Consider the following 72,089-nt stretch of genomic DNA (forward strand, 5'->3'; position numbering starts at 1 on the left):
TCCAAGATTATATTTAAGCATATTGGTAGACCTCCAATCAAGTTTATTTATGCTAGAACTAGAAGGAGAGAGAATTAAGAAGAACTGCTATCCTTTATGTTAGTGAGGGGCAAAAAAGTCTTTTCCTGTTATGAGCAAAACTAAGGGAGAGATCTAGCCTCTCGAAAGCTAGGAGACTATCTTGTAATCATTCAATTTGTTTTTCAATCATTTGATTCAATTCTAAAAGTGCATAGCACATACACTTTAAAGTTCAAAGATTAAATTTTGGCCATTAAATTATCTTGTTGACAATCTTTTCTTTAAAAAGGTTTTTTTTTGTAAAAGCCACCCAACAACATTGTACTTTTAACTTCTTTTTTTCTCTTATTAGCACATTATACTTTGAAAAAGTCACACAATTACAACAAAAGTACATTATTGACTTATTGTTTCTTGCATTTAACCCAAATAAACAATCAAAAAAACTTAAAAGAAACACATATACCTTAGTTGTTGTAATCCCCACCACAAACAATAGAAGTACTTATGAAAAATACTTGAGGAAATCACATTTTTCTGCACTGCATTTTGGAATATTCCATACTTAAAAGGCAAATCATCATCACCTGTACACTGCTCAAAAACATTTGTCACTTTTGCCCAATTTTTTCTCTCAATATCATTGATTGTGCTACAATCAAGATAACTAGCTTTACATGATGCTTTTTCATCATTGCAAATAGATTTCCAACATGACAGGTGTCGATCAATTGATAACAAATACCATGCTGCCCCCAATACCTAATTATGAAAAAATCGATAAATTGTTATTATTTATATTAAAAGGGTATATACTATATACAAATATAAAATTATTATACATACATGACTAGCCAACATGTATAACATTAAGTTATATGCAGCTCCTGCCCAAGCTGTTTTTGTTACAACTCCAGTTGCTTTGACTAATTCAGAACTTAAAGGAAAGATTAAATATAATCTTGGAATATATTGTAAAAGAACAATCAAAGCAAGGGCATTATTATTGTGATTGGCTTTCGAGTTTCTTGTTGCAGGTATAATGAACCATATAACAATCTGCACAAAATAACAAAATGTTAAAATCCAACTTCAATTAACACATCAAGAATGTAAAAAAAGAAAAAGAATTGTTACAATTTTGGTACAATTTTGTTACAAAGTACCTGAGGAAGAGGGAGAGTTGCAATTAGATCAATGAAGAAATCGGTTCTAATGTATCTTTTAGCAATCTTTTTTGGATCCATAACAAGTTCACCTCTTCCAAAAACACGTGAGCTAGGGGCAATGTAAGCTGTTCTAAACTTAATTGCAACATGTAACATGTAAAACAAATCTGCTAATGTCCGAAAAGTAGTCACAACAATTCGGAGATTTAAATCGGTTTTCACACACCAAGACTCTTGATTTTCTACTATGCCAGGTAGATAAAAGTATAATGGATCGATAAATAATGCCAACAAGCATGAGACTATGAAAATTCGGTTCCATTGTAACACAATCTCACTACCAGGATCAAGTATTCGTTTCTGCCATGGCTCATGATCTTCAGGGAATAAGTTGCTTGTTGTTGTTATTGTTGTTGTTGTTCCATGTTTAGGGTTTGTGGGGAGATTGAGTTTTCCCCTAACTGGTAATTTTAGCAGGGTGGATTGACCATTGTACCCTGAAGATGACTTTTCAAGGTGTAAAGGCTCGGTTTTTCCCCATATAACATCGTTATTTTGTTTGCCATTAGCATAAAACCTGCAAATATGATCATGAATGGGGTTTTAATTGAAGTTGTTTGAATCTATTTGTTGCTAGGCATAAAAACAAACACTTGGATGGCAACGAAGAACACCACGTTAAACCATACAAAAAGTAGATTTGTTGTTTCATGATTCATGCATCTTTTCGTTTCGTAAATCTGAGTAAATTAAACGAGAATTGTAACAGAAGATCGAATTTTGAAGAACACCAACTTTGTTTTCTCGTCGATAGGATTGAAATTCCAAATATATAGGAAGGTAAGAAAAAGAAAGGCTTAGATCAACACCAACCTGACGAGCTTCTCCTTGTTTAGCTCCATGGGAGCTTGAGTTGAAGATTTAAGAGTAATAGTCAGCCGCCAGTCACGAGTCACCACAGGCGATTGAAAAATGATAAATACATACTCATACAGAAACGAAGATCATCGTTGAAACAGAAGAAGCAACGAAGCTCAAGAAAAAATCAACAACCAGCAGAAAAAAAAAAGATTGAAAAAGCGGAAAAACCCTAATTGAATCACTGTTGTAGGTAAATCTTCATTGGTTTTGGGGAAACTTCAGAAACGGGGAAAGAGTGAAAGTGACGATCGATGAGCGAGCAATTATTGAGTGAGATGGGTAATGGATTTGTTTCCAGAAATCGTAAAATATGGTAGGAATTTAAGAATAATCGGTTGTTAAAGACACATTCTAGGAATGTTAAAAGGGTATAATCCGATGTGATTAAAGAAAGCAAATAACGAATTCTTACCGATAATGAAGCAGTGTGATTTGTGGGAAAGGTAAAGTAGAAAGGTGAAAGAGCATTAAAGAATAAAGATTTCGAAAATGGTGTCTGAATCACGAGTAAACCAGTGTGGGAGCAAGTGAACAGTGGGCCCAGTCATCGTTGTTGACCCACGAGTCACGACACTATAAGTTAAGGGAATTTTCTGAATTTGATAATTCTTTAATTAGCAATGTTTACAATTTTATATCATTGTATTAGTAATGTCTTATTTATGTCAAATTAATTAATGTGAACACTCAATTTTTCAACAAGACTATGATTAGAATAAACCATTTGTAATATATTAATCATCTCATGTTCATTTGATCATTGGATCTTAATTTTGTGGCCAAACTCAAAATAGTTCTAACTTGTTTTTCTTGTGAGTAATACAGGTTTAGTTAGAGGGATCTAGAAATTTTTTTATATGCAGCAAAATAAAGTTCCAAGTGTTACAAGAAAGTTAAATTGAACGGTACTACTGCTAATTACAACTAGTCAACTACCATCACCACTTAACCACAACCATAACCATAATTGTTGGAATATGGTGGTTTTTTATAAAACAAATGCCAAAGAAGCAAAATCAAAATATATACCATCATATTGCATCAAGGATGACAGGCTCATATATCTGAATGCAACAAAACCTAAAACCCTACAAAAATAGTAAAATGGTATCCTTTTTGTTGAAACAGTTCATTGCTTTCTTTTGTATAATCGGAGCCTAAACCAGAACTTTTATAATGTGGAATAGGGATGATATTCGGGTCGGAAACGGACCGAACCAACCCGAACCCGAATAACCCGAAAAGCGAATAAGGGTAATTGCATGAGCTGAAAATCGAACCACATAACCAATACGGGTTCGGTTCGGTTCGTGTATTAATCGGTTCGGTTCGTGTATTAATCGGTTCGTTTCGGTTATTACCCGAATAGCATGTATAAGATAATTAAGGACCTAATATTACCGACTAAACCGTGTTAGGATTCCATAACCCGAATAGTAGAATAACAATGTACTTTTATACGTCAACGTAAAACATTCAAAGACTAACATAACACAATAACACATTAAAAGAATAACATTTACATAGTAGATTAACATAAGGAGAATTAATTTCTTACTTGAGTTTCTTGAGTTGGCGTCTAATTTTTCATAACTAGACAAAGTAGGAATTCGTGAATCCTTAGAGACAATAGGAAGGGTCGATTTTTGAAAGTTTGAAACAAAAAGGAAGGATCAACATAAGTGATTTCAAGTTTGGAAATAGTTGAGAAGATTGGTCAATTTTGAAATGAAAATAACGAGCATAGGTTTTTTTTCCCGTTATGAACGACGAGGACAGAAGTATGAATTGTGATTTTGATTTATGTCGATAAGAGAAAGGGGATGAGGAATGTTTATTCGGGTCGGGTATTTAGAACCGAATAAGCTCTTATTTGGGTAACCCGAACCGAATAAGCATAATATAGATACCCGAAACCCAAATCAAATTGCTCATTCGGGCCTAATTCAGTTCGGTTCGATCAGGTTTCAGTTCAGTCCGGGTTTTCGGGCCAAATTCTCATCCCTAATGTAGAAGCACCCCAATACCATAATCAAGCAAAAAACAACATCCTTACTCTTGCTTGATGTTAAAATGAGCCTAGAAAATGATGTTGTCTAGCAAACAGTGGAAGAGTTTTGGGAGTCTATGGAGTTAATCTCGACAATTCAACCGTACATAATGTTGGCATGGATGTTAGGAAACCTGTATCCAAAAATCTAGACATTTCGACCATTAGATCTTTGAAAAATAACCAAACAATGCACTATGTCTTCACAACAAATGCCAAAGAAGCAAAATCAAATAAGTTACCATCAGGTTCATATCTAAATGCAACAAATAAAACCCTAGAAAAGGGTAAAATGGTATACTTTTTGTTGAAATGGTTCATTGCTTTCTTTTGTATAATCGGAGAGCCTAAACGAGAACTTTTATAATGTGGAATAAGGATGTTATTCGGGTCGGAATAGGATCGAACCGCCACGAACCCGAAAACTGAATAAGAGTAATTGTAAGAGCCGAAAACCAAACTAATTAACCAATACAAGTTCGGTTTGGTTTGGGTATTAATCGGTTCGGTTCAGTTATTACCCGAATAACATGTATAAGATGATTAAGAACCTAATATAACTGAATAAACCGTGTTAGGATTCCATAACCTGAATAACAGAATAACAATGTACTTTTATACATCAACGTAAAACATGATGGGTTTTGAGCATTCTAACACTCCTATGGTGTACATGCAACCCTATAAACCTTTGATCCATGTTTTCTCTATTATAAATGTAAATATTCAATATTCCAAGGTTTCATACTAACTAGCATAATAAAAAGTATATATAATACAATAATCTAGTAGAATGACATACCTTTTGATGGAGCTTGAAGTCTTGAACCTTTAAGAGCTTAGTGCCCCCAAGTGTTGCACCTCAAATGGAATCACACAACACCAAAAACACTTGGAATAACTAGAGAATAAGGATACTTAGGTTCCTTCTTATGAAATCGGCCTTGCCCTTTTTTCTATGCACTAGTGCCAATTTCATGAACCAATGACCTCTTTATATAGTGTGGAGGATTAGGGTTACATTCATGTAAACCCTAATACCCATGACCTTTCATTTCCATAGGATCCATGGGCTAAAAACTTCATGGACTATCCATGCAAGCTTAGCCCAACCTAAATGAACTTAGCCCATCATATATGTATAAGAGTCCATATTTAATTAGTTCCTTTTTTATCACTAAATTAATTATAAATTAATTCTTGATTAATACTAATTAAATAATATGATTTCATATTAATATATTAGAGCTTATAATATATTAATATAAATCGTAAGCATCCTTTTTCTCATTTAGTCTATTCAATTGTTCCAATGCCATGAAACCCAAATGGACCATGCTACTTTCGGGTCGAGTACATACCAATAATAGTTATGAACTTAAACATCTAATCCAACAGTCTCCCACTTGGATAAGTCTAAAACTATTATTACGTATGACTCCAAGATCCCGACTAGAAATTGTAGCTCTTAAAGCCGCTGCCGAACTCTAAACTAGTCAAATGACTTGTCCATTAGATAAGGGATCATATATTTCTCCATTCTAGATATCATATGGACTGAGACATGGATTATAATCATTCTCTCTGTCCATTTGTTGTTTCCCGATTTCCGATTTATGACGACTGACTAATTGAACAAATCAAATCAGTCCAGGCTTGGCCAAGTTCTTAGGGGTGTCATCACTAAATCATCGAGGGACCCATAGATATCACTTTTATCCCTCCAAGGGTAAAAGGAATGGATAAAATTTGACTCATATGCTTGTTATACTACTTGTTGAATCATACATAAATGCACGTTTTATAACATTGAGTTACCAATGCGTTTTCGTGCAATGAATGTACAACCAACTCATAGTCAACAAGTCATATCTCTAGGTTTGAAGAATATAAGATATTATTGTCTCATGATCACTCGTGATAAAATCCATGAAGTGATTCAAATGAGTGTGGGCTTAATCCAATACTTAGAACTTATGAGCACTCATGAATGTTGTAGCAACTCTCTCTATGTCCAACACCTTAGACATCGACAAGCCAACTTCATGACAGTCTTGCCTTAATACCTACTTCCAACGTATTATCGATTGTGGATGGTTTGAATAAATTAGTCATTCGGGAAGAATGACCTAGGTATTTTGGAAGTCAAAACATGCAACGTGAGACACAAGAATAATCGAATCCAATATGGTCTCAGAACATATGAATATAAATAGAACACCTTTTATTCATCACCATATTGATTACACATTATTCATTGTATAATGTTTAAACTAATCAACTTTATACTTGAATCAAAACAATAGTTATGCCATGCTCTAAGCATGCACACTATGTTTATCCAAACAATAGTCATGTCATACACCAAGTATACACACTATGTATGTCCAAACATTATTTATGCCATACACCAAGTATGCACACTAAGTTTTTCCATGATCTTTACTTTGTGAAATAGTCCGATTGAACATAATTCCAATGATTCTCATTTCACAATCCCAAATCCTTACCGTAAATTTAAGAATTCCAAATTCCTGCTATTTACCGAAATCTGTTAGATTTTAAACTTATATGCACTAATCCTCTTGTAATGATTATGCACAAAGTCACAAAGACTTGTCAATAGTCATTATAGAGTATTCCACTGGAGATCAAGTCCATGGAAAGGAAATCTCATATTCAAAGTACATTGATTTGAACATCCTTCTTGCATTAAGTTTTCTAATCTTACACAGATTGAATAACTTCCACCTATGGATACATTTCCATATTCTCATTTTGACTATCACTTCTGAATTCCCCCATGCATTTAGAAAATTTAGAAATGATAAATATTATAGCACATGCATTTAGAAAATTTAGATTGTCCTCAACAATTGCTTAATCATTTTTAATCGTATCCAATTCTAGACCTTTTCCCCTCTTAATGCCCCATGCATTTAGAAAATTTTAGAAAGGATAAATATTATAGCACATGCAATCGATCCTATACCCGAAGCATATAGGGCACGATTCATGATGTCTCACATAAAGATATGATTCTAGACCAGTCTTTTGCTACAATATTTTTATTTGCCATGTTTTCATAATTCGACTATGAAGAGGGATGCCTTAATCATAATCAAATTTTGAGAATGCAATATATATATATATATATATATATATATATATATATATATATATATATATATAGAATTTCCTTAAGTTGAGCCATTCCAACATAAAATTCATACATATATATATATGTATATATATATATATATATCCTTAACTAAAGATGATTAAAATCTCAATCTAAGCTTTTTAGAATTGAAACAAAGTATAATTTCCTCTCCCTTAATTATAGCAAAACAACTTTTCCCAATTGAAACTTTTGTTTTCTATAATTAATATTGCTAACTTGCAACACTTATCATAATTATCATGCTCCTACTAACATGATGATTATCAGTATAACACTTATGCTCCCACTAGCTTTAACATGTACTCAGAAATCAGCTGGACTTTTAGAAATCAATACTTATTGACTTTCTTACCAAAGTTTAAATTTATGATACGTGATGGTTTGACAAGACTTTATCAAAATTATACACCTTTCCTTAGATAGCTCACATGTGTGTCTAAACAATTTTAGAACTATGAAAAGGGATGTCATAATCATAGTCTCAATTGTTTAGACCTTTGCAATTTCTCACAAGTCCATGTTAGTGTGCCAGTTACCCACACGCGCTCCACTAACGACTTTGATAAATGCAAATATCACAACTGCTATCTACTTAAAATCTACTTAGTGAAAGAGTTTCCTCACCATCATTTTCATGAATCAGAGAGAAACCTTATGACACTTAGATTTTATGGTGTATGTGCTCCTATCCATGTGTATTTGTCAAAACCATAATCACAAGACAAGGTTAGTGACAAATCCAAACTCATATGGACAAAAACTTGTGTAATCTTAACTTCTTGCCACCTGGCAGCACAAGGGTCTGCCATTGCTTCCAAGTTGTTATGCAACCAATTGAGAACTCTCAGAACTTATATGCAAAACCAACTTTAACTGGAATGGGCACAAAAATAGGAATATGTCAACATGATAGGTTATAAACCTCAAGTCGTGTGCTAGTGATAAACTATAGGTTTTATTCTTGATTAGTTCTTGAAACTCTTTCAGGATCTATTAGAATCCCACTGTCTACTTGACATATAAGACTCTCTTGCAAAGAGCCATTCCTTGACAAACACATGTTCAAGAGACAATGCGGATTCATATCAAGACAAACACTTCACACAATTGGCCTTGGTTGGTCTTTGTTTTATCCAAAACAACACAACTTACCAATTTCAAATGTATAAGAGTAGAACACATTTTACTCTTACATTTAACTAGTGTTAATAAACCTTCTTTAAAATGTGTCACTCAAGTTACAATCTTGGAGTATGAATCTAAGAATTCTTTTGGAACGAAGTATGACTCATCTTCTTGATTTAACCATTTCATCAATTCATGACTCTTCTTTTTAGCCATAAGAATGCATTAAGATGTCCTTAGAGGATGAATTATGATATAGTCTGACAATCATTACGATGATCATAAATCATAATACTAAAGTATTCTCCCATCTTTTCAGATATGAGAAACTTTTATCTTTCTGCTAAATTTGATTATTCTCATTCGTTCTACCATACATCGAAACTTTTCCAATGTTTCAGAATTATACTTAAACTTGTAAGTATAACCATATTTACTAAGCTTTAGTAAATCATGATGAATAGTCTTATCGATCTTTTGTGGTGGACTTGACCAGTGCACAAGAATGTGTACTCGATCCCTTAGTCCTTCACTTAACTCACATATACATGTGAACTAGGTATTAGTCTTAAATTTCCAAAGATGAAAATTCTCATTCATCATACTATACAACTTACATGATTCCAAGTTTCAGTCCAATTGAAACTTGGGTGATGAGAATTTTTCATTATTTAGTAAATTTAGACATTACCACAAATGAAAGAATCAAATTCATATTTCCATTATTGCTAGAAACATAAAAACATCAATTTTCCATAAATGCCATTTCAAGGAGATATAAAATAAAGTAAAACAAAATTTTATTTATTTATAAAATGAGTAAAAAAAAAACTTTTTCCTTACAATGCAGCTTTAAATGAAAACTATGGTATTAGATGTTTCCTAGAAATCTATCATAACTCCTAAGTAGTAGCTCAAGAATCCGATCTTCGAACCATGCGATTGATATCCATCTTCGTGATCAGATTCATCATACTCTTCCTTTAAGTTTCCTTCTTTTTTCTTGATCCTTCCAAACATATCAATGTAACTGAGTCACATTTTGTATTAAGAATCATCAATTAGGAACTTAACGGAGTTAGATAATGGACTTACCTGAAGTAGAGTCAAACTTTTTGATTCTTCCATTTCTCAGATCTTTCAGGTAGACAGGACAGCTTCGCAACCAATGCCCCTTACTTTGGCAATAGAAACATATGGATCCTTTGGGAATGGTACACGGGACAATCTCAGACTTAGCCTTTCTCTTTACCATTTGGTCAACCGAGTTGACTATGTTCGATCCCTTTCCATTGGGAAGAGAAAGCCTTTCTATATTTCCAATGTTATCATTTTCAATTTCCATGGAAGTTGATATTCCAATCAAATTTGCTTTACTAGTGCTCCAAATCATTGTTGATTCAGCAGCATCAAGCAAATAAGTAAGATCATTAAGGGCCATGTCATAGTCTGTTACATAGTAGTCCCAAAGGAACTCACTATGTGACTTAAAAAGTGATTGATGAACCTAGTCAACAACCAACTTCCTTAAGGCTTTGACACCCAACTCTCCCGACTTGTCCTACCCGTTTGGCTAATGACCCCCACCAGTCAAGGAAGCGGTGGGTGAGAGTGGACACCCATTAAACTGCCATTTTACAGGCAGTAACCTTATACCCCCCTTGTATATCGGCTTCGTGAATGAGGCCTACTAACGGTATGACTGACTTTGTTCTTATACATATATATAACTTTTAACTATTAATATTATAATAGTATAAGATTTGAATTTTAACTTTTAAAATTCTAAGGGTTTAATTTGGAATTAAAGTATTCATGAAGGGAAATTTTACAAATTCCAAAACATGAGGGCAAGTTTTGAACTATTCAAAAAATTTTGGATTTTCATAACTTATGAGTTTAATTAAAGTTTTAAAAACTTTAATGAAGAGACTCTTGACCATCCATGACTTGAGGACACGTTATGGAGTTTATATAACAAAAAGACTTTTCAATTGTGTAACCTATGCATTTTAATGGATCTTTAAAAGAAATGACTTTTAGTAATCCATAACTTGAGGAAAAATTATGGACCTTGAAAAACATTTAGATCAAGAATTAACTAACAAATAATTTTGCAAATAATTCCTATGATCTACCAAAACTCATAAGTGTATGAACAATCATATCAACCATTTCAAGAATTACATAAACATATATAAAACATGAAATTTTGATAATAACCTTGTAATTGGTATCAAAAACAGGTTTTATAAGTCCAAAACAGTTTAAGGTAATGATTCTAGACCAATTCCAACCTTCAAATTCGAAGACAACATATAAACTTCGATTTCAACAATTTGCATCAAATATAAATGAAAAAAAGCCTAGGCTCTGATACCACTGATGGGTTTTAAGCATTCTAACACTCCTATGGTGTATATGCGACCCTATAACCTTGGATCTATGTTTTCTCTATTATACATGCAAATATTCAATATTCCAAGGTTTTATCCTAACTAGCATAATAAGAAGTATATACAATACAAGAATCTAGTAGAATGACATACCTTTTGATAGAGCTTGAAGTGTTGAACCTTTAAGAGCTTAGTGCCCCAAGTGTTGCACCTGAAATGGAATCACACAACACCAAAACACTTGGAATAACTAGAGAATAAGGATACTTAGGTTCCTTCTTATGAAATCGGCCTTGACCTTTTTTCTATGCACTAGTGCCAATTTCATGAACCAATGACCTCTTTATATAGTGTGGAGGATTAGTGTTACATTCATGTAAACCCTAATATCCATGACCTTTCATTTCCATAGGATCCATGGGCTAAAAACTTCATGGACTATCCATGCAAGCTTAGCCCAACCTAAATGAACTTAGCCGATCGTATATGTATAAGAGTCAATATTTAATTAGTTCCTTTTTTATCACTAAATTAATTATAAATTAATTCTTGATTAATACTAATTAAATAATATGATTTCATATTAATATATTAGAACTTATAATATATTAATATAAATCGTAAGTATCCTTTTTCTCATTTAGTCTATCCAATTGTTCCGATGCCATGCAACCCAAATGGACCATGCTACTTTCGGGTCGAGTACATACCAATAATAGTTATAGACTTAGAGATCTAATCCAACAAAAAATTCAAAGACTAACATAACAAGAAAAAACATTGCATGAATAGCGACAAGGCCTAATGTTCCACCAAGGCCGAAGGCAAGAGCTTTCCAAATGATACTGGAAGTAGCAAGGGATGAATCATATGTCGCTTTAGGTACTTTTCTCATAAATGGATTGCCTGCCAATATAATTTTTAATTATGGAGCAAATTTCTCCTTTATATCACATAAATTGGGTAGAAGACTAGCCTTGCATGTAGATAAACTTAATAATGCTTTAGTTGTAGAAATTTCCAGTGGCAAATTCATACCTGTTAGTAATTACATTAAAAACATCATCATCGACTTAAACGAGAATAAATTCCATGAGGAGTTATTGCCCATTGAGTTGAATGGCTTCGACATCATGCTGAGAATGGATTGGCTTAGTACAAACGATGTTGAGATACTATGCAAGAAGAAGTTGGTGAGAGTAAACCCAAATTGAAGAGAGCCATTTATGGTATATGGGGACAAACGTAGAGTAAATTCTAGAATCATTTCCCTGATGAAAGCCAGAAAATGTTTATCTAGAGGATGCACATCATATTTGGCATTTGTAATCGATGCAAAAAAGGAGAATAGTGAGATTCAAATAATACCAGTGGTGTGTGACTATTCAAAAGTCTTTCCTGAAGATCTTCCTGGATTGCCCCCTGGTAGACAAGTGGAGTTTCAAATAGACTTGTTGCCAGGATCGACACTAATAGCAAAAGCTCCATACCGATTAGCACCAACGGAGATGAAGGAGCTTATGATGCAACTTTAGGAATTATTGGACAACGGTTTCATTAGCCCTAGTTCATCACCCTTGGGAGCTCCAGTGTTATTTGTAAAGACGAAGGATTGAAGCATAATGATGTTCATAGACTACAAAGAGTTGAAAAAGGCAACGATAAAGAACAAGTACACATTGCCAAGTATTGATGACCTGTTCGATCAGCTGCAAGGTTAGAGCTATTTCTTAAATATCGATCTTAGGTCAGGATATCATCAGCTAAAGGTGAGAGAGAAGGATATTGAGAAAACTGCATTTAGAACAAGATACATAAACTATGAGTTCTTGATTATGTCGTTTGGACTAACCAATGCTCCAGCAACATTCATGGATTTAATGAATAGGGTTTGTAAACTATTCCTCGATAAATCGATGATAGTGTTCATAAACGACATTTTGATATACTCAAAGAGCTAGCAGGAGCACGACAAGCATTTGCGACAAGTATTAAAAGTCTTGAAGAATGAGATGTTGTATGCAAAGTTCTCCAAATGTGATTTTTGGATTCAAGAAGTCCAATTATTGGGTCATGTGGTAAACCAGTAAGGGATAATGGTTGAACCAGCAAAGATTGAATCTATGATGAAGTGGGAACAATCAAAAAGCTCCACATCGATTCGTAGCTTTCTAGGATTAGCTGGATATTACCGAAGGTTTATCCAAGGCTTTTCTTTGATAGCTGCTCCATTAACAACTTTGAACCATAAATGAGCTACAGACACATGTAATGAGAAACATGAAGAGGCATTCGAGAAGCTAAAGAAGAAGTTATGTGAATCACCAATTCTTTCTTTACCTGACGGAGTTGAAGAGTTCGCAGTTTATAGCGATGCATCTGGAATTGGGTTAGGTTCTATACTAACCCAAAGAGATAAGGTGATGGCATATGCATCTCAATAACTAAAAGAACACGAGAAGAACTACCCCAATGATGATATTTAGTTGGTAGCGGTAGAATTCGCATTAAAGATAGGGAGGCATTATCTTTATGACATGAAGTGCAAACTTTTCACTGATCATAAGAGTCTCCAGTATCTCTTTAATCAGAAGGAGTTGAATATGAGAAAACGACGCTGGCTAGAGTTACTCAAGGATTTCGATTATGAGATACTTCACCACCTTGGTAAAGTAAATGTTGTAGCTGACGCTCTAAGTCGAAAAGTAAACCTTGAAAGAAAAAGGCCTAGAGTGTTAAGAATATAAGTTGTCTCAACGATTGAGGAAAGCATCAAGAAAGCTCAGGAAGAAGTTTTAGAGAAAAATGACCGAAAGGAATAATGTTTAGCTAAGACGTTGGTATTCGGTACAAATAGTCAATGATTGAAGGTATTCCAAGATAGAATTTGGGTACCTAAGATAGGAGGAAGAACGGTCGATTGTACTTGATTCATCCTAGTAGGACTAAGATGTAAAGGGATCTAAAACCTTACTACTAGTGGCCGATGATGAAGCTTGATGTTGCAAAGTATATGGTCGATTGTATAACATGTACGAGAGTTAAAGCACAACATCAGAAACCGTATGGGATTTTAGAACCTTTACCTATACCCATGGATAAATGGGAAGACATCACCATGGATTTTGTGACTAAACTGGCTAGGATGAAGAACGGTCGCGACATGATTTTGGAAGTTGTGGATCGTATCACAAAGAGTGCACACTTCATAGTAGCCAATGAAAGATGGTCTATGGATAAGCTTGCAAATGCTTACGTGAAGGAAGTAGTAAGACTTCACGGTGTTGCATTAACGATTGTATCAGACCGTGACAGTCATTTCACATCAAGGTTTTGGAGGAGTCTACAAGAGGAAATGGGTACGAAGTTGTGTTTAAGTACAACCTACTATCCGTAGGCTGATGGTCAGAGTGAAAGAATGATTTAAACACTAGAAGGTATGATGAGAGCATGTACCCTAGAATTCCAAGGTAACTAGGATGAGCACTTACCCCTGGTAGAGTTTTCCTACAGTAATACTTACCATTCGAGCATCAAGATGGCACCTTATCAAAGTTTGTATGGACATAAGTGTCGTATGCAATTTTGTTGGCCTGAAGCTGGAGAAAAGAAGTTTATGGGCCCCGAGATAGTCCATCAGACTGCTGAAAAGTTAAAGGTGAGTAGAGAAAGGATGTTAGCAGCTCAGGATCGTCAAAAGAGCTATGCTGACAAGAAGAGATGACCAATGACATTCGAAGTTGTAGATTCGGTTTTGCTTAAGGTGTCACCATGGAAGGAACTTATAAGATTTAGGAAAAGAGGGAAGTTGAGTCCAAGGTTTATGGGACCATTCAAAGTTCTTCAGAGGATTGGGAACCAAGCTTACAGGTTGGAGTTGCCAGAAGTACTAGATGGTAGGCATAACACTTTCCATGTGCATTATTTGAGGAAGTTTACGAGAGAAGTTCCCGATACAATTCCAATTTCATAGTTAAGGATGGATGAAAATAAAAGTCTAATCGAAGAGCCTGAGGCAATTGTTGGTTGTAAGATTAAGAAGTTGCGATGCAAGATGGTTGACTTAGTGCTTGTGTGATGGAAACATATGAATGGGTCGAACCTCACCTGGGAAACAGAGAGTGACATGATGACTCACTATCCACATCTGTTTGCTGATGTATGATTCTGGGATGGAATCATCCTAAGAAGGAGATAATTGTAACGCCTGTTTTTCTAGGCTAAGCATTAGTATTATGGTGTAATAGTTAGGGTAAAAAATTATAACTTACTTTTAAGTAATAAAGTGGAATGATGTGATTTTATGTGCATTATACTTATATATAAGTTATAATAAGTTAAGAATAAAAATAAGTGTCAAAAATAAAATAATAGATAAACCCAATATTTATGAAGAAATTTTAGTGGTCGGGACAAGGATTTCGGAGATATAAAGAACGTCGAAATCCGAGTTATAACGAAGAAGTTATGATTTGTCGAAGTTTCGCGACAAAACCGGCACGACACTAGGAATCGTAAAAATTGAGTTTACGATAAAGTACTTTTTAGCTTTAGTGATCTGAAAGAAAGTTTTAGAGTACATCTCCACCTACATGTAGATATATTGAACGTCACAAATGGAGTTCTTATGCAAACATTATGACCTTCCGAAGATGTAGCAGTCTATGAGCATGACACGTGGAAAAAACCCTAATCAGCCATGCTCCACGACGTGGACATAAGATTCACGTTATGAATGTGATATAGGACACTTATCAAGGCTAGAATGCAGATGGGAAGTCTACGAAAGTGATGTGTTAAGATTCCATGACGTGGACATAAGATTGATGACGTGAAATCAGTATCGTGACACCTTCCGAAGCTAGGACCCAAATGGCAAGTCTACAAAGTGATGCAGTTGAGTTCCACAACGTGAACATTAAGTCCACAACATGAACTTGTTTTGGGCAGCCTATAAATATCAAGTTCGACCATTTCTCTTCTTACACCCAAATCTTCTTACATATATCTCATTTGCTGAAGATATTCCACGTCCCGAGCCCGACGATCACGAACTGCAGACCGTTTCTAGTTAGATTATATCCAATCACGCTACTAATGTGAGTGCGTAGTTACTTTCATCTTACACATAGATATGAAGTATGTTATATAAATTATGTGCTATGTGTGCATATTATTTGTTTACCTGATATCTATGTTGGATGAACGTTTTATACATGTTCTAAATGATTTAAACTGTATATGCATTTTATATTTACAAATCTGTTGGGGTAAAACATGGGTAGATGAAATAGTTGATGTGTGATTCAATAAAATGATGAGAGGCCTTGATGTTGACGATGATCCAGTCATCTAGCGGAGTATAGATGACGAACATGGACTATTCTAGACAGTCTAGTGGAACGTTAGCATGCTCGCAACTTGTAGGTGTTTCTGGACGATGTGTTCACCGGTGTACTCCATCCCCCTCATGGTTGCCTTACGAACATATATGGATGAGAAACCTCCTTAGCAGTAGTGTCCATCTAGTTGAAAATCGTTAGGATAGGTCCCTTACTTTAGATGCTCTAGGGACAAAATTAAGGATAACGGGAACGAGTAATCAGGCTATTTGATTTGACAAAATTAATAAACTTAATTATTGTGGGTTGAAAATCCTATGTGTTCACCAGGCACCCAAGTCTGACCCACTCAGTTTTCTCATATACAGGTAGTGGCAACAGAGCACATGAGTGATGATCAGATGAGAGATCAATGGATTATAGGCCTCTAGAATAAATAGATATTATAAGGCCTATGTTGTTTATGTTTATGTTTTTTATCGGTATTAATGATGATATCCTAAAGTTTTTAATATAATACATTTTTTCGAAAATGCTTTCATAAATTCTTTATCATATTTTAGGGGAACAAATTCCTCAACATATTTCTTCAAAAATATACTATGATTTTCAAATATAGTATAAACAAATCGGTTTTTTCTAGCAGTGAAATTGGGGATGTCACATAATACTTCCCCAGAAAGTCACCTGCAAGTCTCTTAATTTGACTCTATGTTCGGATATATATATATATATATATACTTGCCTAAAATCTGGCCACCAGGTCGTGGTAGTGGCACCACGTTGTGGTCCTTGTGTTTATCCCGTATTCTCCAAGTCGTCGTCTAGTTTTTAGATCATTTTGAATCACCTTAATCGGAGTTACGTGTCATGATATATGGTCAAAATACTGACAAGGGGTCAAGCTTTCCAACAACATCCTTCTTGTTTCTTCTTATTGCCTAAGCTCGCATTTTACTACTTCCAGCTTCCATATTGCTTCTGTGCATGTCTTTTATGCTACATAATATATATTAGACATAATAAGTACCTTTTGTTTTATAATAAGCATAAATATAGCTAAAAGTATTAAGATACGATGTAAAATATATATGTAGATATGCATATATCAAAATAACCCACACTTAACCTTTGTTTCCCCCCCAAGCAAACTGATTTTTATCTTACCAATACCACATAAGTCAATCTATTTTAAACCCAACCATTATCTCAAGGCCGCAATGTATGTATTTGTGTCTATAATTCCTAAACACTTTCCAATCCTAATCCTTATGAACCTTCACCCCTTAGTTTATATGACACTCATTTTTGCAACCTTCCTAATCCATCCTCAAAAATCTTTCTTAACCTCAAGTTATTTTTAGTTAAGCTTCTTAAGCATACATATGATCTAAAGAATTACAACTTTGATACCATAATGGAGCTCTTTGAATTCATCTCTTCTTTGATATTTGCTTTTTGATTTCTTTGAATTCACCACCTTTTTGTTTGATTTTTGGTATCTTCAACTTTTTGATTCTTCAAAATTTTTGATCTTTTGATCTTCATACTTTGGTAGATCCAAAATTCTTTCAACCTTTTCAACAGTCTCTCTCTCTCTCTCTCTCTCTCTCTCTCTCTCTCTTTTTAATATATATAACTCACTTTTTTTCAACTTAAAGCCTACATGCTTAAGCAATGGAGCTTAACTTTAACCTTTATTAGTTTGAGGTATTAGTTTAAGTGTAATAACTACATAAGCTCTCTTGAATAGATTCCAGGTACACACTGCAAAACTTATTATGCCATATAAACTACCAGATTATCTTTCATATCTCGTGTAAACATTTGGGCTCAAGTAAACATTTGAGCTCTCATCGGATCGTCCTACACAATACTAGCAAAAAATAATTTAATTGGCTAGATTTTCCTTAATTAAACTATTATTTCAAGTTTATGTGAATGCATATTGTCAACACTAGCAATTCTTTTTTATGATAATGTAATTTTTGTGAAAATCAAATGCTTGTACTATAATGTAATCAACCCCTACCCCACACTTATTTTATGCAATGTCCCCATTACATGCTATGCAAACGATAAAAGTAAAGAGGGAGAAAAATGAACAGAATCCCCTGGGATAGAAGTTGTGAGGTTGATCTCTAATTGTTGGTGGGAAAACTTGGACATCTTGAAAGTATAATTGGAAACTGGACGCATGTAACTACTCATAAATGTGCCAGAAAAATGTGAACCAGAGACTTGCATCTTCAAAAATTATGGTGCGAAAAATTTCAAAATATTTCATTGAAGCCCGACCACGATGTGGGAAAGCGACGCCACGTTGTGGTGTCGATGGTAGAAAATTTTAGTTGTGAAAATAAGAAATTCTATGTTGTGGCAATTGAGGGCAACAACATGGTGATTAGTCAGAACTCATTTGATCGCGAAAAGATAAATTCCCATGGCATAGTAATGTTGACCACATCGTGGTATCTTCACATAATTTTTTCTTCAAAATTTTTCCCGTTAGGTACCCCATGCTTATTAAAAAATGCGGCTTCTAGGTTCCAGTCTTTTAAAATCTCCTAGCTGTTTCCAATTAAGCTCCTTCACTACTTCACTTTTATTCAATACTACAAAATAAGATCAAATACTAGAGAAACACATCATCATTTGGTTAAGCTAAAATAAAACTAAAAAGAAGAAAAAAAAACTAAACTAAATCAAAAAGAGAATCCAAACTCTAAAAACAACGGGTTGCCTCCCGAGAAACGCTTCTTTTTAAATGATTTTTGAGCCGGACTCCTTCCCACTATATGTTGTGTAAAGTGGAAGTGTAACTTCCCTGTTCTCCATTATCTTGAGCCTTGCTTGTTTGTAAGCAACCCGTCTGTTGAATGCCTTTCTTGAGCTTTCTTGCATTGTTGGGTTGACATATTCTTTCTGTTTTCGCTTGGGTTCTTTCCTCATTCCCGTGTATTTAGCTTTTGTATTGTTGTTTTCTAGGTGTTTTCTTATCATAATTAGACTCACCACTCTCTTCTTCTTTTCCTTCAATCGACCTTGTTACTAGATTTGGTGGTCTTGTAAAAGCAAACAGCTCAAAAATCATAGGCGTTGAAACTGGAGGTTTCGAATAATTCACTTCTTTTTCCAATTGCTCTTTGGGTAAAGGCTCCTCCCATTCCTTCCACTCTTCTTCCTTCACACGTTCAAATTGATCACGCTTAATGAACATCGTGTTCTCTTGTTTCACCATATTTACATTGGCACGAGATGGGAAACGGAGAGGTGGTCGATATGGCTTAATGACATAAAAAGCATAATCATTTTTTCATCCACGACGTGGGACTATTGCCTACACGTTGTTGTGACTGGTCAGAACCATGACACTCTTCTTCTTCTTTCATTTTTATTTAAGTGACCAATTAGAGTGCTATTTAAGGTCCCCCATACGCACCATTTCGTCTTCTTCTTCTGTATAAACGACCATGGCTTGAGCGTTTTGGATTGACTCGATTTTTGTGAAAGTGAATCCGGTAGCTTTTCTTATAAAAACCTTGTCAATTTCACCACTTGCATACAACTACTTAAAATATATTATTTTTGTTCTCTAAGTATTGTGTCTGTAGCATCATGTCGTTTTTTGCTAGCTTCCATGAATCTAAATAACGTTGACTCGAGAGCAGATATTTTCTTTGATCAGAATTGTTAAATTTGGTAGAGATCACGCTTAAGTTCTTGAATTTCTTTTGTATCACGATCTCTCTTGTACTCCAACTCACAATCCTTAGTAGAATGGGGTCCTCCACAAGCTCTACATCTATCTTGAATTGATTCTCCCATTTTTGTGATCTTTTTTTTCCAATGCATCGAGCTTTGCAATAACTGCACTGATAGCATCTTGACCTCCATCTTTACTTGATTTTTATTTGATGACATCCTCCTTTGAGTTGTGATACTCTCTTGAATGCTTAGTGAATTCTTCAATCAAAACTTTATTTGTTGTCGGTTCCTTCTTTTTCATGGGCCCTTGTGGGTCTAGAAGTTAACGAGTGAACACATTGACTCCATCATAATATATTAATATCTCTTGTTGCACATTGAAGTCATGTTGAGGGCAATGTCATAAATATCTCTTGTAACATTCCCAAGCTGCATATAATGACTCCTCTTCTAGTTGTTGAAAATTTAATATGTTTCTTTTTAGCTTTGCCACTTTTGAAGGATGGGTAAACTGGTTGATGGACTTAATCTTAAAGTCAGTCCAAGTTGTGATTGTCCCAAAGGGAAGTGATTTTAACTATTCCTTAGCTTCACCCTTCAACGTGACCAGAAAAAGTCGAAGCATCACCGCATCTCTACTCACGTTTGGTGCATTAAAATAATGTGAAACCTCCACCACCTCTTTTATGTGCTCATAAGTGTCCTCATGGTCCTTCCCATAAAAGGTCATTCCTTTAGCATGCCAAGAATGTGCCCCGACATTTCAAACTTTGTTGTTGTTGGGATTTTGGAGGATCAAGACCCCATATGTTTTCGTTCCTCATATGCTGCATGTACTCATCCATTGTCATGGTCGTGATGTTACCCTTTTTTCTACTAAAACAAAACTAAAAAAACACGTAAAACGAACAAAAGATAACTAAACTAAAAATGAGTGTAACGTAACCACGACGTGGTTGCTGATCAGACAGAAAAATAAATGCATAAAAATTAACTTTTTGCAGTTTTTACCCCACAAAAAGGATCGGATAACTAAAAGAGATTAAACTAAAAATCAAATAAGTCGTTCCCCGACAACGACGCCAAAGACTTGATGTGGTGCAGATTATACCTATCTGGTTTTAAATTTATAACCTAACGAACTTAACTAGCTAAAATGCACCTACGAAGTGTACCTAGTCGAGTTATAGAATAGTTTAGGTAAGTCGGGTGTCGATGGCAGGGAACGATATTTAATTAATAAAATAACTACTAAAAGCTAAACTAAGAAAAACAACTAAAATGAGGATTTTTATCTGAGTTTTCAAGTTCAGAAAAACTTAATCACTCAATTAATATGGTTGTTATCAATATATCAAAAACATTTTCGTTTATTTTTGAATCCATCTTTTCCATATGGTTAGTTATTATTTATGGATTAATTAAGTTGGTTACCAATTATTTTGTAATTAGCGATCTGGTCCAATCTACTAATATTTTCATCAATTCATATACTACTTGGTAAGGTCACAATTAACTTGAATTAAAGCAACAAAGAGAAACACTTTAATTATAATTTGACTATATTAGATTTGTTAAACAAAATTATGATCACAATTATGTTCTCCAACATAGCTAAATTGTTACTTTTATCACTTAACTGAGATGTGGTCAATCCTAGCTCTAACAATTTAATGGTCACTAAATCACCAGGTAAACAAGTTCACGTAATTTAATGGTCACTAAGCTACACTTAACATTAATTAAAGCAACAAAGAGAAACACTTTAACATGCTAGGTAAGTTAATCAAACACAAGCTCCAAACCAACTTTTATAAATCCATAAATTAATCAACTAAACCATAGTTATTAGGGTTTCATCTAACTAAACGAAAGTCTACTAAATTAGCTACTCATGGTAGTAATAAAAAACAAAAACTCAATAAGAATAAAGCTAAACATGATCAAACCGAATGAATTGATGATGTTTTCTTCTAGATCTCTTCAAATCTTGAGCTCTAATTGTTACCTCCTCTTCTAAGGGTTTTCTGGAGGTTTTTTTTGTCATAATACTTCTCTAGAAAGTCACCTCCAAGTCTCTCAATTTGACCCTATGTTCAGATATATATATATATATATATATATATATATATATATATATATATATATTGTTACCTCCTCTTCTAAGGGTTTTCCGGAGGTTTTTTTTTTGTCATAATACTTCTCTAGAAAGTCACCTCCAAGTCTCTCAATTTGACCCTATGTTCATATATATATATATATATATATATATATATATATATATATATATATATATATATATATATATATATATATATATATATATACACCTAAAATCTGGGTACCACGTCGTGGTCCTCGTGTTTATCTCGTATTCTCCAAGCCATTGTCAAGAATCGTGAAAATTCCATTCACCACGTCGTGGTGGGATCACTACGTCGTAGTGGTTGGAAATCCGAATTTTCTCAAAACACCAAAGTCATCCGAAATTGTATCTAGTTTTCAGATCATTTTAAATCCAATTATTATTCATTAGATATGGTTAAAATACTAACGAGGGGTCAAGTTATCCATCAATATTCTTCTTGTGTATTCTTCTTGCCTAAGCTTGCATTTTCCTGCTTTTAGCTTCCATATTGCTTCCGAGCATGTCTTTTATGCTACATAACAGATATTAAGTATAATAAGTACCTTTTGTTCTATAATAAGCATAAATATAGTTAAAAATATTAAGATATGATGTAAAATATATATATATGTGGATATGCATATATCAATATGCTTCGGGCATGTGTATTGGATTTTGGTGGGATTTGGGATACGTATCCCCCTTTGGCGGAGTTTTCGTATAACAACAGTTATCACACCAGCATTAATCGACCTCCTTTTTAGATGCTCTACAGGAAGAAGTACGAGACCTCGATATGTTGGGGTGAGGTTGATTAGCGGGTCATAGGGAGTACTAAGGTGGTACTCAAGACTATTGGTTTGATTCAGCAGGTTTATGGTATACTTTAGACAACACAAAGTTGGTAAAAGAGCTATGCCGACAAGCACCAATCAGATATAGAGTTCCAGGTTGGGGACATGGTACTCCTAAAGGTGTCACCTTGGAAAGGTGTCATCCGATTCAGTAAGAGGGGCTAGCTGGATCCCAAGTATATCAATCCTTTTAGGGTTTTGGAATGGGTGGTCCGGGTTGCGTATCTCTAGGATCTACCTGAGGAACTTAGTCAGATCCATTGCACATTTCATGTCTCTCACTTGTGAAAATGTTTGGTTGATCATTCCATGGTGGTTCCATTGGAGGATATTCAGGTGGATGATTTCTTGCAATATATTGAGAGACCGATTTCCATCCTTGACAAGAAGACAAAAACCTTGAGGAACAACATTATGGAGTTAGTGAAGGTGTTGTGGAAGCACCGAAAGGGGTCTGCATGGACATGGGAGCCTAAAGACGAGATGAGGTAGCATTACCGAGAGTTATTTATGGAAGCGGACTTCGAGGACGAATTCTGATTCAATAAGGGGAGAATTGTAACACCCGATTCAAGGTACTTTTCATTTTTGGCCCTTGGTATGTGATTATTTTGCATATTTAGTCCCTAGGGGTAGTTTTGCCATTTTTGGAAATGTGGGAGTACGCAGGGCGTAGGCACCCACGGGACAAAGCCTAAATTTTAGGGTTTGGACCTTATTTAAACAACATTATGACCCATGATCCTCTCGTTTCTCAGCCTCCATTGCCCTTTGAGTCCCATTTTTGTAACCCTAGCCCCTCTTGAGGATATTTGACCCTCTTGTGTGTGTTTTTGTTGAAGATTAATGTGTTGCGTCTTGGGCCCTTTTGTTTTACAACCGGATTGGGCTTGTCAATCCATGTTTATCTAGATTAGTCTCCTTTTTCTTAGATAAACTGTTAGGGTTTTAATATAAATATATGCATGCATGTATGCGTATGGGGCAGCTGTCGTCATTCTCATTGATTATTGTAAACCCTAAAATCCTCTACAGTTGATGTTCTTTATCGAGCTCTTCTGAGGGTTGTTTATTAATCATTCGACACCTTTTGATCCATTTGCTTGTTCTTATTGTTTATCTGGTTATTTCTCTACCTGTTTCATAGATCTAATCGATCTTCAAGTTTATTTTTAAACTTATCAATTGGTATCAGAGCAGGAGGCTGTGTAATCGATACACTTCTTTTCTGTGCAAAAGCTTCGATTAGGGTTATTCCGCATTCATTGATATTTATTGAGCCGTCATCTCATAATTGACGTATCTCGATATTTATTATTTTTTCCCTAATTTGATATATTACAAGTCTGATCTTTGAACATGTTATTCGATCAATTATGGACGAGTCGCAATCCAATCCCATCAATATTTCAAACAACATTGGATCAACAACGAAGATTCCCATCCTGTACACCCATGATTATGAAGTCTGGGCGAATCACTTTGAAGATTATGTCATAGGATCTGAGGATAATGGATAGCTCATCTGGGAAGCAATCATCTCTGGACCTTTTTCTCATTCAGCAACTTCAAGGATTATTAAAACTCAAAAGGAGTATAACGATCTTCTGAAAGATGTTAAAGATGTAGCGCAAGACGAAAAAGTTAAATTTCAGTGCAATATCAAAGCGTTAAGATTGATCAGATTTGCTCTTCAATCCGATACTTTTAGGCTGGTAAGTTCATGCACGACTGCAAAAGAGATATGGGACAGGCTACGTGAACTGTACTCTACAGACGAAGATCTTGAACACTCCATTCAAACCTTACTCTTGTCTGAGTTTGGTGAATTCAAGCAAGGAACAGAAGAAACGGTAACTCAAACGTTCGATCGCTTCAATCATCTTCTTAGCAAGATGATCAAACATGACATCGAAAGGAAGCTTATTGAACAGAAGGTTACGTTTTTGAACGGACTCAGATCTGAGTGGAGAGCAATCGTGTCCACAGTTAAAGCGTACGAGCAATTCAAATCCTATTCTTTGGCAAAACTGGTGGGGATCCTAAAATCTCAAGAAAAGATCGTATTACAGGAGAAAAACATTGTTTCAGGTCTTGGTTCATTAGCCCTCCTGTCGAAAAGCAAAGCGGTGATAGAGGACGAAGATCTCAACTTGGATGATTATGATCTCACGTCTGAGGACTATGCTATGATGGTGTCAAACCCCAAGAGATTCATCACGAAGAGATTCCCCACTAACAGGAACCGAAACTGTCAAGGGAGTTATAGCTCTGAAAAGGTCAAAGATGAACCGAAGGCTGCAGAGTCAAAGAAGGAACCGAAAGCTGAAGGAGATTCTCGAGTGAGCTGCTTTTATTGTGGAGGAAAGAACCACTATGCAAAAGACTGCATCCTCAAAAAGATGGTAGAAAAGGACGAGGAAAATGATGAAGAAGTTGTGTTGATGAAAAAGGTTGATGAATTAAGGATGAAGAAATCTGCTGCTAACCCTCCTATGAATGCTTTAATTGTGCAGGGTTCGATAGCTGATGATGAGTTCGGTCGCGTGGAGGTCTGGTCAACCGACTCCGAAGATGATGAAGTGAGGAAGCCTTCACATGGAAAGGCTTATGTAGCGAAAGAAGAGAGCAGTGGAGGAAGATGCTTGATGGTGTCCGATGTTTCTCAGATGAGGGGATACAACACTGATGGTGGGAATGATGACACAAAGGAACAACAGAATCTGTGCTTTACTGCCAAACCACTCAGCGTGCAGTTCAACGAACTTAATGAACTGATCAAGAAGGTACAATCAGTTTCTGTCTCATTTAAAGTCCCACAATGCTCATATGAAAAGGAATTAAAAAGTGTTAATTCAAGAATCTCTCATCTAGATAGTAGTTTAACTCAAACTCGGGTCACCAATTCTAACCTAACTGACCAATTAAGCAGGGTGTCTTCGAAGAGTGAGGAACGGCGGATGTGGATCGAACTGAAGGAGTCGGAGTTAATCAAAATAAAAGATGAAAACATTTATTTGCAAAGAGACAATTTAAAGCTTTTGAAGCAGCGAAATGTTTTTTGTTTGATTGCCAAACGTCTTTATACAAATATTACTCAGCTTCATTTGAATTGTGAAATAGGGCAAAAGATTCATCGCATGATTTTACCCTTTCTTGAGTTTAAGGAAGATGAAATTGATGCTGAAGCATATAATTGTGAGAGTATTATTTCGTTTGAGGATGTTAATCCAACATATATGTATGGACTGGACAAAATAGAATCTTTCATAAAATCCAAGGACCACAAGAACATGCTCAAAAACCTTTTGGATGAAAATGATAAACTGAAGCTAAGAACCGAAACCATACAAAAATTTGACTCATTGAATGTCAACTTAAGCTCAGAAAATAAAATTGATGTTGAAAATGCATCTGAGCTTAATGAGGGCGATAATATGAGTGAAATTTCTGTAGAGGACACAGTTGATTGTTCAGAATTTGTCAAGAATGAACCCGAGAACCACAAAAATATCATTTCAGAAAATTCTGTGGAGTTCACTCGGTTGTCCCAACAAAAGTCCCCGATTCTTGTAGAGAAGGCAGTCGTATATCAAAAAGTTAGAACCACTCCAAATCAGGTGTACAAAGTCACAGGTGTAACCGAACATCAGACTACTGAACTCACAGCTATTGTGAACGAAGACAATGCTGATGGCTGTGACGAGTTCTTCTGGTCAGCTCCCATTGACAATGCTGATGAAACGGTAGGTCTGTCTGAAAGGACTTCATGGAAAAGCATAGGAAGATACGTACCAGAACCTTTGAATAAACCTGATAGCTTCAACGTGGCAAGTACCAGTGGAACAAAAGATGTCCCTCAAGAGAAAGAAATTCCTGCAAAAGAAGTCACATCCCCAAGTGAAACTACATCAGTTCAGAGTGGATCAGCCAACGAAAACCAAAAACATAAAGCTAACATCCATCATCAACCAAAGTAGATGAGAAATCAAAAAAGAGAAAGGAATCAGAGATACAGGAAGAATCTCTCAGAAAGAAAACAATTTTGGCAATCGCAAAATGCCTATTTCTCACATCAAGACAGGAATTTAAAACCAGAGAAAAATCCTGTTGGATCGACAGAGAGCAATAACAACCGAAAGCAGAGGCTCGGTTCTGAGCAAAACAACAACCGAAAGCAGAGGTTCGGTTCAAAGCACAATGAAAACCGAAAGCAGAGGTTCGGTTTAGAGCACAATGACAACCGAAAACAGAGGTTCGGCTCAGAGCATAACAACAACCGAAAGCATAGGTTCGGTTCAGAAAATGATTTCAACCGAAAGCACAGGTTTGGTTCGGAAATCAAAAGAGATCAAAACTCTAGGGTTGGTCCTACTGTTAATCAAAAGCAAAAGAGTCACCTAGAATCTTCAACCAAGAAGTCATACCGATCTGAGCTATCTCATTCTAACTCTTCTAACTCTTCAAAATCTTCTGTCTCTTCTTGTCCTAAATTCCACTCTGTTCCTTCTCAAAAATCTCAGTCATCAGCTGAACAAAAAGGAAAACAGAAGATTTCAGTTATTGAACCAGAATCAATACCAAAAGCATCAAATCCAAATAAAATCAAAGTTTTCACCATCAAAAGGAAAGATGAAACAACACTAATAAAAAAAACATATTTAGTTGACATCTCTCTTACTATTCCTGTTCCTGTAAAAAGCTCACCTGGACCCAAGAAGCTCTGGGTTCCTAAATCTGCTTAATTTTTGCACGTTATCAGTGACGAGCAGTTTGACGAAGAATGGTACATTGATAGTGGCTGCTCGCGTCACATGACAGGAAGGAAGGAAGAGCTAAGGGAATTCAGATCTCTTTCAGATGGTGGAAATGTCAAATTTGGGAACAAATCCTTCGGCACCATAAAAGGCTATGGAATGATTACAAATGGTGATTTCACAATAAGGAAGGTTGCATATGTGGAAGGATTGCAACATAACCTCATAAGTGTATCTCAGCTTGTTGGAGGTACCGGTCTTTAAGTCTCATTCGATGATGAGGGTTCTGAGATAATTGAGAAGAAGACGAAAAGAGTTATTCTCAAGTCGGAGCGTAAAGGCGAAATGTTTCCTTTAAATCTCAAACCCATCAAAGGTAACCCAGCCATCTGCTTGTTATCCAAAGCACAATCTGACGAAAGCTGGCTATGGCACCGAAGACTCTCTCATCTCAACTTCAAAGATATCAACAAACTTATTACTGGAGGTCACGTTAGAGGTCTTCCATTGCTCAAATATGATAGAGATCATCTGTGTGATGCATGTGAAATGGGGAAGCAGAGTCGTCAAAGTCATCCATCTATAATAAACACTAAAGTTGTTGAACCACTAGAATTACTTCATATTGATTTATGTGGTCCATCTTCTATCGAAAGCATTGGTGGTAGCAAGTATATTCTTGTTATTGTTGATGACTTTTCACGTTTTACATGGGTGTTCTTTCTGAAGCTTAATTCTGAAGTGACTCACAAGCTAAAAGTGTTCATCAAGCAGATTGAAGTACAGCTGAAGAAGGTCGTTCGCAACATTAGAAGCGACAATGGGTTGGAGTTCAAAAATAAAGAATTTGAAGGGTTCCTGGAAGAAAAGGGAATCAGTCACAACTTCTCAGCTCCCTACACACCTCAACAGAACGGGATTGTCGAAAGACGAAACCGATCCTTATGTGAAGCTGCCCGAACCATGCTAAGTTTTGCTTCCTTACCTTTATATTTTTGGGCTGATGCTATTTCTGCTGCTTGTTTTACACAGAACAGGTCGTATCTTAACAAGCGCTTCACTCTCACTCCTTATGAGATCATCAACAACAGGAAGCCAAATGTGAAGTTTTTTCATGTGTTTGGTTCAAGGTGTTTCATTTTCAATTCTAAAGAACACCGCAACAAGTTTGATGTCAAAGCTGATGAAGGGATATTTCTGGGCTATTCTCTTACTTCCAAAGCATACAGGGTGTTAAACAAGCGTTCAAGGAAAATAGAAGAAACTTACTACGTGACTTTTGATGATAGCTATGTTAAAAAGCTAAAGGCCAACGAAGACACAGCTGGAGAAATCTTTCCTCAAACTGGCCAAGTCACAGCCTCGATCGCTAATCTATTCGAGAATTTCATGGAGCTTTTTGATGAACCAGAGAAGGCCACTCTTTCTGAAGCCAATGCAACAGACAACAGAGTAGATCACTTGAAGCAACTTGTTGACGATGCTGCAAGAAGAATGAATGAAGAAGAATCAGGTTCAAAAGACTCTCCCCAACACAATGCATCAGTCGAGGGGGAGTGTCCACCATCAGTCGAGGGAGAGTGTCCACCATCAGTCGAGGGAGAGTGTCCACCATCAATCGAGGGGGAGTATCCACCATTAGTCGAGGGGGAGGATCCAACATCATCCCAGCCTGGTTTACAAGTTGAGGGGGAGCTAAGGTCTCAAACTTCAACCGAAAGTGCCTTACCAACCGAAAGTGCCTCACCATCCGAAAGTGCCTCACCAACCGAAGGTGCATCAACGCCCGAAAGCTCAACACCACAAGAAACCACTGTAGCTCAAGATTCACAAGACATTCCTGTAAGATCATTTGTCGAGGAGGAGCATGCTGATATGTCATACGACTTCGACAGTCTGTCCGAACCAGAAGAAATGATAAATGCTGAATTAGATCTATCTTTTGATCCAAACTTCCCTCCTCTCACCAAATGGACCAGAAATCATCCTGTCTCTCAAGTTGTTGGTAATGTCTCAGAAACAGTTTTGACTCGATCACAACTCAAGGCAAAACAAGCTTCCTTGTTCTCAAAAGTCGAATTCTGCATGTTTAACTCATTCGTATCAAAAGTTGAACCAAAGACAGTTAACACTGCTCTTGATCACTCCGATTGGGTTCAAGCTATGCAAGACGAACTGAATGAATTTGAAAGGAACAAAGTTTGGTGTCTTATTCCAACTCCTCCAGATGCCTCGGTTGTTGGTCTCAAATGGGTCTTTAGGAACAAACTTGACAAGGAAGGGAACGTTATAAGAAACAAAGCACATCTGGTCGTAAAAGGATACTGTCAGAAGGAAGGCATTGACTATGAAGAGACTTTCGCTCCTATAGCTAGGCTGGAATCAGTAAGAATATTTCTCGCCTATGCTGCTCACAAAAACTTTGAAGTCTTTCAAATGGACGTCAAGTGTGAATTTCTCAATGGCGAACTCGAAGAAACTGTGTATGTGGAGCAACCTCTTGGATTCGTGAATGAAAAGTATCCCGATAATTGTTACATTTTGGATAAAGCCGTGTATGGTCTGAAACAAGCACCGAGAGCCTGGTATGAAACGCTGACTAAATTTTTAAAGATGTCCAAATTCAAACAAGGTTCGGTTGACCCAACCTTCTTTCGCAAAAAGGAAGGTAACCACCTGATGATCGTTCAAATTTATGTCGATGATATCATCTTTGGCTCAACGAATCCTAGCCTAACAGCTGAATTCAGAAAACTGATGGAGACTAAATTTGAAATGAGCTCGATGGGTCCCATTAACTTTTTCCTTGGTTTAAATATTAGACAGGGACCTGAAGGCATCTTTATCAACCAGGAAGCTTACACGAAGACCCTCTTAGCAAAATTTGGCATGATGGGAGATTCAAAGGTCAAAGTTCCAATGGCGTTCGGCACTAAACTCACTCCATCCCTGGATAAACCAGCTGTTGATCTTACGCTTTATCGTCAAATGATAGGCTCTCTGATGTATCTTACTGCTAGCAGGCCGGACATAATGTTTTCTGTTTGTTACTGTGCTAGGTTTCAGGCAAATCCTAGGGAGCCTCACATGCTTGCAGTAAAGAACATATTACGATATCTCAAGAGAACTACCTCTTTAGGTCTTTGGTACCCTTCTAACTCAGGCTTCTTCGTTCAAGCCTACTCAGATGCCGACCTTGGTGGATGTGGCCTCGACAGGAAAAGCACCACTGGCGGTTGCCAATTCCTTGATGGGAAGTTGGTTAGCTGGCAGTCCAAGAAACAAACGTGCGTATCCTTGTCTACAGCTGAAGAAGAATACATTACCGCTGCTTCCTGTACCTCTCAAGTGATTTGGATCTAGAGTCAACTCTAAGACTATGGACTCAATATGAAAAAGATCCCACTATATTGTGACTCTGAAAGTGCAATTAGGATTTGTCATAACCCAGTGCAACACTCCAAGACCAAGCACATAGCACTGAGGTATCACTTCATCAAAGATCACGTGGAAGATGGAAACGTTGAAGTACACTTTGTTCGAACCACTGATTAGTTTGCCAATGTCTTTACCAAAGCTCTTCCTGAAGCGACTTTCAACAAAATTCTACAAGGCTTAGGTATGATGGTAGGTGAGTCGGTCCCGAATCCTCAAATCTCTAACTAAGATTTAATGGAACCGAAGTAGGCAGACCGCTCGGTCTCTCTCTCTACTCTGGAGATTTAATGGAACCGAAATAGGCAGACTGCTCGGTCCCTCTCTGTTCTGGAAATTTAATGGAACCGAAATAGACAGACCGCTCGGTCCCTCTCGGTTCTGGAATTTTAATGACACCGAAATAAACAGACCGCTTGGTTCCTCTCTGTTCTGGAATTTTAATGACACCGAAATAAACAGACCGCTCGGTTCCTCTCTGTTCTGAAATTTTAAATGTCACCGAAATACACAGATCGCTCGGTCTATCTCTGCTTCATCATTTTTTTCTGTTGTACAATTTATCTTTCTGTTTTTATTTCTTTTTCAGAAAATTTCAAAATCACAAAAACATTTTATCTTTCTGTTTTTATTTCTTTTTCAGAAAAATTTCAAAATCACAAAAACATTTTATCTTTCTGTTTTTATTTCTTTTTCAGAAATATTTCAAAATCACAAAAACATTTTATCTTTCTCTTTTAGAAAAATCTTAAAATACAAAAATATTTTCATTTTTGTTTTTATTCCGTTTCTTACTTATTTCCACCACTCGCTAGTTCTGATTGGTGTAAGCTTTGCACAGGTAAATACAAGTATCACCTTCGATAGTGTTCAACCAGGTATGTTTCATTTTTTTCTCTCAGACTAGTTAGAATTCCCTAGAAGCATGCTGCTGTATGTTGTCACAAGCCTCTATGACCTTGAGTAAGCCTTAATGATTCGATCAATACCTATCGTTTCTTCCCAATCAAGCTATTTTCCAACACTCGGTCTAGAGCTACCTTACTCTTCTCATTTGAGACATGAGTTGCTCTGCTTTGTCACACTTCTGTAGCAGAAGGTACATTCGGTTCCTTATCCACCTCCTCAAATTCTACATTTACCTTCGATTCCCTAAAGTAACCCTTGATGCTTTCGGTCTTTACCACTGAAGCTTATGGTTACACAACATCTGTGTTTATGATCTTGGATTCGATTACCACGTTCTAAGTGAAACCCAAAATCCAATACCTAAAATGAATTGACGGTGAGTGATATACTCAAGTTGTTACATGGAAATCTCATTTTCTTTTTGCGTGATCTTTTATGAAATTGTTTATTCCTCAGACATTTCTTCCCAAAGAGGTCCAGTTTATTTTTTTTTTGAGATTTTTGTTTATCCCATGCTTGTCACAAGATAATTCTCACCTACCTGTTCAACAGATCACATCGGTCTTACAGGTACCTCTGCCAATACTCAGTTTTATGTTGAGACTTGATGTTCGGTTAGAGGACAGCCACCCAACAGCCTATGATCAAAAGATGCCTTTCATTGTTTATTGACAGACAATTGATCGTATTTCTCGGGAAACCACACAAGCACTTCAAGTATCTCTTGGCTTTGAAGGAAGTGATTCTTGCCCGGAATCCTCCACCTTATGTCTTCTTCATAGACATCACTCACATCTCAAACACCTTTGATTTATTTCTTTATCTTTCACACTCTTATGCACGAAAATTAATTTTTCCAACATTCTTATTACTGTTTGGTATGTGGTTTTAAGTTTCAGTTGTAACCAAACAAGGGCACAAGGAATTTCAAACGGTACAAAAATATGCTTTGGGCGCGTGCAGTTGATTCGTTTCACACCCACGTGTGCTGACGTTTTCCTGGGATACACCATAACATCCAATCGCGCTTTTTCAGGTGACGTTTTGGTTCCATAATCATCACGATTTTCTCTCTCCAGTGAACGGTATAAATAAGGGGTGATCGTGTTCTTTGGCATTTACCACACACATATCCTCTCTCTCTCTCTCAAAAAGTTTCCACTGTTCATCTTCTTCTTCGATTCAACAATGGCGACTTCTTCTTCTGCGCACGACCAAACTGCATCTTCATCTTTGCTTTCCATCAAGCCTAATCAGAATATGATTATCGAGATGACTCCTTTTTTGTATGATGCGTACATGCTCCATGTGGTGGAATGTCTGAAATATTCCCCATTGCTGTTGGCTCTCACGCAGGTGGAACCAGTTCCAATGTCCCTGCTTTCTCAAGTTTACACATCAGCAAGTTATGATAAACACAAAGATCGTATCTACTTCACCATCCATGACAAGAAAACCTCCGTCTCCAAAACCAAGTTTTGTTCTCTTCTAGGGCTTGCTGTCGATTCATCCGTCATCTCACCAGATTTTGTCTTAACTGCCCAACTTTTCTCGATGATGTACAAGATGGGTTATACTGATGTACTCACAACGATCGCAAAGGTCAAGAAGTCTTGTCTTCCTTCGCAGTGGAATGGCTTGCTTACCCTGTTAATCAAGGGTTTAGCGGAACGCTGTGGTGGGTCTGATACCACGAGCAAAGGATTTCTCACCATCCTTTATGGACTTTACAATGGCATCAACTTAGATTATGGCTCCATAATCTGGTCTCAAGTTGTTCAAAGTCTTAACACCACAACCCGGTACTCCGAGATCTCCTGCGGACGTTTCTGGACGCTCATCACGAAGAAAGCCATGGATTCTCTGGAAATCCCCGTGATGAAGGATGCTCTTCTGGCCTCAATAGCTTCTTTCCATACTAAGAAGATTATTGTTTCTGACCCGAGTAAGTTTCTACATTATGGATTAATTCCTGAATCCATGTACAGGTGTGTCACGCCTCATAGCAAGATCATGGCCGATTACAACACCATAACTCCTTTGCCTCTCAGGGTTCTAACTGACGAACATAAGGCTGCCTTGGAAGCCCTAGATCAACCTGCAAACTGTGGCAAGAGGGCTGGTAAAAAGGAAAAACAAGAGAAGAAGGAAACAGAACCGAAAAAGGAGAGAAAGCCAAGATCCTCTAAGCGCAATAGATGATGCAGAAGAACCCTCTCAGTCAAAATCAAAGAAGGTTAAGAAGATGGCTAAAAGGGCCAAAGGATCCCCTTCTCCCGGCTCTGCTCCAAATGAAACATCAGACGCAGAGGCTGCCGCTCCTCATGCTTCACCAAAAGATCCAACTTCTGCTCAGTCTCCTCAAAAACCATCCTCTCCTACAGATACTCATATTCCCTCTCCACCAGCATCTCCCAAAGTTACAAAACTACCCACTCCTCCTCCTTCTCCTAAAATTCCTACCCCACCCCCATCACCGAAACAGAAGGTTTCACTTTCTGTTCCTATCATCATCACTCCCACTACAACAGAACCAACCTCTTTACCCAGCTCAACCATTCCTTTCTCTGTTCCTATCCCTACATCTTTGATCCCCACTCCAATCATAACCAAATCCGTTACTACCACCTCTTCCCAACCATCAGTAACAGTCAATGTATCTGATACAGGGGCTACTACTGTGGTTGAAACACCTCTCATTAACATCCCACCATCACCTTCTCCTTCATCAACCTCTGGTGCTACTTTGGGTGGTGATGATGAAGAGTACGATTCTATTTATTATAGCCCATACCGGATTCCCACTGATATTGATGCAGATACCCCTATTACCAGTCAGCAGCTTCAAGAAATTCATGACAAACTCGATAGTTTGTTGGCTGACAATAAAGCCTATGGGGGTGTGGTGCTGAAAGCCTTTATCGAGTCTGCAATCAAGACGTATACTGATGCTCTGGATCGCTCCACTGATGCCATTGACAAATCAGCCGCTTCGTGCTCCAAAGCCACAAAGGAAGTCTCTGAGGTTGTACACACAACTCAGATTTTTCTCGATTCTCTCAAAGCACATGCTGATGCTAATGCGGCCAAGTATCAAACGTCTGTGGACTCCTTTTCGGCTACCCTTCAGGGTGAAACCTCCAAGTTCGAGGCTCTGCGTGCTGACCTCAAAACTAAATCCACCTCTTTTCTTCAATCTTTGGATTCACGTTTTGCTTCTCTAGTAGCAGAGAGCACTTTAAAAGAGGATCTTGTCAAGCATCAGGCAACTATTGACCTTCAGAAGATACAACTGGCCCAGGCACAACAAGAAATATCTTTGCTGAAAACTTAGTGGGCTGTTCTTCAAGGTTGCGCTGGTGATGTCAAGAACATGTTGACGACTGTCCTCGAAACTCATGATCCCTTTCTTACCCTTACCATCCGACAGCATCTCCAGGATAAACTCCTTCCTGTGATTACCATTCTGAGTGAGATGAAGGGTGTCTCAGAGAAGCTTGTTCTTCTGAGACAAGGGGGAGAGGAGGGTATACCAAAGACAGACCCGAAGGTTAATTTAGCTTCGGGTTCTGGAAAACAATTACTTGTTGAGAGCGAGTCAGATACTGATGAAACTATTGCTGAAGCTCTTCAACGAAAGAAAAGAGACAAAGAGCTGGATGAGACACTGAAAATTGCTCGAGAGGCAGAGGCCAAAGAAAGAAGAATCAAGGAGGATGAGGATGCTTTACAGGCCAAGAAGACTCTGTTCCCAGAATGGGATAGAGACATACTCATTAATCAAGGGATTGAGTTTCCCTCCATGTATTGGTTGGAACCGATTGCATCTTTTGAGTGTGAGAATACCAAAGACTCGCAGTTTGACATGCCGATCACACGAAAGGCTTTTACATTTCATTGCTTCGATGTCACTGCTGATGTCCCTCATCCAAACTTGAAGGTTGACAAAGAATTGATAGATTTTTATTTGAAGTATGGTCAACCACAATACTTGACATGGAGTGCACAGAAGATTATAAAGGTCAAGGTACTGAAACCAACACAGGCTGGGAAATTTGTGAACGTTAACTTCAAAGTCAACAGAGGAACGGCCAAGATAGAACATTTTATTTCTATGGCAGATCTTCCCAGTCTGAATCCTCATGATTGGATTCTGCTATACAACATTCTTCTCTCAAATCAAAGAGAGTATGAACCGATTCTGAAACATCTCAAAAGAATGTTGGCTTCCTATATCCATGAGCTTACCACTATGGATCAGGAAATAGCAAAAATAATGAACAAGAAACCGACCGTCAAGCCTACTTCCAAGACAGGAGATGTGCACAAAATGAAGTTAGGGCAAATTGACTCTTCAAATCTGACGGTCATGTTCACAAGAGGCGATAAGCATAAGTTTTTGTTTGCTTTGGTAGACAAGCATCTATTTTCAACAGATTGCCTGGAGCATGTCATAAACATCATTCACCGATGCAAGCAGAACACTACAGCAGACAAGAAGAATTTCACAGATATGCTTCGGTGGTATATCACTTTCAGGCATCACATTCTAGCCATTATACTGAGGATTTTTGAGACGGTGAAGAAACCATCTGCTGTTAAAAGGGAATGAAGCCTTTGTGCCAAAGACGCAAAGGGGGAGATTGTTGAAGATTAATGTGTTGCGTCTTGGGCCCTTTTGTTTTACAACCGGATTGGGCTTGTCAATCCATGTTTATCTAGATTAGTCTCCTTTTTCTTAGATAAACTGTTAGGGTTTTAATATAAATATATGCATGCATGTATACGTATGGGGCAGCTGTCGTCATTCTCATTGATTATTGTAAACCCTAAAATCCTTTACAGTTGATGTTCTTTATCGAACTCTTCTGAGGATCGTTTATTAATCATTCGACACCTTTTGATCCATTTGCTTGTTCTTATTGTTTATCTGGTTATTTCTCTACCTGTTTCATAGATCTAATCGATCTTCAAGTTTATTTTTAAACTTATCAGTTTTTACTGTTTGTTGGTGATATTTGAGGAATAAGAGCTTGGATATAACATCTCGACTCCCAGGTAACAATTTGAAGCTTTTATATTCATATTTTTAGACCTACTCGACGAGTTGGCTGCTCCAACTCGTCGTGTAGAAGCTGATCAGGCCGCGTGAACTTTAGGACCTACTCGATGAGTTGTTGGACCCAATTTGACGAGTTAAGGATGTGCATGAAAACCCTAAGTTTTAGGGTTTGCACCCTATTTAAAAGACCTTAAGTCCTCTCTCCAGCCTCCCTTACCACCTTCACGTCCAGAAACAAACCCTAATCGAGGTAACCTCCTATTTTGAGTGTGTGTGAGGCTAAAGAGTATGTGTTTGGTGTATTTCTTGAGGAGACTTGAAGATTTAGAAGCTTGGAATGAAAAGGAACTTGTATATCTAGCATCTACTTTGTTTTGATGTTCATTTGAAGGTAAAAAGTCATTACATTGCTCATTTTCTTGTTAGATCTCTCCACTCAAGAGTTTAGGATTATTTCTAGCTTATTCTTTAGGCATTCATGGTATTAAGCATGTTTTGAAGTGAGGAGTTCATATTTGGACTCCTCTAGGCCCTTATGGACATAAAGTTCTCGACTTTAGCAAGCTTTAGCCATTCTTCATGCCCTAAAACTCTTGTTAAGTTTAGCTCTAGTGTTTTAATCCCTTTTAGGCCTTACATGCACGTAAAGTTGGCAACTTTACATGGTAACTTCACCCTAGGAAGCTAGATCTACAGTTTGGAGCACTGGTTTCGCTTAAAAGTGTCTGAATGAAAAAAGGACTGAAGGAAATCGATGAGTTGGATTGGGTTTACCCGCCTTCTGGATTCTGAGTGAACTCGGCGAGTGGCTAAGATGACTCGACGAGTTGATTAGGGTTTTCCTCGTCTTCTGGACACTGAAGAACTCAACGAGTTACTCAGGTTACTCAGTGAGTTGTTGCGAGTCTTCGGTTTTGAGTTTTGAAGGAACTCGACGAGTCAGTAGATGAACTCGATGAGTTGGGTCAACATGGACTGTTGACCTTGACCGTTGACTTTGACAAAGTTTGACTTATGGGGGTATTTTGGGATTTTAATGGAATTAGTTATATGGTGATTACAAGCAGTTGAGCTTGGGGTTGTGTGTGGGGATTTGACTTTATCTATTCAGTACTACTTGTGAGGTGAGTTGTCCTCACTATACTAACAGGGTTGAAGGCACCAATGTCGACCCTTTTTGAATTGTTATCCTGGTTATCACATGATGATATGCTTAGTGACCTGTTAGGTCGATATCCTGGTATATAGGATGATGCTATGTTAATGACCTGTTAGGTTGGTATCCTGGTATATAGGATGATGCTATGATTAGTGATTTGGTAGATTGGTTGATTGTTTGAACATGCTATCTAGCTTTTGATATATATATATATATATATATATATATGTGTGTGTGTGTGTGTGTGTGTGTGTGTGTGTGGATTGTATGTTTGGAGATGGGTTGAGGCAGTCATGCTTTGTGCCCTAGGCCAACAAACCCAGGGTGATCCGGATAGACTGCAGACCCATCAGGGCGTATCAGTCAGGCCAAAGGCCCAGGAGGGCAGACCAAACATGTTGAAGGTTCTAAGAGTAAGCCAGATAGACTGAAGGCCCGATGAGGGCGGTCTACTCATATTGTAGACTCTATGTGCATGCTGTTTGTTATGATATTGTTCTGTTTGTATGATGTTGGTATTCTGGGGGAACTTATTAAGCTTCGGGCTTACAATTTTGGATTTTGTTTCAAGTACTTTGGATGATCGCGGGAAGGCGAAGACCTTCTCGTGAACCTCTTCCCGTTTTTTTATTTTGATTTATGGGATACTCATATATGAAACTATTTTGGAAACATTTTATAATAAATATTGGTTTTTGGATGTTTGAATTTTTTTTTTAATTTTCATGAATTTTATGGATGTTACATTGGAAGAAGGATCCTTGATCAATGGAGAACTCGTAGATCTAGACTTCACACATCATTTCCAGCTTCTTTGAGGTATAAAGCTTGGAACTCGCTCCTTGTATGCTTAGATCTAGTCTTTATGAAGTTTTAGTCCCTTTTTGGTCCTATGATGAGATCTAATGGGGTTCTTCCACTCTAGAAGTTAGGAGTTGCTTCTCTTGATGTTTCTGAGGTCCCTAGTCCATAAAGTTAGCATCTTGATGGTTGTTGATCAACCATGAATGTTGTTTAGGTCCATTTGATGAAAGTAGAATGCTAAATGTAGGGTTTGGGTTCCACTGAGCCATGCTAAGGCTCCAAGTTCATAAATTTATGGATTAAGATGTTCCAGAAGGCTTAGATCTGAAGTTCGGACATTTGGTTGCAAGTACTAAGAACTTAATGGAAAAGTTCTTAATGGGCACATATGCTAGGCAATTTTTGAACCATCCAAGGGGGGACAGTTTTGGAAGCTTCCTTAGGGTTTCCATAAGCCACTTGGATGCATATAAGGAAATATTTTGGATTCATATTAAATCCATTCAAATTTTGCTTTGCCTTCAAGTTACCTAAACTATAAATAGGACCCCTTAGTTTGTAATTTTCATTCGCCAAGTTACCTAAAGGCATAAGAACGAAATTCTCTTCATATCCCCTCTCTCATCATCATTCTAAGGTTTCTTTTTTGGTTCTTGCTTTCCAAGGAACTTCAACATGATTTGATTTGATTATTAGCTATAATAATCAAAAGGTATGTAAACCTAATCTTTATTTTAATTTCGATTTTCATAGCCTCTCCCTAGGGTTTCTTATTATTCATAGGTTATTGCTATCAATAAAGAAAAAATAGATCATTTCTAGGTTACATGTAAAGTTAAGGGTTTAACTGGTTTTTCGACACATGATTTTTTTATAACCTATAAAACCAATAAGATATAAAGACAAGCGAGAATGGATATCATATTAGAGAGTTATACAATTTTAAATGACTTTAATAGTCTATGAATGTTAAAAAATATAACTTTAAAAATATTTTCAAAATTAGCCGACAGAGTTTAAATGAAAGTTGTAGATCTCATCAATAGCTACACGAGAATATAATGAACATCAAAAACGGAGTCCGTATGAAGAAGTTATGAGTTTTTGAAAAATATCAAGTGCACCTCACGCAAAAGAAGCATGACGCACACCTTCTAGAAGGGCAACATTGCTCCAGCCAAGAAGAGACATGTGTCAGCACTTCAGCGGCCGACCATAGCAAGTACAAGGCGTGCACCTGGTCTGGGCGGTGCGTGCATGAAGGATTTTCGGCCTATAAATAACCTTATTTGCCATTTTGATTTCCTACATCTTTCTCTCTCAAATTTACTCTGCATTGGCCCATTTTCCTAAACGTTTTGGTATTCCAGTGAAACTCTAAGATCCCTGAGTGTCCAAAAAGTAGTAGCTTTCGAGTGGAAGCTATGCCAATGCAGTTTTCAGACTTTTGTCTAGGAAATCTTTGTACGTTAAATTACACTCTATTTTATTTTAGTGTAATTTATATTGATAGTCATAGCCCTTATTATGAGCCTATAAATAAGATTTATCTGTAATTCCAGTTATAATATTGATTGATATACTTATGAAAGAGTTTTCTAGAATGGTCACGTTGGCTTAGTTGTTGGATTTCAGAAAGGTTATACGCCGAAATGGTCCTGCCTCCCAGTTGTCATGTCCGGCTTATCCTTAGTTGATATATCTTGATGTAGACATTAGGATTAGTGAGGAATCTAGATAGTCACCAGGATTGAGAAACTAGACTAAGGTTAGTGAGGAATCTTGATGTAAAGGCATGATATCACTCTTACGATATCTTTCGATATGTATCATTCACTATTGTAAGCCTTCTCATTTCCTCAATTTACTTAATTCATTACGAGTCTTCACCATGATGTTCTGCACTCCTAAGCAATTGTTTGGTGTATCAAGACGAGAATATAGATAGAGGAAACTTTAGACGCGTATTGCTCCTTACTACTCCGAAAAATTACATGTCAGTTCTAACACCGTAATTAAATGTTTAGAAATCTGAACACATAAAATTTATAGATCCGATCGGCAACAAACCATAGATCCGAGCATACATTTAGCATCGTAAAGCATTATAAACCATTTAGCACATAAAACCATTTTAGGCATCTTCCCTAATTTAGCTAGTGCTTGTGTCTATTCAGGTGTACTACCTAAAATATATTGGACACACTCCTCACGATCATCGCTTAGCATTCTAAGTTTAAGTCTAGAAATAAATCCTTATTCCTAGTTCGGTTAAACTAATGATCTGATACCAACTATGACATCCCCAATTTTAAGGCCAGAAAAGACCGATTTTGTTTATGCTTTATAAAAAAGTCAGAGTACCTCTTTTAATAAAAATGTTGTGGAATTTATTCCCAGTAAAACATGATAAATACGTTATCAAATAATTTTCGAAGAAAAATATTTTTATTCGTTTTAAAACATTTGGGATGTCATCGTCAATACAGAAACATAAGCATAAATAGAACTTACATTCATTATCCCTAGTGATTTATATCTCCTTAACCTCTCAGTGTAATGTAACTTTGTATCGGCACCTGTGATTCAAATAAGCTTGAGTGGCTCAGGTTGGGAAACCTGGTGAGTACATAAGGTTTTCAACCCACAATAATAGAATCATTATGTTCAATCATCAAACAATCAATCAACCCAATTACCCATCCCCATTATCTTATTTACTCTTAAGGATATACACTAAGAATAAGTTATTCCTCGTTCATTCGTTCCTAAGGATTATCCTAAGGAATAGGCACGGAATCCATCATTGCTATTGACACATCTGTCAAGCACAACTACTAATATTATCACTTAGGCGCATGTGCCAGAATTGTGACATTATTTATGGAGCGCATCTGCCGGTATAGTCCTTTAGGCACATCTGCCAGGGTTATGATGTTCTCAATCAAGCGCTTCTGCCGGTAGAGTCCTTTAGGCGCATCTTCCAGGGTTATCTTGCTTATTGACAGTACCATTTTCGAGAGTCCACTCGCAATACATGCCAATGGATTTTTAGAGTACACCGGTGAACACATCGTTCACAACACCTACAGGTTGCGAGCCTACTAGTGTTCTACTGGACTGTCTAGAATAGTCTGTGGTTTTCGTCCATACTCTGCTAGATGACGGGGCCAACATTTGGGAACAAGGCTTCTCATATCATCCACCTCTCACCCTTACCTCATGGTCTATATCACCTCTCAACTCATCATCCAACTCATATTTCATCTACCCATGTTTTACCCAACATATTACGTAGATATAAATACATATACAGTTTAAATCATATAAAACTTGTATAAAATCGTTCATCCAACATAAATACCAAGTATACAGATAATATGCACACATAACACGTAGTTTATATAAAATAATTAATATCTATGTGTAAGATGAAAGGGACCATACACTCACTTGAAAAGGTGGTGATTGCGAACTCAGACAACGCTTCACTTCTTAATTAAAAATAATTTTCTTCGACAAAACCTAGTATTATTATCACTAGAGATTAGTCTATTATTCGTCGAGACCAATTACTAGTCTAGCTATTACTATTATATAAGCGTTGAATAATACTTATATAACCCATAATAATAGCCCAAGTACTTATTATAAGTTCCAAATAACGTTACTATAATTAAATAAAAGCTATATTAAAAATAGCATAGGCATAGCTGACTTACAGCGGGTTATATAGAAAACTGGGTTTTGCTTGGAGCAGCATTCCCGAGCCAAAAAGCTCTTCTTCTCGGAGTCATCACTCTGGGGCTTCCGCCTCGTGCTAGGGAGGTTCCCTAGGCTTTTCGGATTTTGGGGCTAGAGAGAGGTTCTAGAGAGAGAGAGAGAGAGTAAAGAGAAGAAAGAATGGGAAATATATGAAGAAACTGAGGATGGGAGAGGTTCTATTTATAGGGTGAAATGTGGCTGAATTTGGTGCCACATGTCACCATCTGGTGGCAAGACTTGGGGGGAAAGCAATGGCCAAGATTGTGCCACGTCACCCATTTTCGCACACCACACTTCCGACTTCTAAAATCCTTAACTTTCACATACGAGTTCCGTTTTTGACGTTCTTTATATCCACGCGTAGGTAAAAATAAGATCCACAATTTTTATTTTGACTATGTCGGCTAATTCTCGACCGATCTTAAATTTAACAGTACGAGAAAATTATATTGTTAAATGTCCTCGTAAAATTCATAACTTCTACATACGGACTCTGTTTTCGTCTGTCATTTTACCATTGAGTTCCTATTAATGAGATCTTCAATTCTCATTTAGGTTGTGTAGGCCAAAAACCGCTCGATCTAAAATTCGAGTTTCGGGGTGTATAATGCTAAGCCAAATCTTAGAAAATTCATAACTTCCTCATACGAAGTCAGATTTGGGCGTTCTTTTTTTTGTATGTTCTTGGTTTAACATATACTAAAACTTTTCTTTATATTTATAAGGCTAAAAAGTCCCCAATCATAAATTCACTATTTACTTCTCCCGGTGCCGTGTCAGTTTTGCCATAAAACTTCAACGGACCATAAGTACTTCGTTATAACTCGGATTTCGGCGTTCTTTATATGTACGGAACCCCTGAGACATATTCTAAATAATCTTTTGTTGAAAAGTCTTATTCGACCCCTATTATCTCTAAATTAACTAGCCCAGATCTATGGGCATTACAATTATCTCCCCCTTAAGATAAGTTATTTTATTACTTAGATGGACCGATGTGTCATATTCTAATGACTTATCATCGTATGTTCCCACGCTTAGACTCAGGTCTCTTAGAGTCTTCCAAAATAGACTATACATTTCTTCATGTTCTAATCACATCTTAAAAGGTAGCATTTCTAGCCACAAGCAATTATCGCGATACCTCTGCCAATCGCTTTGATTATCTTTTATTTCAATCTTCCGACTTAAGTCAGATGCTACATCAAACTTGGTTCTCTGAACCACGTAACATACTTATTGTAGTCGGACTCAATTCGATATGACCACTTGGGTCGGAATAACAATCATCCTCATAGTCATTACCGAAACAATGGTAACGATATATTTGCATAAAACGTTATCAATTACTAGCTTCTTGGTAACCTTGTGACTTTCCCTGATCCAAGTGTGAGTCATGTGCTTCTAGTAGTATAGGCCTCTACTACCATTCACATCTACTCATACTCATCCCAAGCATTGTCTCGCAGTTTTCCAAGTCACCATACAAGAAAATCATATAATAGTTTAACACACCAGATAACAAAACAAAGGTTTTATTATTTCTTGAAACTATTACATACGTGTTCAAGTTCACCCTAGACTATGCATCTAATAGGCTACATCATATGATTCTATCCATTTGGCTACTTCATAACTTGATCTTCGGGTATGAATTCCTTATCCTTGATTCCCCGCGTTGTTCTCTGCTTCGTTGAGGATCATGTGAAATGCTCTTATTTTCGGTTTTGGCAGCACATTTGGCCTTGTAGCCCCTTCTCTTTTTGGGCAGTCTTACTTGAAGTGCCCTTCCTCATTACATTCATAACATACCCTTTTGTTGAATGTACATTTACTGACGTAATGCCCATGTTTTCCACACTTGAAACAAGCCACCTCTTCACCACATTTTCCTAAGTGTTTCTTCTCGCACTTATCACACAATCTTGCTTCGCCTCTTCCTCCTCCTCCAAACTTCAAGGATTTACTCTCCTTGTTGGGCCTTGAAGATCCTTCAAACTTCTTCTTTTCTCCTGCATTATCTTTTTCTAGACCCCTGTCTCTTATCTGGGTCTCTATATTCTTAGCTGCTCTAACGGCTATTTTCAAAGTAGCAGCCATTTTTACCGTTGGGCCAAAGTCTACAGGCAGTCCGTTAGCGAACCTATCTATCTTGGAGAGTTCAGTGGACACCAAGTAGGGAAATAACTTCATCTTCATAGTGAATGCAGTGGCATACTCATCAACACTCATCTTCCCTTTCTGAAGGTTCTGAAACTCGTTGTTTAGGTGTAACATCCCCCTCTGGCATGTATCACAATATTGTCCGCTTTGGGCCACTCATCACGAGGACTTCCCAGGGGGTCACCCATCCTGGTACTACTCCCGCCCGAGCACGCTTAACTGCAGAGTTCTTATGGGATCTGCTGCCCTCACGGCTTTAAAACGCGCTGTTCTCCTAGGGAAGGTATCCACACCCCTTATAAGGATTGCTTAGTTCTCCTTCCCAGCCGATGTGGGATCAGATCTAACCCACTTCCAGATCTGGTCAGCAACAAAACATAGATCCGATCATACATTTAGCATCATAAAGCATCATAAATCATTTAGCACATAAAAGCATGTTAGACATTTTCCCTAAATAAGCTAGTGCTTGTGTCTATTCAGGTGTATTACCCAAGACACACTCCTCACAATCATTGCTTGGCATTCTAAGTTTAAGTCTAGAAATAAATTCATATTCCTAGTTCGCTTAAACAAATGCTCTGATACCAACTGTGACATCCTCATTTTCACGACCTATTAAGACCGATTTTGTTTATGCTTTATAAAAATCAGAGTGCCTCTTTTAATAAAAATGTTGCGGAATTTATTCCCAGTAAATATGATAAATACGTTATCAAAGCATTTCCGAAGAAAAGTATTTGTATTTATTTTAAAACATTTGAGATGTCATCGTCAATACAGAAACTTTAGCATAAACAAAACTTACATTCATTATCACTAGTGATTTATATCTCCTTTAATCTCTCAGTGTAATGTGACTTCATATCAACACCTGTGATATAGATAAACTGAGTGGGTCAGGTTGGGAAACCTGGTGAGTACATAGGGTTTTCAACCCACAATAATATAATTATTATGTTTAATCATCAAACAGTTAACCCAATTACCCATCCCCATTATCTTCTTTACTCTTAAGGATCTACCCTAAGAATCAGCTATTTCTCATGCATTCATTCCTAAGGATTATCCTAAGGAATAGGTACGAAGTCCATCGTTGTTAATGACACAGCTGTTAAGCACAGCTGCTAGTTCTATCACTTAGGCGCAGTTGCCAGAATTGTGACATTTTATGTGAGGCGCAGCTGCCAGTATTGTCCTTCGAGCACAGCTACTAAGGTTATTTCGTTTATTGATAATATCGTTTTCGAGAGTCGACTTGCAATACATGCCAATGGGTTTTTAGAGTACATCGGCGAACACATCGTTCACAACGCCTACAGGTTGCGAGCCTACTAGTGTTCCACTGGATTGTCTAGAATAGTCCGTGGTTGTCATCCATACCCTGCTAGATGATGCGGCCAGCATTTGGGAACAAAGATTCTCATATCGTCCACCTTTAACTCTTACCTCATGGTCTATATCACCTCTCAACTCATCATCCAACTCATATTTCATCTACCCATGTTTTACCCAACATATTACATAGATATAAATACATATACAGTTTAAATCATATAAAACTTGTATAAAATCGTTCATCCAACATAAATAGCAAGTATACAGATAATATGCACAAATAACACGTATTTTATATAAAATACTTCATATGTATGTGTAAGATGAAAGGGACCATGCACTCACTTGAAAAGGTGGTAATTGTGAACTCAGACAGCGCTTCGCTTCTTAATTAAAAATAATTTCCTTCGACGAAAACTAGTATTATTACCACTAGAGTTTAGTCTATTATTCGTCGAGACTAATTAATAGTCTACTATTATATAAGCATTGAAAAATACTTATATAACCCATTATAATAGCCCAAGTAATTATTATAAGTTCTTAATAACGTTACTATAATTAAACAAAAGTTATATTAAAAATAGCGTAGGCATAGCTGATTTACAGCGGGTTTTATAGAAAACTGGGTTTTGCTTGGAGCATCATTCTCGAGCCGAAAAGCTCTTCTTCTCGGAGCCATCGAGCACTCCGGGGCTTCCGCCTCGTGTTAGGGAGGTTCCCTAGGCTTTTCGGGGGGTTTCGGGGCTACAAAGAGGTTCTAGAGAGAGAGAGAGAGAGAGAGTAAAGAGAAGAAAGAATGGGAAAGGTGTGAAGAAAATGAGGGTGGGAGAGGTTCTATTTATAGGGTGAAATGTAGCTGAACTTGGTGCCACATATCACCATCTGGTGGCAAGACTTGGGAAGAAAGCAATGGGCAAGATTGTGCCACATCACCCATTTTCGCACAACACACTTCCGACTTCTAAAATCCGTAACTTTCACATATGACCTCCGTTTTTGACATTCTTTATATCCACACGTAGGTAAAAATAACTTCTACAACTTTCATTTTGACTCCATTGGCTAATTCTCGCCCGATCTTAAATTTAAGAGTACGAGGGGATTAAACTGTTAAATGTCAGCATAAAATTCATAACTTCTACATACGGACTATGTTTTCATCTGTCATTTTACCGTTGAGTTCCTATTGATGATATCTTCAATTCTCATTTAGGTCGCATAGGCCAAAAACCACTCGATCTAAAATTCGAGTTTCGGGTTGTGCACTGCTAAGCCAAATCTTAGAAAATTGAGAACTTTCTCATACGAAGTCAGATTTGGGCGTTCTTTTTCATATGTTCTCAGTTTAATATATACTACAACTTTTGTTTAAATTTATAAGGCTAAAAAGTCCTCCATCATAAATTCACTATTTACGTCTCTCGGTGTCGTGCTGGTTTTGCCATAAAACTTCGACGGACCATAACTTCTTTGTTATAAATCGGATTTCAACGTTTTTTATATGTACGGAACCCTTGAGACATATTCTACAACATAGTTAAGATTATTTATTCTAAATAATCTTTTGTCAAAAAGTCATTTTCGACCCCTATTATCTCTAAATTGACTAGCTCGGATCTACGGGGTTACAATGTAGACATTAGGATTAGTGAGGAATCTAGATAGTCACAAGGATTGAGAAACTAGACTAAGGTCAGTACTTTATGCATCTAGGTCTTTTCAAATTATGTAACGAAGCTCTGCCGAAATTTTCAGTCATCCAATTTTATCATGTTAGTGCATAGTCCCTTTCATGAACATGATTTAGTAAAAGTACTAATTAAAATATTAAATATGTGTTGGAATTCAAATGTGAATTATGTGCTTATTGTTGGGTCACTTAGTTGTATAGATTTTATGATGCAATATATATATAGTGTATAGATGTAGTTAGTTAATTTGAAGATATGTTGATGGAAGTTCATATGTCAAAGACTGAAGAACATCCCCTGATAACTAATTCTCTAAACTTGACTCTATTTACACCAAAGGAATTAAGACACCATCTACTGAAGACTAATAAGTATTTCTAGACGATAATGGTTATACATTGATGATACAATGATCAGGTGATACGTTGAACACTCATACACTAAAGCCGATTCTGAAGCTGAAGTTGAAGCTGAAGCTGATATCTAGACGCTGTCGTTGATGCCCTTATCAGTGTGACTCTGTAAAGTTGATGTTTTGATCGGCGTCTAAAGTGTTGGTGCTAATATTCGAATATGGAGAAGATCTGATTTAATACATCCTATTATATCATATTAGTTTATATATAAATTAGATACAATCCCTTGATTTAAGGGATCCTATGGAGTAGATTAGTTTATAATCAACGTTAGGGTGAAACCCTAATGTTGAGAGTGTATTTGTGACAGCTTTGTGTCAATCGTCTTTGTGACAACCCCATTTTCTTGGTGAAAGACAAATTTTTATATTTATGTGTTCTTCAATGTTCTTTCTTGTTTACATTTGATCTTCGAATATACAAAGGGTTTGAGACTTTCAATTGGTATCAGATCAACCTAGAACATTCGTTCTAGGATGTACTCAATATTCAGAAGTTTATTCACTATGCAGAAACTTGAAATCAGAAGGAGAAGAAGAAGAAGAAGAAGAATATATTATAAAATCATTTAGATATGAAGAGTATTTGAAACATTTAAAAGAGAGAGTATGGTATGTTTTCTTATCTTTGGTATTATCTAACTGTATCTGGTATGTTTGGTCCTTATATTATATCTTAGATGATAGAAGAATTCATAAGTGGAAGGATCAACAAAGATAAAAACGTTTTTGATGAAGAAGAAAAACATAATAGTTCGAAAAATAATAGAGAATCGATCCCAACCCTTTGTCATGTTTTCCATATCTGATGTATGATCCAAAGGCTCCTCTATCTATGTTCTTCATTGCTTAACTTGATCTGAAATACAAGATTATCAATCAGAAGCAAGAAGATATTCAAGTCTTGAAGAAGGAATTGATTTTAAGGAAAAAAGAAATATCATATCTGAAGGAGAAGATTAAACAAAATAACATGAAGAAGAAAGTACCTGAAGAATGTTTGTTGGGATTAAAACCCTAATTAAGATTTGATGAACAAGATGCGGAAAATAAGAACAAACACAAATATGAAGATTATGTCGAATGATCACTCGATTTATTGAATTGTGAGGAACAAATTACACTTAAGAAAATAAGAATCTAACTCTACAAGAAACCTCACAACGTGGCAGCTACATTTTGCCTCACTCTTGACCCTAATAATGAATAATACATGACTATTTATAGGGAAAAGACAAGTCTTGGGCTTTTAACCTAGAATTCGTCACAGGGGCCCATTGCCATCATCCATGGAGTGCTTTGAAACCCTACAATCTCCCCCTCAAAGTATGGAATGGATGACAATGCTTTAACTTCCAAAACAAGCATCTAGCAAATAAAAAGATCTGCAACGAGGAATATATGAAGCAATCCACGAATCTTGATTCTTCAATAGTCTTTAAACACGGGCTCTAGGATATATAAATCAAGCACTGAAGTAATGTCTTTAAACTTCATTTTCGAATGTAATCCCAAAGAATCTTCATGAAAACCAAACCCGCCATAAAAACCCATTTCAGAACAAAGAAATTGAATCACTTCTTGTCTTTGAAGAGCTCCCCCTCCAAGTCACAATGATCTTCAAATAAGCTAATGATATAAGCCATCAAAAAATATCATGTAACAACCCAAACTTTAAGAATCGTAACACCACTGGATCGAGAAAATACAAGAAGTCGGAGATATAACAAGTCCTTAGCAGAGCTCGATAAAGAACTTCCGCTGTAAAGGATACTTCTTTGTAAAAGCTTTAGCAGAGCTCGATGAAAAACTTCCACTGTAAAAGCTACCTTCATAATTCTACCACAAGCTTTATCAAAAATCTTCAACTTTGAAAAGTCACAAATCCAATTTCGAATGATCATACCAAATTCTCCCCCGATTTATAATCAAAAACATGATTATAAAGCCTTCAAATGGTCATGAGAATGATCTTGAATGGATAAAAATTTACTAAGCTCCCCCGCGACAAAATGATATATACAATGAAGTATAAAATCCGAAAAAGTCGTAAAAATTTGACGTTATCACGAAAAATGACTTTCCGAACCGCCAAGACTTGATGGAATCTTTATTTTTCTGTTCACGAAAAAAAATATGTGCGTTAAAAAATCCAAAACTGTTCACCGGCCCTCAAATTTGCAAACTTTTCGAAAAATGGGCTGAAAGTGTCACTTTTCTGAAATTCTAGGACTAAAAATGTAACTTTACATGAATTTCCCTTTTAAATGTAACAATTTCTGGAATTTATACATAATAGCCAAGTTGTGAAAACAATAGGGACCAAAAGTGTCCATTCTCTGAAGTTGCAGGGGCCAAGAATGTAACATTATGTCTTCACCCCCAATATATGATATATCGACTGATTAAAAGAATTGAACGGCAACTGTAAACAATCGTTCGCATACGAACCACAGATACAATACCGATCATCCAATAACATCGTTCGACCCTTTCGTTTTCTTCTTTACGTTCGTGTCCAAGTCCAATAGTGCCACCGTTCATTCCAAGTACACCCAAATTGAATCTCGGCAACCGGAAGCGAATCTCAGGTTCGCTTCAAATGTTAGCGTCTGTGACCTTCGCTTCTATGAGTTTCGTTTGTGATTGTAAGGTTCATTTCTTGTTGATTACACACCCAAAAAGCGAACGTTCGGTTCTATTCAGTTCCAAGCATAATCACGCAAACCCAAGTTCATTCCAAGTCCTTCGAATACACTGACCATCTGTAAGTTGCGAATCAAGGCAACCCTGAAACCCCCAAAACCGTGATCTCTCGCTCAGACTCCGACGATCACAAACCCAATACGAACCACTGTCGACGAACAATATGAGTGCAGGTAAAAAAAAACGAGCTTTGATCGTTTGCAGGTAATGATTTTCACAACAATCTGACTCTCATTCGTTTGTTCTGATTGTATTAAGCCCCGAATGTAAAACCCATTTGGCGATTGAGAACCTGATTCCAATTTGATTTTAGATCAACAACCCACTGTTCTCCGTTTATATGAGTCGATTTTGACTTTTGTTTCTTGGACCATTAAGACTGAAAAATGCCAAAATTGACATCCCCAGATCAATACAATCACGATAGATAACCGAGAATCCGAGAGCAAATCGATTCGGTCTACGCATTCGATTGCACTCATAGATGAGAGCATCGTTCACAGATTAGTAATTCCAATTTTGACTTTTCTATTTTGACCATCTAAATCAAGAAACAACGTTGTTCATCCATTCATCATTAGACATCGAGATTCGCATTCAATCAAACTTCCAATCGATTCTCCAAAGATCGATTTTTCTCACAGTTAGAACAATATCATCATAAGTTTTCCAATTTCAACATAAATCAAATTAATCGGAAAATCAAATCGATTATATGAATAGGAATAGGAAAATCGATTAAATAAAATTGACCGTGGATTACAACTGAAAAGAATCGATTGATGAACTTCACGATAACAACCAATAACCAATATTCATCGATTTTGATCAAGAAGACAATGAGAAATCGACTAGATGAAGGAATGATGTACAACGCAAATGACAAACGCACGTTCCAGAGACCCAAAAAGAAAACAAATAGGACAAAAGATGATGGATAGGAACAGTAAAGGATCCATTATTTGGGCAAGATTAAAGCAATAGAAAAATACGAGATGAACAGTAACAGACTTCTCCATGAACAGTTTTGATTTCAAGATGGCAAAACACCAACAATCTTCAATAACTTGTGCAGAAAATCATCAAATCAAGAACCGATACTTCAAAAATCAATAGATTTTCAAAGACCCGCTCTGATACCACTTGTTGGGATTAAAACCCTAATTAAGATTTGATGAACAAGATGCGGAAAATAAGAACAAATATAAATATGAAGATTATGTCGAATGATCACTCGATTTATTGAATTGTGAGGAACAAATTACACTTAAGAAAATAAGAATCTAACTCTACAAGAAACCTCATAACGTGGCGGCTACATTTTGCCTCACTCTTGACCCTAATAATGAATAATACATGACTATTTATAGGGAAAAGACAAGTCTTGGGCTTTTAACCTAGAATTCGTCACGGGGGCCCATTGCCATCATCCATGGAGTGCTTTGAAACCCTACAATGTTCACCTTCAAGAAGCCCTAGTTCTCAACCTGATGAGCATAACATCAACTCTTGCACCAACAAGCCTCATGCCGACAAGCTTCAAGCTGAGAAAGTTCGCACTGTCACTTCAACTCATAATACAAAGACATCAAATGTTGACAAATCAATTCAACCTGATAAGCTTGTTCACGTTGGCAAGTCAGTTCATGCTAAGAAGTCGAGTTACACTGCCACTCCAGTTTAAGTTGTGAAGACTCCATTTCACTTTGTCAAGACTCATGCTCCAGCTCCATCTTCAAACATCAAAAAGATCTCTTGCTGGTAAGCTTCTTATGTATGTTCTTGTTTTAACAGTTATGTTACAGAGAAAATTACTCAAAGAAAAGAACTCTAAGTACTCAAAATCAAAGAGTGTTCGTGTTGCAAAGAACTCATCTTCAGAACCCACAAAGATGAAGCAAGTTTAGGCTCCTAAGAGTACATCTCCTGTACCTGAAACAAATCTAGTCAATGGATTTAGAAATAAACATTGGCATCAAAATTCTCTAGGAAAGAAGAAGAGAGTTCTGAAACATCAAGTTGGTTGTTCGACTATAGATCACAAATCTTTAGAAGAAGTGAGGTATGTTTCAAAACCCATCTTAAATGTGTTCCTAAATGTCCTTGTTAATTATAAAGCACTGTGGGAGACATGAATCCCTCAAAGTTCATTTTTTACTGTCTCTCTCATTAAGCAAAAGTCATGAAAAGGAGTATCTATAATTTATTTTATTTTATTTTTGATATAAAAGAGATTGTTAGAGGTTGTCTTGTAAACTTTTGTTAGAAGAAAATGTGTCAATTCATTATGTCAATGATTCTCTAGTGTGTACATGGATGCTCATTTATAGTATACAAGATGATTTAGTGTTAGAATTACAAAAACAACTTGTCTTGGTCTTGCTTGTATAAGGACGAAATAGAAAGTTTTCTTCTACACTCTCTCTTATGTGGGATCAAGAAGCATTGATGACAACCATATCTACTTTACCTTGATATTTGTGGAGGTGTTGCCCATTTGTTCAAGTCTGTAAATAAAGCAAATGGTATTTTCGTCTAGTTGGCACAAAAAGAAGAATGGAGTTCAGGTCATCATGTGGGTTTTGTGTTTTATGCGTGATAAAACACAAAAGATGCACTGTTTGTAGTTTTCTTTATAGGTAGTTTTCAATGCGTTATGGTCAATTTGAATGCATGTTTCTTTCAAAATAGGCGGTTTAAAGGGTCGTATGGTTCTTCATGAAGTTGATTTATTTCATGTATAATAATAATAATAATTTAAAAAAAAATTGGTCTCGTCTCAGAAGTAAGAATGAAAAGAAAGATACTTAATTAAACTTGAAAAAGTAATTTCCTATTTGGGTCAATCCAGAAATTCACAATAGAAATAGTAAAATGTTAGTCCATTACATTATAAATAGCTTTCAGCCAAGTAAAATAATAATTTAAAAAAAATACAAAAGCTAACAAGAAAAAGAGTTGTCCACGTCAAAGTAAATGGTAACGTAAAATATCAAAAGAAACTATGCTTTTCACAAGAGGTTAAAAAAAAATAAAAATACAAAAGCTAACAAGCAAAAGGGTTGTGCACATCTCTCTCTATCTATATCTCTCTCTCTTTCTCCAATAATTTACTTACTCTTTATTAAAAGGTTGTAACTTTTTAAATAAAGGCTTTGTTTTTTAAAATGTTTAATTTGTTTTTCTCTTAAGTTAAAAAATAAAAAGGAAAGTCAAAGGTAATTGTCGTTAATTATTTTTAAAGTTATTCAAAAGTTTTATTAAGTTAATAAAAGAATGTTTTTAATATTAAAAAATATATATTTTTCGTATAAAAATACATTATTTTTCTAGTTTTTTAATTAGTTTTTATTTTAATTGAAGTTGACTTTATTTACTTCCTTTGAATTTTGTCTTTTATGTTAATTTTGATAAGTTTTTCTTTTAAAAATAAAAAATTTCTTGTAAGTTTTTGTTCATAATTAGATTTATTTTGTTTTAGTATTTTTAAGTTTATCCTTTATATTAATTTTGTTATTCTAGTTATGTTTTGTGTGTGTATGCATATATATATATATATATATATATATATATATATATATATATATATATATATATATATATATATATATATATATATATATATATATACAAAAACATGTGTTGTGTTGGTCTTGTTAGCAAAGTTTTTCAAGTGTATATTTTCTATCCCTTGATAGAAATATAAGGGGTAAAATGCACAAATATGGAGCATCAACCAATAGGGAGGAACAAAGACTAACAATATCATCTTGCTATTAATTTCAAAGACATTTGTGCAGCTCATTTGCTGACATGTACCAACTGGAGAAATCATCTGTTAGTGATGTACTAAGGGATTGATGGTGAACTTAAAAGTTCAAGACTGAAACTTGGCACTATCTATCACTATCGTCAATATCCCTTAATTTAAACTAATAAGGAATATAGATCCAATCCCTCATGTCAATGATGTGTCTCACTGTCACCATGATTCATGACATTACGCTACCACTCCCGTCTCTGAGGGAAATATTTAATGTGGTGTCTGGTGTTCAAATTATCTATGAACGTTATAAATTATTTACCCCCTAAAGCTCATAGCAGTTACGCATTTATTGTGCGTTCAATGTTTTTTTTGATTTCAGGCACTAATTGGAAGTTAAATGAGAGATAACATGAATGTTTGATCATGTGATGTTTTTAGATAGTTTCAATATTTGCAATTTCATCACACCATTTTAATGAAATTGACGAGAAGTGACATGATTTATGATCATACATTGTGCTTACAAAGTGTCTCAAACATTTGAATCACAAATGTAGGGGATAAATTATCAGTGACAAAGGCAACTGAGCTGGAAAATTCACAAGTTGGTCACAATGTTATTTAAAGTTGGTTGTTTCTGGAGCCTGCTCTTATATAAGCTCCATCAATTATGTTCATTCCTTCTAATTATCGTTGTACCTTTCATGTTTTGACGGTGATGGTTAGACTATGTACCGTAGTTTATCAAATGCACCAACCCATTCTTGCGTTATCATTCTTCTTAAGAGCTTTATGATTCAATGTCAAATTCCATATAGTAATGAGAACTTGAAAAATATGTGTCGATGGGTATATCATGTACCGTGATATATTACATGCACCTACCCATTCTCACCCTTTTTCTTCTAATAAAAGAAGTTAATGGTTCAGCATATAAATCCGTACGTTGATGAGACTTTGTAATTCTATGTAAATGATGTACTATTGCAACAACACAATAGTGTGATACACCTATCTTATCCTCTAACTTCATTTGATATTTTTCTTTTATTTTAGGTTATTTGTTGTCTCCTTAAAAAAGGAAGTACCTATTGATGTTGTCAAAAAGGGGGAGAAATGTCTAGTTCTGTTACATTGCTACTTGATCATTCTTTATATAGCAGACACTCTTGAAAGAAGAAGGTTATTATTTTAAGGGGGATAAAAAATAAGATGTTGTTTATCTGAGGAGGAGAAAAATCTAAAGGGGAGCATACATTAGCATTCTACTTTAGATGTAGTTATTCATTCATTATTTCATTCTTGATTAATTTAGCTTTGACATCATCAAATAGGGGGAAATTGTTGGGTCACTAAGTTGTATAGATTTGATGATGCAAAATATATATTGTATAGTTATAGTTAGTTAATCTGAAGATACGCTGATGGAAGTTCATATATCAAAGAGTGAAGAACATCCCCTAATAACTGACTCTCTAAAGCTGACTCTATCGGCACTAAAGGCATGAAGAGACCATCTACTGAAGACCAATCAGTGTTTCTTGATGCTGATGGTTATACACTAATGACACACTAATCAGGTGATACGTTGACCACTCATACATTGAAGCTGACTTTGAAGCTGAAGTTGAAGCTAAAGCTGATCTCTAGACCCTGACGTTGATGCCTTGATCAGCGTGCCTCTCTGAAGATGATGTTCTAATTTGCTTCTAAAGTGTTGGTGCTGATATTCGAATCTGGAGAAGATCTTATTTGATACATTCCTCATATACCAGATTAGTTTATATGCAGATTAGATTCAAACCCTTGATTGAAGGGATTCTCTAGAATAGATTAGTGTATCATCAACATTATGGTGAAACTCCAATGCTGAGAGTGTCTTTGTGACGGCCTTTTGTCAATAGTCTTTGTGACAACCCCATTTTCTTGGTGAAAACAAACCCTTTCTTGGTGAAAGACAACTTTTGATATTTCTGTGTTATTCATTGTTCTTTCTTGTTTATATTTAATCACCGAATCTACAAAGGGTTTGGGACTTACACTTATTTCCTGGCTTATATATATATATATATATATATATATATATATATATATATATACACACACACACACACACACACATAGCGTGCTATGTGCAAACCAATATGGTTTTATTTTATGTTAGGATAAACAGATAATATTGTATAATAATATTCAAATTAGAATTCTTGAGAAGATAAATGATTAATAATACCCAAGGTTCTAAATAACGTGAGGCTTGGGCTTTACGACAATGTCAAGCCTAAGTTGTGGTAAGCCACGACGAGTAATGACGTTTTTCAACGCATGACAATTTTGTATACGTTAAAAAGGATAAATCATAGAATTACAAAATTATATAAAATATATCAAGTTTTTAGAAGTGGTATATTATCTCATTTAATATAAAAAAGGAAACAAAAACTCGATTGTTGTGCTCCTAATAAATAAACAAAAAGAACAAATCAAGAAAACTTGCCCATTGAAAAAAACTTGCACCATAACGCGAAAAGGCACTCCTTGAACGTTATTTGGACGCCATGCTTAACAAACCCACCTTGGACATTTTTGTAACGACTTCACCACGCCTCACACCATGGCACGACTCAGGGCGTGCCACGGAACACCTTTTAGAACCATGATAATACCTAATACTATTATAGAATATATATATATATATATATATATATATATATATATATATACGCACACACACACATAAACACACACATACTAAGATAAGTTAGTGTCACCCAAGAATAGAGTTGTTATTAAAAGTTGGTTACGAGCATTGTAATCTAGTCTAGGGATCAACTTAGACTTTTGGAAGGTACGTAGTTTAATTAAGGTAGTCTCATTAGGAGAATGTGTGTAACCTAGGAAGGAAGAGTAAAGTTCTATTCTATGACACTGTCGGGTGTCAATGTACGGTAGCTCCATATGGGAGTACAATATAGTATTCACCTTGGGATGACTAGATATGGTGGTTCCCAATCAGACAACTGTAATGGTGTGTATTCATATTCTTGATTAACTAGAAATGGTAGGTCCTGATCAGACAACTGTAATGGTATGTCTGCATATTCTTTATGACTTACATAGGCCAAGGAAGCCCCTGGCTGTGTAGTAATTTTGTTAACGTATCATCAGGCGAGATAATTTTCCACTGATAATCATGGCCCAGGATCTGTGAGGATCGGTAGGAGTAGATATGTAGGAATGTAAGCCTATATGGATATATAATGGTAGACGGTTGCCTTTTACAGGTCTGATAATTAAGGAATATTATCATAATTTATATTATGAGAATGAAATCCCTATGTATCTTACCAGGTTTACTAACATAACCCAGTCACTTTATATGCATTACATGTATCAAAACTTAAGCTACTGGAACTTGATTGGGATACTGATTGGTTAAGAGATAGTCTATAGTGGTATTCAGGACCATCATGACTTTATGATGTAACTTACGTATCTGCATTGATTATGACATCCATAGGATTTTAAAATTTTGGAATCAAAATTTTTTTAATCAAATGATCTTTCATACTGGGATTTTAAGCAAATATAAATAAAAGATTTTTAAAGCATAAAGAAAAGTGTTAATTGGTTCTAAAAGTTTGAGGATGTCACAGTTGGTATCAGAGCATTTGTTTAAGCGAACTAGGAATTAGTAGGATTTCTAGACTTAAACTTAAAGGTTAGGTAATGATGGTGAGGTGTACGTCTAGGATAGTTTAGGTTGTATACCTGAATGAACACAAGCACTAGGATATTTTAGGGTAGAGTCCTTAAATAATATTAAGTTCTAAATAAGAAATTAATCTATGTGTGTGCATATATATATATATATATATATATATATATATATATATATATATATATATATATATATATATATATATATATATATATATATATATATATATATATATATAGAGAGAGAGAGAGAGAGAGCATAACTTAGGTTAAATACATTATTTGCTATATTATGCACTAGCATACATTACAAATGCCTTATATGTATAGCATGCCTTAGGTTCTTACCTAGAATTCTAAGTACATGAAAAGTTAAGGTTTGTTGCCAACCTAGTATTAGGGAATTTTATGTACTCATATTTCTAAATGTTTAATTGCGATAGTAGAATTGGCAAATAACTTTTCGGAGTACTAAGAAGGATTTCGCGTCTAATCCTTCCCTATCTATATTTTCATCTTGGTATGTAAATTCTTGCTTGGATATATAGAATGTCATGATGATCATAGGGAGCAGTAGAGTTGTCAATAATGAAGGAGGTCCACTGCCTCAAAATGCTAGAGCAGCTGTTGTTCAAATGTCGATGAATGAAACTAGAGCAATGATGCAAGAAATGTTAGATCAACAATAATGTGAGTTTAGGGAGCTCTTCGCTCAAGAACTAGCTATTTCTAGAATAGGAGAACCTGTGATCAATGAGCCAGTAGTTGTTGAACAAGTCAATAGTGGATCTATTCCCTTGCATACTACTACGGTCCAAGAAGGAAACGATGACGAATTGGAAAGTTATCAAGCACTGGAGCAACTAAAGGTCCAGAGAAATGATGAACCCAAAGCCTACTGCAAGTATAGGGATTTCATGACTTGCAATCCATCATTAGTTAATGGGAAAGAAGATCCCATATGAGTCATGGATTGGATATTGGAGATGGAGTCAGCCTTATGGTTTTATATTGGGTAAGTTATACTGATCATCCCTTGTGCATATGACAAAACTCATGTTTAGTCCCTCAGTTTTTTTTTCTTGCACGCTTAGTCCCTCGGCACATAAAATACCATTTCCCTTTATTTATTTCTTTTTTGATTTGTTTATTAATTATTAATTAGTAATATATTAATTTTCTAACTAAATATAAACACCACCACCACCACTATTATATCTCTTCTCATCTTCTTTCTCAACTCCGGCAACCACCACTAATCACCGCCAGAAACCACCACTTATCACCACCACCTGTAACTCCTATTCCTCTCTCACCACTAGCCACCTCCAACCACCATCCAACTCTAGCCACCAACCACCTCCGGTGGCTTCACCTGTCACCGCTCACACTTCGTGAACAACCGTCTGTCGACTACCATCAAAAACGACCATCTACCACCACTTAACCAAACAAAACTAATCCTGAGGCCCTAGGTGGCGTTCAAAACCCTAGGTGGTGGTGCTAACAACCCTCAGATCAGATTCAGAGATGGTGAAGGCGGCGAAGTTCCAACCCTGAGACGACGAAAGTTCAAAGTAACTCACCTTTGCAACAAAAATTGTGCACACGTCCTATAGATCTATGAGCTTTGTCAAACTACCACCTTAGTATCTCGACTTATGAGTCCATCGAACAACCACTTCAAGATCTGCAAGCTCCAACGAATAGATGGGTGACGAAGATGAAGGTTTTCAGGCGAACAGGTTGTGACGTCGAATGTGTAGATATAAGATGGTGTAGATATGAGACGAATAAGGTTTTTAGGAAAAGCAACAATCACGAAGATGAAGGATAGGGTGACAAAGATAACAATGGTGTAGATCTAAGGTAGATGTCACATTCTATGGAGAGGTGGAAATCACGACAACGTAACAATTCCAAAGAAGGTGAAGCGTTTGTGGAAACTAAAGCAGTTGATGGAGGTGGAGGCGAAGATTCATGTGTTTTTTTAGGGTTTTAGACAAAACATGTGAGATGGTCATAGGTGACGACAACACAACAGAGATGGAGATTTCGGTGGTAATTCAGATATACGCCAGATATACGGTAGTGGTGGTGAATATTTCCGATGATGGTATCGAGAGGAAGTGAGTGAGTGAGATATATATATATATATATATATATATATATATATATATATATATATATATATATATATTATAATAAAAGTTTTGAAAAGGGAGGGTATGTGAGCCATAATTCTTTTATTTTAATTAATAATAATAATAATAATAATAATAATAATAATAATAATAATAATAATAATAATAATAATAAATTAATTAGACAAGAAATATAAAATGAGCATTAATGGTCATTTTAGATTTGACATGGACTACATTTGCAACACAAACACATATCAGGGACGAAGAGTGCAAGGTTTAAGCACACAAGGGACAGTCCGAGTTAATGTATTGAAATAGGGACTAAACGTATGTTTTCGGACATGCATGAGGGACGATTGGTGTAATTTACCAATTTATATTTATTAGATATAAAAAAGAGTAAGAAAAAGAAAAAAAATAAATTAGAAAGGGTACAATAGTCTTTTAATATGGGTGGAGGGACCAATGGTGTAATTTCTCCTAACTGTAGGGGCCATGTGTAAAGCTTGTTTCAGGTATCACTTATTTCTCTAATATTTTAGGGTCTTGGACTGGGACTCGACGAGTTGCGGAGCTACAACTCATAGAATAGGGATCATTTTGGATGTTGGATGAAGGGTCTACTCGACGAGTTGGGAGGCCCCAACTCGACGAGTAGGAACTGGAAAGAAAAACCTTAATCATCTTTAAAGTCCACAAGCAAACCTTAATCGAGCTAACCTTCCATATTGAGTGTGTGTAAGGCTAAAGTGTGTGTTTTAGTACACTTCTTGGAGAGCTCAAAGATTGAAGAGCTTGGAACAAGAAGGAGCTTGTAGATCCGGTATCTACTTACTTGTAGCAATCATTTGAAGGTAAAAAATTGTTACCTTGATCACTCTCTTGTTAGATCTCTCCATCCAAGAGTTTAGGGTTCCTTTTAGCCCACTTTAGACCCATTTTTGGAAGTTGGGCATGAGTTGAAGTAGTAACTACAGATCTGAGCTTCTCTAGGCCCCCATAGAGATAAAGTCATCGACTTTATCAAGCTTTGGCCCTTGTCCATGCCCTAAACCTCTTCCTAAGCTTAGTTTTGAGTGTTTTAAAATCTTGAGGCCTTACATGCACGTAAAGATGGAAAATTTACGTGGTAACTACACCCTAGGGGACTGGATCTATAGTTTGGAGCTTTGGATTCAATTGAAAAGGACTTAATATGAAAAGGGTGAAGGAACTCGACGAGTTGCTTAGCCAACTCGACGAGTCGAGTTGGGTTTTCTCGCTTTTTGAATCCAGGATAAACTCGATGAGTTAATGAGATAACTCGACGAGTTAGTTAGGCTTTTCCCAGTTTTCTGAACAATGAAGAAACTCGACGAGTTGCTAGATGCACTCGACGAGTTGGGGTCACCATGGGCTGTTGACCTTGACTTTGACCATGGTTGAACTGGTTTGAATTTAAGAGTATTTTGGTATTTCAGATTTTGAAAAGTAAGTCACTTGGTGATTGTAGGCGGTTGAGTTGGAGTTGTGGATTGGGATTGATCTTATAGGTTCAACATTTCTTGAGAGGTGAGTCTCCTCGCCATACCAATAGGTCGAAGGCACCAAGGCCGAACCATTATGTGTTACATTGAATGTTAGTTGATTGTGTGGTATGTGATAATTATCATTATGATACTTGCATGGAAGACCTTGGGGGTTCCCGAGGTACATCCTAGGTAAGGACCTCGGGGGGTTCCCAAGGCATTTAGGTGTAAGACCGTGGAGGGTTTGCATGGTATCTTAGGTAAAGACCTTAGGGGGTTCTTGAGGTATTTTGGTGTAAGACCTTGGAGGGTTTCCATGGCATCCTAGTTGAAGACTTGGAGGGGTTCCTAAGGCATTAGGGTATACGGCTCTAGAGGGTTTCCAGGGCATCCTTAGTCAAGACCTCGGGGGGTTCCCGAAGCATTGGGCTAAGACCATATGGGGGTTCCCATGGCACCCGGAGTAAGACCCCGGAAGGTTTCCAGGGCATCCTTATATGTTATATGCTTGGCTTATGTAGTTTGTGTAGCTGATATAGCTAATCATTATACTAATAAAAGAGTAATCATTTTGTCATGTGTCACTATATTAGACATCTTAATTAATATGATGCCATTTGTCAATCTATCAGTCCCCATTTTTAAATTTATTAGTCCTCCTAATTAATGTGATGTTATCAGTCAATGTATTTATTCTTCATTTTAAACTTTATATTATTGTTTTCATTAATTCACAAATAAAAAATGTCTAATATATATTTAAAATTAATTTTATATATTTATTTGAATCAACGATTATAATTTCACATAACTAATAAAAATATATCATAATTAATAATTTATTTAAAATAATTAATTAATAATTTTAAGGTTTTACTATAAAAATTTAATCAATTTTATACCTATGGTTTCCACGGGTTATAAACTAGTATGGATTATATGGTTATGTGGATTGTGTGGGGTATGCTCTGGGAACTCACTAAGCATTAGCTTACAATTTGTTGGTTGTTTCACATACTTCAGAGCCTAAGGGCAATGGGCCGGCGTGATGGCGCTACATGTGCTCCCCGACGTTTTGATTTGGGACACTCTGATGTTTTTGAACAATTTATTTGATATTATGGATTTTTAAAAAACAAATGTGGTTGACATATTATGTCTTGAGGATGATTTTTATTAATTAAAAATGAAAAAATATATATTGAAAATTTGAGATGTTACAAATTGGTATCAGAGCCTTGGTTTGGGGGATTCGGGCACACTCTCGGGTGTGTCAGGACTCAAACTAAGGAAATGGTAATATTGTTTTAAAAAATCAAAGTTCAAACTTCTTATGCTAGAAAAGGGAGAGTGCAATGCGTGTAATCAGCCGAGCTCAAGTAAGTGGTTCCTCAATATGATTAGCCATGCTATATTGATATTTGGATTATGATAGTTGGATGGATTTTGCTAGGTGTATGCTTTAAAATTTGTATATGGTTAGGATCTTATAGCCTTAGAATGATTGATTTGGCCTTAATTCCTATTCCTTGTCTGGTTGTAGTCCTAGGGTAGATTGTGTTATTTGAAAGTCTATTTGATCCTATTCTGTGTATAATTTTCATGCATAGGGCAGCCTGTTATATCTATTATGATTTTGGATTGAGGGGATTGAGCAAATATTAGGATAGCCTAGGATTTGAGTTATGCAGTAGCATATGAGATATGTTTTGTTCTGGGGCAAATTAGAGTTATATGTTTTGTTCTGGGGAGAATTAGAGTTATCAAGTAGAGCATTGGGGATGGTACAGGTAGGTGTGAAAGGTAGTATTGGACCCGTACTACTGGAAGCACAGGACTTGTACCTGAACTAATGCTAGATATGGAAGCTCTAAAGAGAACTGGTGTGGAAGGATTCCCATTTTGGATATCTTTATCATTTTTGTGGTATTTCAGATCAGGATGGTGGTGACGTGTCGTGGAGCAGGGTGATCAGGATCGTGTTGGGTTTTGAGCAATCTAACACTTCCTAAGTGTGCATGCAACCCTAATAAACCTTGGATCTATGTTTGTCTAAATACATGCAAAATAATAATTTTCCAAGGTTTATAACCTATCTAACATGGCATGGGGAACATTTCAACATAAAAGAGTTAGAAGAGATTACATACCTTTTGGTGAGTTTGGTTCTAAGGAGTTTGAGGGCCAAGCACCAATAGTGTGAATGCCTCAAATGGAATCACAAACACCACAAACTCTTGGAAAACTTTGAGAGAGTATACACCTTGTATAAAATCGGCCACACACATGCACACACACACTAGTTCACTAGTTTTCTCTTTTAGGCTCCATTTCATGCTCCATAAGCATGCTTATATAGTGTGCATGGTTAGGGTGAAACCCTAATAACCCATGTCTTTTCCTTTTCCAAGGATCCATGGGTTAAAAGCTCCATGGATCATCCATGGACTTCCACATAAGCCTAGCCCATTAACAAATGAGTATTAGCCCACACTATATAAAACAAATAGCCCATAATTTAATTAGTATTCCTTTTAATCTCTAAATTAATTCATAATTAATTTAAGACTAAAACTAATTAAATAACGTAACTTCATATTAATATATTATAACTCATAATATATTAATAAACATATGTGTATAACTCTCATAAAATTATCCATAATAGTTTGGATGAGATGCAACCCAAATGGACCATGCCGGTCGGGTCAAGTATATACCAAATAAGTTATGGACTTAGACACCTTATCCAACAGATCGGGATCAGGATATGGCTACAATAGCGATCCCATTGATGAGAGCTTGTGCAAGCTTATTGCAGTCGATGTTACGAGAGGAGCGGCTCAGGTCCTTCTGAGTTGATATTGGGACAGTTAAGGAAGGGATGATGGAGATGATGGAGGAATGGCTCAGGTCTTTCCAAGTTGAGATTGTTGCAGGCTAAGTTGGGGCCCGGACTCCCTCGTTTAGGGAGGTTAAGGCATGCGGAGCGCCTGAGTTCTTCGGGGTCAGGGACCCCATAGCTAGTCAACGTTGGGTGGAATACATGGAAAATGCCCAACGCATGAGCTTTTTCCCCTGATTCGGAAAATTTGGGGTCTGCCTCGTGTATGTTGAGGGATCACGACAGGGATTGGTGGGAGGAGGTGACTAGCCAGGTGGGAGCAGCTGGTGTGGCTGAGATGTCATGGGTAGAGTTTGTCAGACGCTTGGATTTGGAGTTTTCACCACCTATCAAGGTGAAAAGGTTAGTGAGGGAGTTTCAGAAGCTCCGGCAGACCACCAAGACTGTGGCGAAGATCACCGCTAAGTTTTGGGAACGAGCACTGTCGATTCCTCAGTATGCTGCAGATGAGGATATGAGGAGTACGAGGTATTATTCCATGCTGAGGGATGATATTCGTGATTTCGTGAGATTTAAAGGGTGCAAAACTCTGATTGAGATGGTGGAGAAGGCCCAAGAGCGAGAGATGGAGTTGGCGCTTCGCACCAAGTGAACGCGAAAGCAGGTTCAGACATCTGTAGGTCAGGCTAAAAAGCCTAAGACCTCTGATTCTTCTAATAAGGGCTAGTAGGGTCGTGGCCGGTGTGCCAAGTGCAGAAGGTCACATTGAAGAGTTTTTCGGGTGACGGACACAGTATGTTATACCTGTGGTCATCACGGCCACATAAGTAGAGACTCCCCCAAGAAGGGTATTATTTATTTCCACTACAACCAGACCTGCCATAAGAGGTCCAATTTTCTGAGGTTGCAGGGAGGGAGAGGAACGGTGGTGGCACCTGTGCCCGCCACATTAAGGATCACTAATGGCCGCCATGCTAAGGCGGATGCTCCTACAGTGAAGAGCCGCATTTACAGCTGACCACCGAGGAGGCGTGGGCAGCACCAGATGTCGTGGCTGGTATGTAATCTAAAATTTTTCCTATTGATATTTAATTGTTATGCTTATATATATGTGCTTCTATAATGACCTTCTTGGTCAACGGTATGTCAGCACATGTTCTTTTTTATTCGGGAGCTACCCGATCATTTGTGTCTCTTGCGCTCATCTAGAAGTTTAGGGATGCTCCGGGAACCTTTGATTCCCGGCTGGACGTTGAGATTGATGATGACCGCACCTTGAATGTTGTGAGGGTATATCAGGACTGTGTCCTGAATGTGTTTAGGGAGAGGTTCCAGGTAGTTTTGGTTCCGATTTCGTTGCGAAGGCTGAAGGTGTTTATTGAGATGGATTAGTTGGGGGCAATGGGGCCAAGATAGACTATGAGAGCTAGTTAGTGAGAGTTCGAACCCCAAGTGGGGGAGAACTAGTTATTCATAGGGAGAGGGCATCATAGGTGCTAACTCTCTATTCAGCTGTGAGGGCTATGAGACTTCTTCATCAGGGTTGTTTGGGTTTTTTGGCATATATCTCGGATATGAGGGTTGAGTCTGCGTCAGAGTTGTGCAGTGTACCGGTTGTACGGCATTTTCGGGATGTGTTCCCAAAGGAGTTTCCAAGGGTGCCTCCGGAAAGGTGAGTAGAATTTCACATTGATTTGGTGTCGGGTGCCGCTACGATAGCTAAGGCACCATATCGGCTAGCTCCGCCCGAGATGCAGGAGCTGTCTCCGCAGCTTCAGGAGCTGCTAGACTGAGGGTTCATTTGTCCGAGTAGCTCCCCATGGGGAGCACCGATACTGTTCATGAAGAAGAAGGACGGGTCACACAGGATGTGCATCGATTATCGGGAGCTAAACAAGCTAATGGTGAAAAACCGTTATCCGCTTCCAAGAAACGATGATTTGTTTGATCAACTGCAGCGTGCATCTTGGTTTTCCAAGATTGATCTTCGGTTGAGGTACCATCAGATGAGGATTAGGGATGAGGATATACCGAAGACAGCTTTCAGGACTCGGTACGGTCACTATGAGTTCGTGCTGATGCCATTTGGACTCACCAATGCCCTAGCAATGTTCGTGCATCTCATGAACAGGGTATGTAGGCCGATGTTGGATCGGTCTGTGATTTTTTTATTGATGATATATTGGTCTATTGTAAGACCAAGGAGCAGCATGAGAAACATCTAAGGGAGGTATTGGATACACTGAGGATGAAAAAGCTTTATAACAAGTTCTCAAACTGTGATTTCTGGTTGCGAGAGGTGCAGTTTTTAGGGCACATCATCAACCAAGAGGGTATTTCGGTTTATCCGGCCAAGGTTAAGGCAGTGATGCGGTGGGAAGTACCAAAGAATGCATCAGAGATCTGTAGCTTCTTAGGTCTAGCGGGGTATTATCAGAGATTCATCCAGGATTTCTCCAAGATCATCGTGCCATTGACCCATTTAAACAAGAAGAACGTGACTTTCCGATGGTGCCCGAACCAACAGTTGGTTTTCGAGACGTTGAGACAGAGGTTATGTGAGGCCCCGATTCTAGTACTACCTGAAGGTCTGGATGATTTTGTAGTATATTGTGATGCATCGATCTCATGGTTAGGGGTGGTACTTTTGAAGAGGGGGCATGTGATTGTGTATGCCTCGAGGTAGTTGAAGCCTCACGAGGCGAATTACCCCACTCACGACCTGGAATTTGAGGTAGTGGTGTTTGCTCTCAAAATTTGGAGGCATTACTTGTACGGAGTTCGGTGAACCATTTTTACTGACCACAAAAGTTTGAACTATTTGATGGATCAGCAGAACCTCAACATGCGACAGAGGAGGTGGTTGGATGTACTGGAAGATTATGATTTTGAGATCTTATACCATCTAGGGAAGGCTAACGTGGTGGCCGATGCTTTGAGCTGCAAGGCGGCGGGTTCTCCAATCAGGAACGTTTGTTTGAGGATGACGATGGTCTCTCCATTGTTAGATATGATCAAGAAAGCTCAAGTAGAGGGTTTGAAGAGGGAAAATTAGAAATTAGAGCTGATTCGGGGTCGGATTCCCTTGTTTGTTCGGGACTGTCGGGGCCTTTTGATACAGTGTGGCCGGGTATGGGTTCCGGTATCTGGGGGAGTGAGACAGAAGATATTGGAAGAGGCATACAAGTCCAGATCTTTATACATCAGAGGGATACAAAGATGTACAAAGACCTGAGGCTGGGTTGCTGGTGGCCCTACATGAAGCAGGAGATCACCTGGTTTGTGGAGCGATGCTTGACCTGTAGGAAGGTCAAGGCTGAACATCAGTGGCCTCACGACAAGGTTCAACCGCTAAAAATTCCTATGTAGAAGTAGGAAGAGATCTCCATGAACTTAATCATGAAGTTATCGAGGACAACAAGGGTGTGTAAATGCCATATGGGTCATCGTGGACAGACTGACGAAGAGTGCCCATTTTATTCCAATCTCCGAGAGTATTTATGCTGAGAAATTAGCAGATATCTATGTGTGGGAGGTGGTGGCCAGTCACGGAGTGTCAGTATCGGTGGTCTCGGACCGAGATGTTCAATTTACATCTAGGTTTTGGTGGAAGTTCCACGAAGACTTGGGAACTCAGTTACACTTCAACATTGCATAGCACCCCTAGACAGATGGCTAGAGCGAGTGGATGATCTAGACACTCAAGGATATGCTACGAGCATACGTACTGGACTTTGGAGGGAGTTGGGATACATACCTCCCACTAGCAAAGTTTTCATATAACAATAGTTATCATGCTAGTATCAACGTCGAAGGTGTAGGACCCCATTTTATTCGGGTAAAGTTAGGCACCGAGTCCATGAGAAGCACCGAAGTGGTGCTTAGGACCATCAAGTTGATCCAGAAGGTACGCGACAGGCTGCGAGTCGCCCGGAAACGTCATAAGAGCTATGATGACTAACGTTTCTAGGATCTTGAGTTTCAGGTGGGAGACTGCCTCTTGCTGAAAGTGTCACCATGGAAGGGTGTTATTCGGTTCAAGAAGAGGGGAAAGTTAGGGCCCCAATATATTGGTTCGTTCAGGATTACTGTCAGGTGGGAAATGTAGCTTACCGTTTGGATCTTCCGAATGAGCGTAGCCAGATTCATAACACCTTCCATGTGTCACAGCTCCGGAAGTGTGTCACTGACAAGGTTGCGGTTATATCTTTGGATTACAGTCAGGTGGATGAGAGCCTGAACTACATTGAGAGGCCCATCACAGTCCTGGATAGGAAGAATAAGGCTCTTCATAACAAAGAGGTGAAACTAGTAAAGGTGCAATGGTAGCACCGGAGAGGCTCGAAATGGACATGGGAGCCGGAGGATAAGATGCGGGAGCACTTCTCGAATTTGTTAACATTAGCAGACTTTGAGGACGAAGTCTGGTTCAAGTGGGGGAGATTTGTAACACATGTTTCAGGTATCACTTATTTTTCTAACATTTTTGGGTCTTGGACTGGGATTAGACGAGTTGGGGAGCTACAACTCGTCGAGTATGGATCATTTTGGACATGGGATGAAGGATCTACTAGACGGGTTGGGAGGCCCCAAGTCAACGAGTAGGCGCTGGAAAGGAAAACCATAATTTTACGAGTTTTACACCCTATATAAAGAACTTATGGCTAATTGTGGCCTCCCTCATTGTCTTTACAGTCTAGAAGCAAACCCTAATCGAGCTAACCTTCCATATTAAGTGTGTGTAAGGCTAAAGTGTGTGTGTTTAGTACCCTTCTTGGAGAACTCGGAGATTGAAGAGCTGGGAACGAGAAGGAGCTTGAAGATCCGATTTCTAATCAGTTGTAGCAACCATTTGAAGGTAAAAAGTTGTTACCTTGATCATTCTCTTGCTAGATCTCTCCATCCAAGAGTTTAGGGATTCTTTTTGTGAAATCCCCAATTTCACGACCAGAAAAGACTGATTTGTTTATGCTTTATTTTCAAATCAGAGTAACTTTTTAAAGAAAGGTGTTGCAAATTTTTTTTCCCAAAACAAAATATAATAAATATTTATCAAAGTATTTCCAAATAAATGTATTTCATTATATCAAAACCTCGAGATGTCATCGTTAATACAAATCAAAAGCATAAACAATACACCATTGGCTTTACATCATTTATTTATATCTATTGACCTATAATCCGTAATCCTCTCGTCAAGTCATCCAACTATGCTCTTGCCACTACTTGTAATACAAGAAACTGTGTGGGCCAAGTTGGGGAGCCTGGTGAGCACATAGGGTTTTCAACCCACAATAAATAAGTTTATTAATTTCATCAAACTAAACAAACCCGATTACCCGTTCCTGTTATCCTCACTTTACGTCACTAAAACATCTAATATAAGGGACCTATCCTAAGGATTATCATCGGGGTAACAACACTCTTAGGGGATACCTCAGCAGTTTATGTCAATTAAGGCAACCATGAGGGGATGGAGTACACCTGTTGAACACTTACTTTAAATAAACGCCTACAGGTTGCGAGCCTGCTAGCGTTCCACTGGACTTCCTCGAAAAGTTTGTGGTTGTCACTCATACTCCGCTAGATGACTGGATCATCGTTAACACCGAGGCCTCTCATTACTTTATTTCATCACACACCAACTATTTCATCTAGCCATGTTTTACCTAACATATTCGTGGATATAAAATACACATACAGTTCAGATATGAAGAATAAATTTTAAATCTTTCATCCAGTATAGATATCAAAGTGAGTGTGTGTGTGTGTATATATATATACATACATACATATATATATATATATATATATATATATATATATATATATATATATTGTAACGTCCCAAAATTCAAGACTAAAAACAATTCTTTTAATAAAACATTACTTAAAGCAAAATCATCATTCCAAAACATAAACAGAGTATTAATTTCCAAAACACATGTTCGTTATCAGAGTAAAACATTCCCAGGCTGTCTAATCTATGGTGTGTACGATGCGATCACCCCGAGCTCTTCCCTCCGCTACCGGAAGTACCTGAAACCAAAACTGAAAACCATAAGCACGAAGCTTAGTGAGTTCCCCACCCTACCACATACCATGCATAACCACATACTGCACATGCTGGGCCATACCCGCTATCCTGGGCCTCGCCCCCTGCTTCGGGCCTCGCCCGATACAACGGCCCCGCTGCTCCAGGCCCCACCTGGCTTCGAGCCCCGCTCGGATACATATCTATTTAACTTAGGCCTCGCCTGTCACTGGGCCCCGCCCGCTAACATATAATAGCACATAAGCATATAACAACACATAAGCTAACATATACTCACAAATCCTATCCCGAGGCCTCGCCTATCTTGGGCCTCGCCCTTATCCTACTACTGATGAGTCTTGGAAGCCTATCCACGCCCTTACTGATAGTGAGATACGGGCCCAAACCACACTCACCCTTTCCCTAACTTGGGCCTCGCCCCTGTTCTGCTGCTAATGAGATGTGGAACACCATCCACACTCTGATATTGGTGAGATACAGGACCTCACCTACACTCACCTCCCTACCAGGCACATACATGTATCACACATACAACAAGTATAAACTATCATATAAACCATTCCATGGGCACCCGCCCGCTATCATTGGACCTCGTCCTGAATATCATACTAGCATACTATGCTTAGGGATAACCCCCGGGTCTTCCTACTCATATCTACATGGGCCGGCATTGTGGCCTTAGACCCATTCACACAAAGGGAAACTCTCCTGCACTTGCTGAACTTGCTGATAACCCCTCTAGCTACTACCCAACAACTCATTGAACTCCTACTCCACTAGCTCCCCGAGCTACCAGTATCAATGCAACACTTAGTCTAACTATCCCCCAAAATTCAACTAAGTCAACTCTAGTCACAGTCAAGTCCTGGTCCAGGTCAACCTTACTTGCCGAGTCTGCCTGTTGACTCGCTGAGTTCATCGATTTTCAAGTCCTGACCTGTCC

General features: G+C 37.2%; 1 protein-coding gene and 1 non-coding gene across 2 annotated transcripts in view; one reads left to right on the forward strand and one right to left on the reverse strand.

The window, feature by feature from the left end:
• LOC145013311 (cyclic nucleotide-gated ion channel 17-like) overlaps positions 1-2,556 on the reverse strand; it is a 5,002-nt gene extending 2,446 nt beyond the window's left edge. Inside the window, exons 1-4 of the mRNA XM_078972114.1 lie at positions 2,064-2,556; positions 1,188-1,767; positions 868-1,080; positions 488-783 (exon numbers count right to left, since the gene is read on the reverse strand). Coding sequence (XP_078828240.1) covers positions 488-783; positions 868-1,080; positions 1,188-1,767; positions 2,064-2,092 — 1,118 coding nt within the window. The 5' untranslated portion in view covers positions 2,093-2,556. The remainder of the gene's footprint in view (positions 1-487; positions 784-867; positions 1,081-1,187; positions 1,768-2,063) is intronic.
• A 17,740-nt stretch (positions 2,557-20,296) lies between these two features.
• On the forward strand, positions 20,297-20,403 carry LOC145013538 (small nucleolar RNA R71). Its single transcript, XR_013665091.1, has one exon. It is a non-coding gene; the product is annotated as a small nucleolar RNA R71 (small nucleolar RNA).
• The last annotated feature ends 51,686 nt before the right edge of the window (positions 20,404-72,089 follow it).

Source organism: Lactuca saligna, chromosome 8 (assembly GCF_052625555.1).
Source record: "Lactuca saligna cultivar CGN05327 chromosome 8, ASM5262555v1, whole genome shotgun sequence".
NCBI lineage: Eukaryota > Viridiplantae > Streptophyta > Magnoliopsida > Asterales > Asteraceae > Lactuca > Lactuca saligna.